A 72089-nucleotide genomic window follows, 5' to 3' on the forward strand; every position below is an offset into this window, starting at 1 on the left:
AATAAAGTAAGGTCTATTTACTTGCTAACTGAAATGGTGAATGATGATTGCGAGGAATAGATATAAGGTAGAAAGATACAGGGTAGGACATTTTTATATAGATGTAGCGACTACCACATTCAATTGTATCTGTATCCTCGGAAGCAGCTCCGTCCGTCGCATGAAAGGGGCTAGGTAAGTAAAAACATTTTTGTGTTTGCAGGCCTGTGTGGCACTATGCACAAGGGGGGGGGGGTCTGTGTGGCACTGTCTACAGTTGCGACTGTGTGGCACTGTCTACAGTGGAGGGGCTGTGGAGCACTACAGTGAGGGGCTGTTTGGCACTTTCTGCAGTGGGGGGACTGTGTGGCACTATCTACAAGAGGGGAGGCAGGGTGGCATTATATACAAGAAGGGGGCTGTGTAGCACAATCTACAAGTGGGGGGGCTGTGTGGCACTATGTACAAGGGGAGTTGTCTGTGTGGCATGGTCTATAGTGAGGGGCTGTGTAACACTGTCTACAGTTGGGGGCTGTGTGGCACTACAGTGGGGGGCTGTGTGGCACTATCTACAAGAGGGGAGGCAGGGTGGCACTAAATACAAGAAGGGGGTTGTGTAGCACTATCTACAAGTGGCGGGGGCTGTGTGGCACTATGTACAAGGGGGTGTCTGTGTGGCATGGTCTATAGTGAGGGGCTGTGTAACACTGTCTACAGTTGGGGGCTGTGTGGCACTACAGTGGTGGGCTGTGTGGCTCTATCTACAGTGGGGGGGGGCTGTGCGGCACTATCTACAAGAGGGGGATGTGTGGCACTATCTACAAGAAGGGGGCTGTGTGTGGCACTATCTACAATTGGGTGGGCTGTGTGAGGCACTATCTACAAGAGGGGGCTATGCGTGCCACTATCTACAGCAGAGGTCTCAAACATTCAGCCCGCGGGCCGCATATGGTCCCTGAAGTTGTCAACTGCGGCCCGCTGACAGCGGAAGAGCAGAGAGCAAGCCGGAGGAGGAGTGCCGCACACACGCACCCCACCCTGTGGACAGCGCTACACCCCCTCTATATATATATAGCTTCATTGGGGCTCCCTCTAGGAGTGGAATCCCCAGCCAGAGCGCTCTGGTCAGGGATTCCGCTGATAGACGAGACCTCTGACGTCACTGTCCATATATGGACAGTGACGTCAGTGGCTCCTCCTGGACCAGAATGCCTGGCCAGCGCATTGGCTGGGGATTCCACTCCTTGAGGGAGCTCCAATGGAGCTATCTATAGGGGGATATGTGTGGCACTATCTACAAAGGGGTGTGTGTGGCACAAACTACAAAAGGGTGTGTGTGGTACTAACTACAAAAGAATGTGTGTGGCACTATCTACAAAGGGGTGTGTGGCACTATCTTCAGGGGGCACTGTGGCATTATCTACAGAGGGCACTGGGGAATGATTTATAGGGAACATTGGGAAATTTCCTACAGAGGGAACTGTGGCATTATCTACTGGGTGGTGTGTGGCATTACCTACAGAGTACACTGTGGCATATCTACAGAGGGCACTGTGGCATTATCTACAGAGGGCACTGTGGCATTATATACAGAGGGCACTGGGGAATTATCTAGGGAGGGTGTTGCTCTATGAACAGAGGGCACTGTGGCATTATCTACAGGGAGGGAGGAGTATCTACAGAGGGCACTGTGGCACTATCTAAAAAGGGGCTGCCCAATCTTCTAACATTCTTGTGTCTGCCAAACGCTGCCAACTGATCAGCCAGACTGCATTTAGCGACACTTAAACTGGAAAACTGGATTGTTAAAATAAGCACGTGCAGAAAACTCGCGAATTTCCGGGAAGTTTAAACCTAGCGGTATTATTATAGTGATGTAGTATTATTATAGTAATGTAGTATTGTTATAGTAGTTCAAATAACGAATTGATTAACAATAATTTTGTATTTTATCAAATTTGAAAGTAATGCAGCCCGCCAACTTCAAATTTTTTCTATGTGTGGCCCATTTACCCAGCCGAGTTTGAGACCTCTGATCTACAGAGAGCTGTGTGTGACACTATTATTATTGAGGAGCCTAAATGGGGTACTATTATAGTGTGTGGCACCGAGGGGGCATTATTTTTATCTGGGGCACTATAAATGGTGTGGTTTTGTAGAGGGTGGGGAGGTGCTAGAAAAGTAAGAAGCCAAAGATGTTTGTGTTTCAAATTCTGCAGAGGCAATTCGTAGTTGGGAAATGGTGTCAGGGAAAACTGGGCCGGATGAAGAAGAGGAAAAGTGAGCGACTCCAATCTGAGAAAACGTCACCGGTGAGTCACTGGATTTCACTCTATTATATTAAAGGAGTTTTCCAATCTTAGACATTTATGGCATATCCACAGGAAATGCTAAAAATGTCTGATAGATGAGGGTCCCATGCCTGGGACCTGCACTTATAACAAGAATTGACCGCGGAATCCAGGCGCAAACTAGTGGAAAGAGGATCGCGCGTGCGTGCAGCTCTCTCTATTCTGTTGTATGGTTGATATGGAAAGAGCAAGAGCTGCTCGGCTGTTTCCGTGAGTCCCATTGAACAGAGCAGAGAGAGTTGTGCACACGCATGACCCTCTCTCCACTGGTCTCCGCCTGGATTCTGCGGCCAGTTCTAGATACATGTGCAGGCCCCGGAGCTGGGACCCACATGTTTCAGACATTTTTGCCATTTCCTGTGGATCTGCCATAAAAGTCTAAAAGGAGAGAAAACTCCTTTTAGTTATAAAGGCCTGCAGAGCGGTTGTGTAGGACTGGTGTCTGCTACTATATGGTCACTATGTGGTGGTAATATTGGTCTTTGGTTTACTACACACGTCTAACTACACAATTAAGAGTGGTTGCATTATTTCTATAATAATTAGCTGACGGGTGGGCCCCAATAATTATTTCCTCTGGTGGGCCCAAGGTACTCCAGTCCCACACTGGATAGATAGATAGATAGATAGATAGATAGATAGATAGATAGATAGATAGATAGATAGATAGATAGATAGATAGATAGATAGATAGATAGATAGATAGATAGATAGATAGATAGATAGATTTTTTATAGTTGCCCTTTATGACCCATAACTCGGTTAAGTATCTTCTGAAGAGTAAAACAACCTGCCACTTGCTTTAAATGCCTGAAAGGGCTAACCCTTCATTGCCCTTCACTGTTTAGATTGTAACTAGTGTCATCATTCCCCTTCCTTCTACTTGCCTTTAATTGTTTGCTAATAGCAGAAGCATGTGAGGAAGTCATTTGACTTGTTGACCCTACTCATTTTGTTGAAGTCACGAAAGATGCCAAATGTGAAGCAGAAGGTTGTCAAAGATGAGTGAGATCTAAAAGAAAAAGTCTGAGCAGTAATACAAAGCAGAGGGGCTTCCCTTGGGACCTATTTTTCTTTTAAGCAGTCTTGTGAACTGCTTTTTAGTATCAGGTGCATCATTTTGAGAAACCATTGTACATTCCAAGTAAAATTAGTTTAATGTTCCCACATAAAAAGGACCGCAGACAGGTGGCAGATCAATATATGACTACACTGTGTAAAATAGAGAAACCCTGCTTGCAAGAATTTATGTAGACATTTATTAGAAATGCCTTTCTTATGTAAATCATGGACATTTCTAAAGATTGGTTAATTTATGTGACTAGAAAATCCTTAAAATTACATGACAAATTGTGCATTGCAAAACTGAATCATGCCAACACATTGATGAATAATATCCAGGCACAGCTTTATTTACCGTATGTGTCTCATATATAGACTGTGCTTGTTTGCATGAAGATAGATACAAGATGAAGGAGTGTGACTGACATCAAACATCTGTGTAATTCCTGCAGTGTAAAGAATCAGAGCTACACATTCTTCATGCTTTCTACAATGCAGGTGTCCTTAACCTTGAATAATGGCTGATGTTGCCATAAAAAAGATAGCCAGGAAATATCAACCATGCTACTACCAATTCATTCTCATTTGTAGGTGCTGCTTAAATGAATACATAAATACAATAAAAAGCAGTCTGTTGTTCATTTACTAAAATAATACATAATATATGACAAAGAAGCTGTATAGAATATGGTTTACGCTCATGGAAACACCTATTGAAGATTACTGTAAACATTAAAACCACGTAATACTGCTCTTGCTTAACAATGTCATTGAATGGTCACATAATACTGCTGTCACGATCTGTGGGTATGTGGACCCACTGGGCCGTACCGCCATAGCGGGATAGCAGCTGGCCAGTGTACCAAGTGAATGTGTATATAGTCTAAGCACAAGGGTACCTGTAGTAGTTCAGACAGTAGCAATGGCTAGGCTCAGATGGGACCTTGGCAGCAGACACCAGGCATGGTGTAACACAGCAGGCGTGACCGGTGGCACAACACGACTACAACTTTCTAAGGCACAGGAATAAAGGGAGCATGGGATACAGGATACAGGTAGCAGGTATGGAAAAACTGGGAACAGGATAACACTAAAGGACCATTTGCAAGACTAACACGGGTAAACACAACAACGCTCAGGCAATGAGTAAAAGGGCAGAGCCCCCAGTTTATAGTCCAGGGTGATCATGGGCTAATTAGAGATTATTTTCATGTGTGCACACTGGTCCTTTAAGGCGCACCCTACGTGACCCAGTGAAGCAAGGCGGAAATGAGTGCTGGCGTCTCCTAGGAAGGAGATGCCGACCAGCACTCACAGAGTCAAGGCCCCGGCCGTCGAGGGCTGAGTAGGAACGACGGTCCGCGGCCATGGCCGTTACAACTGCCATACAGTTCCCCATTTATAGTCTCAGACATTACACACATAAGCATGTTATACTATGGCAAAATAATCGAACTATACTATGCCCACATAATACCAGTTTATTTGCAACATTAATAGCCTATTACAGTGCTCAAATAATAGATACAACAATATCAGTCAGTGACCATATTGTATAAGCATACATAATGCACATTCAACAGTATCCATATAACAATGAATTCACTGTAGCGTTTCGGAATAGTATTAAAGCTTAGCTTTTATGACAATACCTCTAAAAAAGCATCAGGTACAGATACATCATAGAGACGTTATGTAACCTCTGATGAGACTGGGAGAAATTCCTATGTTGAAACGCGTAGGATATTTGTTTTGTGTGTGATTGCATAGGGTGAGGTCAATAGTGATGCCTCCTCTTTTTATGTATGCCACCCCTTTTCTTGTTCTTATTCTTCAGTTCGATAGGGAGTGAGAATAATACACCCCAATAACCTTGTGACAACCAAGGTCAGTAAATTTGTAAGAGCAGTTGAGCTTTATTTTGGAATCTATCCCCAATTTCTCTCCTTCCTTTTGTTTTATTAGTGTCTATATGCCATAAGTTAGAGGTGTTTTCTAAGAATTAAATGCTGATGGCCTAACTCAAGGATAAACCATAAGTGTTTAAGTTCCGGAAAGCCTGTTTAATGCATTTGTTTAATCTATTAATGAGCTTTTAGAGACATCGTAGTAACCGCTAAGTTTTAATTTAATACTTTACTGAAAATGCATAGTGAATTTATAGATTTAGGGAAACAGAACAATGGGTTATTGAAACATGTCCCATGATAATTATAGAACTATTATCAAAAGTTCAGAAATGTATACATTATGTACATCAGTTTTAAGGTAATTTTTAAGGGACCATTTAAAGGGAGGCAGCCAGTTTGTTCTAGCGAACGGTTGAAGGTTGACACGTTGGGCCATACCGGCTTGACGGTATAGCAGCTGGCCAACAGGATACCAGGTCAAAGTCTATAGTTAAGATAGGGGTACCATTGGTAACTTCAGACAGTAGCGAAGATAGGCTCGGATGGGACCATGGTAGCAGGCAGACACAAGGCGTGGTGTAACTAGGAAGGCGTAGTACACAGCACAACACAACTCCAACTCTAAACGGCACTTGGACCAGGATAGCACGGGATATAGGATACAGGTAGCAGGAACGGTAACACTGGGAACTGGAAAACACTAAAGGGACCATTTGCAGAGACGAACATAGGTAAACGACAACAACGCTCAGGCAATGCAGGAAGGGGCAGGGCCCTTCTTATAGTCCAGGGTGAGTATGGGCTAATTCAGTATCACAGCAGTTCACAGCAGAGTGAAGCGGAAGTGAGCGCTGGCGTCTCCTGAGGAGGAGATATGGGCCAGCGCTCACTGATCCATGGCTGTGGCCGTCAGGAGGTGAGTAATCCTGACGGTCCGTGGCCATGGATGTTACATAGGTGAGACCGCAGATATATTAAATAGCAAGAATCCTTATGACTCACAATTATTGTTTATATTAATATTATTGATTCATACTAGAATGTATTGCTATATATCATATTGAAAGTTTCTCGTATTACTTTTAGCTCTGCATAATTCACAAATATGAATGTCAGTCATGATACAATTCTAAAATGTATTAAAACTCTTGATAATGTTTTGTCATTTCTTATGATTATGAAAGTTACAAATGTCTATTTTTTCCAGTCTGAGTAAACCCAAGAGGAGCAGGAAGCCTGTTCTCTCCCTTATGGATGATATGTTGTCTATATAACATTCCAGTTGTTGGGAAAACAACAGCTGTGCTTCAGCCATCTAAAAAAAAAATCCCCTGACCTCCAACTGAGGCAAGTTGGGAATAAAAGACAGAAGATCTTTGCATGGGAGGCTTGTGGCGAAAAATAGGATTTCATGACGGATTAAAAATTTGGCTAACAAACAAATTTGCGGTTATTATACATGATAATCTATGTCAAGATGTGGCTTTTATGAGTATTGTTTGGGAGGAGTGGTTGACACATGTTCTAGAACTGCTTCATGTCCAAACTCATGAGTGTTGTAAGTGTCAAAGTTATGTTACAAGCCATGTGTTTTGGTTCTGTTACAGTGGGAGCCTTGTTAAGTATGGTATGTCATGGTTACAATGCTAAAGGGAGGCTGGGAGGCATGTCTCGTCAATAGGAATAATGTGATGATGAACAAAGAGAATTTTTTATGCTGTATGTACACTTCCTGGGCCAGTTGCAGCTCACACTTTCCAGTTTGACTGATAACAGTGTTAGGTCAAATCATTTAACAGACACGCTACCTCCATATTTTTTCAATGCTTTGTCACATTTGGCTAGTGCAAATGTTTCCATCATTTAGATATTAAATTGTATGATATATGTCTGGGCAATTTATCACCTAGACAAGTAATAGATTGGAGCAGGAGGTCATTTGAACGTATTTGTTTCATTAACATTTTTGCTATGGCAGTCTGCAACATCAGCCATTCAAGGAAGCTTGGGAGGTCTCAGTGAGTAATGACTTTCATACTATCGAGGAAGTACATGCTGGACTATATTTTTCCCCAATTTTGTGCGTACACATTTTATACACATGGTCCATAGTACATCAGTTCTATCAAACACATATGTTGTGTCTGACATGTTTCCATGAAATGTCGGATGAAGATTCATTCTAAGAAATAACTACGTACTAAATACTTGTCTCAGATGTACTAAACATATTTAAAATACATATTATTTTGGTTGTGGCACCAGCGATTTTTACGTATTCTAAACTTTCTGTGAAACACTTGATAATATAGATGTGACCACCAAGTTTATCTGCATATAAAGTAGTACATTTGTTCCAGCTGTCTGCAATGTAGATAGTGAGAGTGATTGTTCACCATGTCACAGATGACGGAACATAAAGTGCATATAATATAGTATTGTATAACATAATAGCATGTATGTAATTAAAGAGGATTACCGAGTTTGGAAGAAAAGGGGGATGCCATAAAACAATAAATGAGCCATTACTTACCTAACAGATCAACCAGTGTTCAAGCGCAGCCGCTCCGGTGCTCCCCACCGCTCTTTACTGAAAGTGCTGCCGCGATGACGTGCCCGTATACCCATGTGATCACTGCAGCCAATCACTGCCCTCGTCAGTCTCGTGCCGTATTTCACAGAGACCAGTAATTAGCTGCAAGATCATGGGTATGGGTATGTGGGCATGTCATCACTGCAGCACTGTCAACAAAGAGCAGCGGGGAGAAACGGAGCCGCTGCGCTGGATCGTTAGGGATTTGCTCTAACAGATAGGGACCTTTCTCTTTTTTTTTCTCATTGTATATTGATGTTCATTAAAGTTCAGACTGTCCCACCAGTATGCCAGAGGATCCTCTGGGCCCAGCCTCTGACACAATAATGGGCCCCAAAGGTCTAGTAGAAGACAACCATATTTGAAGCTGACTTTGGAGCCAATCACTTGCCACTAGGATATATTTCTTATGGGTTGACTCACAAATAACCTATTAGACCTTATTAATAATATATCCTGTGTGCAATGATAACAACAAAGTTTATGATGCAATTCAAAGGTGTAGTGAACATGTTCTGTATAGATGGTGGGTGGGCCCTCAGAATCATTTTCTCTGGTCAGCCCAAGAAACTCCATTCAAATCCTGTGTATGTTTTCTGTTATTCTGTATGTTCACTCCTTCCCTTGATAAAGGTTAATATATTGATATATGATCGTTTATACTTTTCTCCTGCATTAATGTTGTTTCGAAAATGTGTCTTGTTTTCACAACTCTCCCTTTTGTTTAGTTTTTCTGTTGAAGTGGTTATTGTTTTCGGTTGATATACATGTTGAGTGACCTTGAAGAAGCCGATGATTACATGAGGAATAACAGACTACTCACATCTTCGGTATTTTATTCTTAACATTTATTGTATCTCATTATTTTGTTCCTTATGTTATGTTACATAATGTTATGTTAGAAATGCATGGTCTCATTTCTGGCTATTGAAAATATTAGTAAACACAAAAAGGTTTCTATTTTCTCTAGCAACTGGAAGAATGATTACATAAATTTAAGATGACTATTTATCTTCCTTTTTAGTAATTCCCAAAGTCTCTAGTCGGGCCTCATAATTCTTAATCTTTCAACGCCTTTTCACACATAAGACCCCCCTCTGTATGTTCAGTTTTTTCCTTTAATTGGCATCTAAAATGAAGTAGTTTAAGTAGTATATTTATTTTATCCTACACATCTAGCTATAGGAATGCTAAATTGGGCTTTGTTTCCGTTTTTTATTTTTGTAATTTCTTGTGATTACATTTGCATATCCTTGACAGGTTTATTCAAAATTGTTTTACCATATAAGGACTGCTTTAGATCATTTTGGGTTATAGGTAGTACATAGGTTGCGGACCAAAAATAAAGTGCAGTCTAGCCAATTAGGTTACAAAGTGAATTAAATGCGTTTCTGAGAATGTAGGCAATAATAATTATGGCAAATGTGACTCATAGGACTTTAATTAAAGAAAAACATTACTTTCTTTAAGATTTACCAGATGGCATTTAAAATAAAGTTGGAGTTTGTTGCTGAGGAGCATCTGCGGAATTTAAAATGCTTTAGCAAACCGAAATATGTGCAGGTTTTTCTGCAGTAAAGGCGCTATCCGTGTTGTTCAATTTTTTTACTAACGACTGCAAATGTCCAGAAATTAAAAAACAACCAGAACTCGCCTATTCTCCCCCCCCCCCCCCCCAGTTATCCAGTACTGGCCCTAACGGTGATTCTTTACATGCAGGCAGCATGTGACAGCTGCAGCCAATCAGAGTGCTCAGTGGTCATGTGTTGTATTACTGGCATGATGCTAAAAATACGATTCGTCACTGGTTGTTTTTTTTATTTCAGGACATTTGCAGCCATTTGCAGATCATTTAACAACCCAGATACATTTAACCATGTTATTGCACAGATACAGATGTGGATTGCGGTGGTGCAGTAATTGCTGTTCAGTGTGAAATACTTAAAAACTGCTTTTATATTTCTTAAGGGTTAAACATTCTAGGGTAATAATTCCAATAATGTATTATTTACCTATTTCCCTGTTTGCACAGGCAGCCATTTAAATTGTGGTCCGGTACATTTTATTTTTTACATACAGAGGGATAAAAGTAATTTATTTAAATTTAATTCAATGCCACAAGTAAAGATTGAAACTCTTTACAATTGTTAACAAAAAAGAAATAAACATTTGAAGGAATTGTACTGTCCAGCAGCACACTCATCACTCAGTCCAATACAGACATACAAATTCTGCGTGCAGTCACATGAAACCTGAATGGAACTTGCAGAAATCGATATACCTGCTGCAGAAACAATGAATTCATGAGTGGAACTTATTTTCATTCACAGAAATTTCTGCAACTAAATTGTGTGACTACAATCATTCTCTCAGTCCAATTTCTTCAATAGGGTAAGTTGTTGTCAGTCCTTTAGAAGGATTGAACTCCTTTAGTGACAGCGATGTTTCTCTGTATGCCGCCTTTACTAAATTAGGTTAACCTTTGTGAAAGCCCACATTCATCTGAAATGTTCAGCACAGCCTTAGATGAGTGACTCAAGAGGACACGGTCACCCGAATAAGTAACAGTTACTTCTAACTACATTTTTCACTATGTGCATATGTTCTTAGTTGCTATCCTCTCCAAGCAGACACTAACCTTGTGATATCTTTATGTTCTCTCAGTTTTCTACAGTGCGGTCGTCCTTTGCTCTAGGTGTCTTTGGTGTCAAACTAATGTTGATCTCTTGTCCTGGTAGTGGCCTTTTTATACTTTATGGCCTAATACCCATTTTCCACAATAAGTATTGGGCTGTAGAGGTTAAAGTTGCTCTTGGGTGCTAGAGCCTAATGGGCCCAAACAGCCCCTCTGCTACAAAAGGCAATACTAGTGTGTATTCTCTGTACTGTGACATCTTTGTTGTCCTTCCATTAGATGTGACAACAATATGTTAAATATCCCTGTTCTGTGACTGTATTATGATGATGTGCTTTATCATTAATATACTGTACAGTGAAATCACTGTATTTGTTATTCCTGTTTTGTGACATCATTTTGTGAATTATCCCAGCATAGTGATACACTGTGACCATGAGCACTGTATACATAATCCCAGCGCTGTGTCATCACCGTGACTTTAATTCCTAATCTGTTATGTCACCTGGTTACCCATGTGCTATGACATCACTATCTTTATTGTCTCTGTTCAGATATATTACTATTTATTATCTCTGTGTTGTGACATCACCATATTTAGTATACATGTACTGTCACATCACTGTATTTATTTAACCTTCACTGTGTTTATTTGAGCCAAGTTCACCACATAGTGGCTGTTCATCTCCTATAGGGTAGGAATTTGGAGGATTACTTCTCTTATAGGAGAAGTAATCCTCCAAATTCCTACCCATCTTTTCTTCCATCTTTTCTATAGCATGGTCCCTTTCTCTGGTTATCATTGACTGTGATGTTCAACTAGAGCTGAGCACTTACACCTTTTTTTTCTTCACGGCCTACTTCTCATTGTTCAGTGGAAAAAGCTCTTTAACTCCTTCCTGACATCCTTTGTATATATACGGCGGAGGTCGGATGGGGGAGTATGGGATGGGCTCTCGGGCTGAGCTCGCTCCATAGAACAAGCATGTTGACTGTCTCTAAGCCATTAGAATGAGGGGGCAGCCCCCTCTGACGTGCCATCAGCCCACCTGCGATGCGATCAAGGGGTGCCGTTGGTCGTCATGGCAGCCTGGGGGCATAATGAAGGCCCCCAGTTCTGCCATCTGTGTACACCTATTAAGGCCTGCTAGAGGCAGGTACCTGTCAGAAACACAATATACTGCATGAGTATTGCAGTATACATTAGTATTGCAGTATATCATGTCAGCGATCTAACGATGGCTGGTTCAAGTCCACTAGGGGGACTAGTAAAAAAAATTCCCATTCACCCCTAAAAGCAATGGAAAAAAAATAATAGCTGGAATCGCTGCGTCCATAAAAGTCCGAAGCTGCATGGTCACCTCAACTCCCAAAAAATAGAATAAAATGTGATCAAAAAGTCTCATGAACCCCAAAATGGTACCAATAGAAACTACAGCTTGCCATGCAAAAAATAAGCCCTCATATCGCTCAATTGACGGAAAAATAAAAAAGTTATGGCTCTCAGAATATGGCGCCAAAAATCTAATTTTATTTTTAATAATTAGTTTTTTCCTTGTAAAAGTAGTAAAACACAAAAAAAAAAATTATATATATATATTTGGTGTGACCGTAATCACATTGACCCGCAAAAAAAAGTTAACATGTTGTTTTTACCGTCCGATGAACTCTGTAAATTCTAACCCCCGCCAAAAAAAATTGAGAAATCGCGTTTATTTTTCCCATTCCACCAGACAAATATTTTTCTCCCAGTTTCCTAGTACATTATATGGTACAATAAATAGTGTCATGAAAAACTACAACTCGTCACGCAAAAATCAACCCTTCATACGGCTTTATTGACGGAAAAATAAACCAGTTATGGCTTATGGAAGGTGGGGAGGAAAAAACTAAAATGAAAATCTGAGAAATGGCTGCAGCGGGAAGGGGTTAAAGAATTAGAGCGTGTTGTAGAATCCCACTTTTAAGAGTCAGGTTCAACCAGTTGCATTAACCAAGTTAAGGCTTTATTGCAGCTGATAACAACAAGCCTGTATACATGAGTACAAGCAGCAGAGTTGTTCAAAAGCCTGAGGCGTTCCCAGGTTTCCTATACACAAAATACAACATTCAAACATAGTAAAAAATTTATGATTGTTTGACCTTTTCCCTAGTTTCTATTCTGCCATATACATACACCCATTTTTAATAAAACCCCTTTGATTATTTTTTTCTAATGAGCTAAACTATATTAATTTCCAACAGCTATATTACTGTATTCATCTAGGCCAGGAGTCTCAAGCTCGGCCGGGTAAATGGGCCGCACATAGAAAAAATGTGAAGTTGACGTGCCGCATTACTTTCAAATTTGATAAAATACAAAATTATTGTTAATCAATTCGTTATTTGAACTACTATAAAAATACTACATTACTATATCAATACTACATTACTATATCAATACTACATTACTATAATAATACTACATTACTATAATACTACATTACTATAATAATACTACATTACTATAATACTACATTACTATAATGATACTACATTACTATAATAATACTACATTACTATAACACTACATTACTATAATAATACTACATTACTATAATACTACATTACTATAATAATACTACATTACTATAACAATACTACATTACTATAATAATAATAATAATAATACTACATTACTATAATAATAATAATAGTACTACCTTACTATAATAATACCGCTCGGTTTAAACTTACCGGAAATTTGCGAGTTTGCTCCACGTGCTTATTTTAACAATCCAATTTAAGTGTCGCTAAATGCAGTCTAGGTGCTCAGTTGGCAGCGTTTGGCAGACACAAGAATGTCAAGATTGGGCAGACCCTTTTTAGATAGTGCCACAGTGCCCTCTGTAGATACTGCCACCCCTGTAGATAATTCCTCATTGCCCTCTATAGATAATTCCTCATTGCCCTCTGTAGATAATTCCCCAGTGCCCTCTGTAGATAATGCCACAGTACCCACTGTAGGCAACGCCACAGTACCCTCTCTAGATGCTGCCACACCCCCCGTAGACAATGCCACAGTGCCCCCTGTAGATAGTGCCACACCCCCCCAGATAATGGCACATTGCCCTCTGTAGACAATGTCACAGTGCCCTTGGTAGATAGTGCGACACACACACACACACACATACACCTTTGCAGTTAGTGCCACACATATCCCCCTGCAGATAGCTCCATTGGGGCTCCCTCTAGGTGTGGAATCCCCAGCCAAAGCGTTACCGAAACTTTGGCCGGACATTCCGCTTCAGGAGGAGCCACTGACGTCACTGTCCATATATGGACCGTTACGTCAAAGGCCTCGTCTATCAGCGGAATCCCCAACCAGTGCATCGGGAACGCGCTGGCTGGGCATTCCGGTCCAGGAGGAGCCACTGGTGTCACTGTCCATATATGGACAGTGATGTCAGAGGCCTCGTTTATCAGCGGAATCCCCAGCCAGAGCGCTCTGGCTGGGGATTCCACTCCAAGAGGGATCCCCAATGAAGCTGTTTATAGAGTGGGGGGTGTAGCGTTGTCCACAGGGTCGGGTGTGTGGCGTGGCAATATCTACAGGGAGGTGTGTGCAGCGCTCCTCCTTCAGACTGCTCTCTGCTCTCCCGCTGTCAGCGGACTGCAGATGACCGCTTCAGGGGCCGCATGTGGGCCGGGTGTTTGAGACCTGGTCTAGGTTGACCACATGATATATGTTATCTCAAAACTAAGAGTCTCAAGGCTGAGGGAAGCCTAGCGGTGTCATCAATAGATGTGTGGGGCATAGAGAGAATATGAATACATGTGCATAATGTAATGTTCTAAAGCAATATATTTCTGTCTTATATAGTATAGTTCTATCCTACACAGATACAAACCTAACACAACTACAAGCTATGCTAAATCCATTTTGTTTCTACATTTCTCTTCATTTCCCTTCGGGTGATCCTACAAATTCTTCCCGTTCTGCTGCTGCTAAAGTTGAGCATGCTGACATGTTCATTTTCAGCCACTGACGTTGGAGCTCCATTTGGGCTGTTTATTTTGCCATACAGAAACTTGTAGACCTTGACATTTTTGTTTCAAACCTATTTACCTTTTGTAAAAGAAACTGAGATTGTTATATCCTTATCCATGTTACATCACGGAATATTATTATTATTTTGTCTAAGGTGGACCTGTGACATTGTTAGTATAATTTTAAGTAATCACCATCAGAACATTTTCTAGAAATTTTCAAGGTTCTTTGACAAGGCATATACAAGAATAGGACTTTGCAATATAGTCTGCCAAGTTAATTTCTCGCTACCCTGTGAATATAGGGCAAAGTAGGAAAAATTTCCATGATACATATATATATAGATATATATAACATACTGCACAAAACAAAATTTTACTATGTAGAATGAAATATTTAAAGGAGAACTCCTCTCTTGAAAGACATTTTACATAAACAGTTCAGTAAGGCTCAAACTTAATTTTTACACTAATTTGGTGCATACATCACGAAAACTTCCCAAGGTATGCGCCAAAAATAGAGCCCTACTGTTGTACAGTTGCATGGATCGCCCATAGACATGTATTGAAAAGTGTAGTCGACTGTGCTTTTCAATGCAACGAGAAAATGTTTTAACAGCACATGACACTTAAGGCATATGTAGGGTCCATAAAAGTCTATGAAAACATTGGCTTATACACTGGGAGCATTCCCGCTGTATACGCGAAACGCAGTTTAAAGCCTATGTAAACCTTTGAAGACTTTTTTTTTTTTTTTTTACTAAAACCGTGTATTTTAGTGCAGGTTTGTAATTTGCTTTTATTTTAAAAAAAATTACTTTTTCAGATACAGCTTCTATGTATCCTGGATACATAGAAGCTGTATCTTGTGCTGAAACCTGAATCCATCAGGTCAGCGGGACTGACAGCTTCGGTGACAGCAGGTCCTGTTATCGATCACATCTAAGTTAAGAACTTAGATGTGATCGGTGAATCCTGTGTATCAGAGACGAGCAGGACCCGTTGCCACTGAACCCGTCAGTCAGTGCTGCTGATCTGACAGATTCAGGTTTCAGCGCAAGATATAACTTTTATATATCCAGGATACATCGAAGCTGTATCTGAAAAGTAAGACAACTTTTTAATAAAAGTAAATTACAAAGTTGCACTAAACACTAAAATATGATTGCTGGTTCAAGTCTAGTAATAAAAAAAGTTAAATACAGTTAAATAATATTTTTTCTGTGTATATACACTACCGTTCAAAAGTTTGGGGTCACCCAGACAATTTTGTGTTTTCCATGAAAACTCACACTTATATTTATCAAATGAGTTGCAAAATGACTAGAAAATATAGTCAAGACATTGACAAGGTTAGAAATAATGATTTTTATTTGAAATAATAATTTTCTCCTTCAAACTTTGCTTTCGTCAAAGAATGCTCCATTTGCAGCAATTACAGCATTGCAGACCTTTGGCATTCTCGCTGTTAATTTGCTGAGGTAATTGGGAGAAATTTCACCCCATGCTTCCAGAAGGCCCTCACACAAGTTGGATTGGCTTGATGGCCACTTCTTGCGTACCATACGGTCAAGCTGCTCCCACAACAGCTCTATGGGGTTGAGATCTGGTGACTGCGCTGGCCACTCCATTACAGATAGAATTCCAGCTGCCTGCTTCTTCCCTAAATAGTTCTTGCATAATTTGGAGGTGTGCTTTGGGTCATCGTCCTGTTGTAGGATGAAATTGGCTCCAATCAAGCGCTGTCCACAGGGTATGGCATGGCATTGCAAAATGGAGTGATAGCCTTCCTTATTCAAAATCCCTTTTACCTTGTACAAATCTCCCACTTTACCAGCACCAAAGCAACCCCAGACCATCACATTACCTCCACCATGCTTGACAGATGGCGTCAGGCACTCTTCCAGCATCTTTTCAGTTGTTCTGCGTCTCACAAATGTTCTTCTGTGTGATCCAAACACCTCAAACTTCGATTCGTCTGTCCATAACACTTTTTTACAATCTTCCTCTGTCCAATGTCTGTATGCTTTTGCCCATATTAATCTTTTCCTTTTATTAGCCAGTCTCAGATATGGCTTTTTCTTTGCCACTCTGCCCTGAAGGCAAGCATCCCGGAGTCGCCTCTTCACTGTAGACGTTGACACTGGCGTTTTGCGGGTACTATTTAATGAAGCTGCCAGTTGAGGACCTGTGAGGCGTCTATTTCTCAAACTAGAGACTCTAATGTACTTGTCTTGTTGCTCAGTTGTGCATCGGGGCCTCCCACTTCTTTTTCTACTCTGGTTAGAGCCTGTTTGTGCTGTCCTCTGAAGGGAGTAGTACACACCTTTGTAGGAAATCTTCAGTTTCTTGGTAATTTCTCGCATGGAATAGCCTTCATTTCTAAGAACAAGAATAGACTGTCGAGTTTCACATGAAAGCTCTCTTTTTCTAGCCATTTGGAGAGTTTAATCGAACCCACAAATATAATGCTCCAGATTCTCAACTAGCTCAAAGGAAGGTCAGTTTTATAGCTCCTCTAAACAGCAAAACTGTTTACAGCGGTGCTAACATAACTGCACAAGGGTTTTCAAGTGTTTTCTAATCATCCATTAGCCTTCTAACACAGTTAGCAAACACAATGTACCATTAGAACACTGGAGTAATGGTTGCTGGAAATGGGCCTCTATACACCTATGTAGATATTGCATTAAAAAGCAGACGTTTGCAGCTAGAATAGAAATTTACCACATTAACAATGTATAGAGTGTATTTCTGATTAATTTAATGTTATCTTCATTGAAAAAAACTGTGCTTTTCTTTCAAAAATAAGGAAATTTCTAAGTGACCCTAAACTTTTGAACGGTAGCGTATATATATATATATATATATATATATATATATATATATATATATGTATATAAAACGAGGAAATAGACGCAGCACTCCCAAAGTAGTTTCAAAGATAATGGTTTATTCACCCATGTACAGAAATAGCTACGTTTCAGTCCTCTCAGCAGGACCTTTGTCAAGCAATGGTGATATGTGTCAATCAGGGTTTTATACCCTCCACTTGTGAATACATCATTAGTGATCATTACATCAGAGTTGTAAAAAACATACAAAAAAATGCATTTAAAGGACATTCAAATTGTGCATTTGTGACATACATATATCGTACATATATCAAATAAAGTGCACAGTGAAAATACATCATATAAAACGTAAAAAATCGTCAATTGTCAGAAAAGCTCATGAATATTCATAAGGAGGAGGAAACAGGAGCCACTCACCAATCGCGTAATCCTGGACACATATTGGGAATAATATCCCTAATCACAGACTAATTGAAAGTCATCTATCAGAGGCAGCAGCGCTAACCAATGGAATCAAAGCATCAACTGTTGTCATGGCATCCATGTTCCTCAGCCAATGCTCGCTTAGCATGAGCCGGTGCCTAGGCAACGCTGTCAAAACACTGTGTTATATACGCAAAGTGCGCAAACCTTCAATAGAGACAAAAAACACAATTTATTTGTTTTTTTCATTTATTCAAGTCCAGCGATAATTAAGACCGGGTCATTGCCATCTTGTCCACGTATATTGTGGTACATCAAGAAAGCTCCATGAGAGCTACAGGTATATATTCTCCACCTCCGTACAGAAGCCACCTTGAGCAAACATAACGGTCTATTATATATCATATAAAGGACATTTACTCATATATTTATAACCAAGTGGGATGTAAGTATGGGAGTCACAACTACTCGACACTATCGTTATATTCAGGAACAAAGCTGCTGTTGTCAACGGTAGATACCCGACAATTTCATTATAAAAAAACAAAAAACAAATGTTATTATATATATAACCTGGATTGTCCAATTATCTTGAATGGTGGATGGCTCATCCTGTATTTATTCATATTTCAATTCTGTATCAAGAAATGACAAAATTACGAAATATTAAAATTGATTATCAATCATATCATATCTCATACGAGAAAAATAAATGGCAGAATTAAGGGGGAATACAAGGCAAGCTAACCTCATTATAATGTATAGATCCTGAAATATATCATTAAAGCATATGTCTGGATATTTGGAAATCTACATTGAATCCCTTAGGTCTCAATGTGTCCAAATTAAGATTCCATTGCAATTCATGTTTTTTTAGCATCATGAGTCTATCACCACCTCGTTTTGGCAATGGAACATGGTCCAGGATCATAAATCGTAGATCCCGTTCATTATGACCTTTTTCCACAAAGTGTTTTGAAACAGGCAGATCCAGTTTTCCCTTTCGAATTGTATACCTGTGATTATTCAGACGTGTCTTCATATCACATATTGTTTCACCAACATATAATAAATTGCATGGACACCAAAGGACATAAACTACCCAATCGGTATTACAAGTTAAGAAATATCGAATTTTATATTTATGTTTAGTATTGGGATGTATAAATTCCTCTCCTTTCTTTAACCCCTTAGTGACCACTAATACGCCTTTTTACGTGATTCACTAATGGGCTTTAGGCTAGGCTGACGCCTTTTCACGTCAGCCTAGTCTAAGTCCTGCACGGGTCTCCCGTGCAGGCAGGAGCCGGGGCTCTGCTGTCTGATGACAGCTGAGCTCCTGCTCCAACGCCCGCGATCGAAGTTTACTTCGATCGCGGCTGTTTAACCCGTTAAATGCCGCCGTCAATAGCGACCGCGGCATTTAACTTTGTTTACAGAGGGAGTGCGCTCCCTCTGTCACCCATCGGCGGCCCGCGAATGCAATCGCGGGTCTCCGATGGGGTGTCAAGGCAGCCGGGGGACTGATAAAAGCCCCCAGGTCTGCCCTGGACATATGCCTGTTAGGACGCGCCGGAGGCACGTCCTAACAGATTGCCTGTCAGATTTACACTGACAGACAATAATGCTCTGGTATACGAAGTATACCAGAGCATTATAGCAGCGATCGGAACATTGCACAGTAAAGTCCCCTAGTGGGACTAATAAAATCAGTCATCAAAGAAGAGAAATAAAGATTATTAATAAAAAGTACAGTAAAAAAATAAATAAAACCATTTTTTTCCATAAAAAGTGGTTTTATTTAGTAAAAGTGTAAAAAAAAAAAAAGTACACATATGTGGTATCGCCGCGACCGTAATGACTCCATTAATAAAGTTAATAGGTAATTTAAACCGCAAAGTGAACACCGTAAAAAAAAAACATGGCGAAATTGCAATTTTTTTCCATTGCCCCCCAAAAAAGTCATAATAAAAATGAATCAATAAGTCCCATGTACCCCAAAACAGTACCATTCAAAACTACGTCTTGTCCCGCAGAAAACAAGCCCAAAAAATCACTACATTGATGGAAAAATAAAAAAATTACGGCTCTTGGAATGCGACGATGCAAAAACAAATAATTTTAGTTCAAAAGTGTTTTTATTGTGCAAAAGTCGTAAAACATAAAAAAACCTCCACATATGTGGTATCGCCGTAATTGTACCGACCCATAGAATAAAGGTAACATGTTATTTACGTTGCATAGTGAACGGCGTCAATTTAAAAACGCATAGAACAATGGCGGAATTTCAGTTTTTTTTTATAATCCCCCCCAAAAAGTTTAATAAAAGTTAATATAAAAATTATATGTACCCAAAAATGGTGCTATTAAAAAGCACAACTAATCCCGCAAAAAACAAGTCCTCATACAGCTATGTAGACGAAAAAATAAAAACGTTATAGCTCTTTGAATGCGACTATAGAAAAACGAATAAAATAGCTTGGTCATTAAGGCCTAAAATGGGCTGGTCACTAAGGGGTTAATAGAGAGCAATTGATACATCCCAAACATGGAAAACTACCCATCTTTGGAGGCTTTAACCCCTTAAGGACGCAGCCTACTTTTGGCCTTAAAGAGGCTCTGTCACCAGATTTTGCAACCCCTATCTGCTATTGCAGCAGATAGGCGCTGCAATGTAGATTACAGTAACGTTTTTATTTTTAAAAAACGAGCATTTTTGGCCAAGTTATGACCATTTTTGTAGTTATGCAAATGAGGCTTGCAAAAGTCCAAGTGGGTGTGTTTAAAAGTAAAAGTCCAAGTGGGTGTGTATTAGGTGCGTACATCGGGGCGTTTTTAATACTTTTACTAGCTGGGCGCTGTGAAGAAAAGTAACATCCTCTTCTCTTCAGAACGCCCAGCTTGTGACAGTGCAGATCTGTGACGTCACTCACAGGTCCTGCATCGTGACGGCCACATCGGCAGCAGAGGCTACAGTTGATTCTGCAGCAGCATCAGCGTTTGCAGGTAAGATCGACTTACCTGCAAACGCTGATGCTGCTCCAGAATCAACTGTAGCCTCTGGTGCCGATGTGGCCGTCACGATGCAGGACCTGTGAGTGACGTCACAGATCTGCACTGTCACAAGCTGGGCGTTCTGAAGAGAAGAGGATGTTACTTCTCATCAGAGCGCCCAGCTAGTGAAAGTATTAAAAACGCCCCGATGTACGCACATAATACACACCCACTTGGACTTTTACTTTTAAACACACCCACTTGGACTTTTGCAAGCCTCATTTGCATAACTACAAAAATGGTCATAACTTGGCCAAAAATGCTCGTTTTTTAAAAATAAAAACGTTACTGTAATCTACATTGCAGCGCCGATCTGCTGCAATAGCAGATAGGGGTTGCAAAATCTGGTGACAGAGCCTCTTTAAGGCTCAAAGCCCATTTTTCAAATCTGACATATTTCACTTTATGTGGTAATAACGTCGGAATGCTTAAACCTCCCCAAGCGATTCTGAGATTCTTTTCTCGTGACACATTGGGCTTCATGTTCGTGGTAAAATTTGGTCGATATATTCAGTGTTTATTGGTGAAAAATTGCAAAATGTAGAGAAAATTTTGAAAAAATAGCATTTTTCAGAATTTAAATGCATCTGCTTGTAAAACAGACGTTTATACCACCCAAAATAGTTACTAGTTCACATTTCCCATATGTCTACTTTGGATTGGGATCGTTTTTTGAACATTCTTTTATTTTTCTTGGACGTTACAAGGCTTAGAACATAAACAGCAATTTCTCATATTTTTAAGAAAATGTTAAAAGCCTTTTTTTTAAGGTACCTCTTGAGTTCTGAAGTGGCTTTGAGGGGCCTATGTATTAGAAACCCTGATAAAACACCCCATTTTAAAAACTAGACCACTCAAAGTATTCAAAACTGCATTTAGAAAGTTTTTTAACCCTTCAGGCATTTCACAGGAATTAAAGCAAAGTGGAGGTGAAATTTTAAAATTTCATTTTTCTTGCTGAATTTCAATTTTATTCATTTTTTTTTCTGTAACACAGAAGGTTTTACCAGAGAAACACTACTAAATATGTATTGTCCAGATTCTGCAGTTTTTAGAAATGTCCCACATGTGGCTCTACTGCGCTCGTGGAATAAAACACAAGCCCCAGAAGCAAAGAAGCACCTAGTGCATTTTGAGGCCTCTTTTTTATTAGAATATATTTTAGGCAGCATGCCAGGTTTGAAGAGGTGTTGAGGTGCCAAAACAGTAGGAATCCCCCAATAGTGACCCCATTTTGGAAACTACACCCCCCAAGGAATTCATTTATGGTTGTTGTTACCATTTTGACCGCACAGTTTTTTCACAGCACGTATTTGAATTGGGCTGTGAAATGAATAAAATGTAATTTTTTCCAATAAAATGTCATTTGTGATCAAAATTTCTTATTTTCACAGGGAACAAAATACCCCATTTTGTTGCCCAATTTGTCCTTAGTGTGGCAATACCCCATTTGTGGTGATAAACTGCCGTTTGGGCTCATGGGAGGGCTCAGAAGGAAAGGAGCGCTATGTGTTTGTTGGAGTACAGATTTAGCTGGATTGGTTTTCAGGTGCCATGTCGCATTTGCAGAGCCTCAGAGGTATCAAAGCAATGGAAACCCGCCAGAAGTGACCCCATTTTGGAAACCACACCCCTCAAGGAATTCATTTATGGTTGTTGTTACCATTTTGACCGCACAGTTTTTTCACAGCACCTATTTCAATTGGGCTGTGACATTAAAAAAAATGACATTTTTTCCAATAAGATGTAATTTTTTATCAAAATTTCTTATTTTCACAGGGAACAAAATACTCCATTTTGTTGCCCAATTTCTCCTGAGTGCAGCAATACCCCATTTGTGGTGATAAACTGCCGTTTGGGCTCATGGGAGGCCTCAGAAGGGAAGGAGCGCTGTGTGTTCTTTGGAGTGCAGATTTTGCTGGTTTGGTTTTCGGGTGCCATGTCACATTTGCAGAGCCCCAGAGGTATCAAAGCAATGGAAACCCACCAGAAGTGACCCCATTTTTGAAACTACACCCCTCAAGGAATTCATTTATGGGTAATGTGACCATATAGACCCCATAGTTTCTTCACATAACTTATTTGAATTGGGCTGGGAATGAAAAAAATATATATTTTTTCCAATAATATGTAATTTTAGCTCAAAAATTCTTATTTTCACAAGAAATAAAATACTCCATTTTTTTGCCCAATTTGTCCTGAGTGCGGCAATACCCCATTTGTGGTGATAAACTGCTGTTTGGGCCCATGGGAGGGCTCAGAAGCAAAGGAGCACTATTTGTTCTTTGGAGTCAAGATTTTGCTGGAGTGGTTTTCGGGTGCCATGTCGCATTTGCAGAGCCCCAGAGGTATCAAAGCAATGGAAACCCACCACAAGTGACCCCATTTTGGAAACTACACCCCTCAAGGAATTCATTTATGGGTGTTGTGACCATTTTGACCCCATAGTTTTTTCTTATTTGAATTGGGCTGGGAATGAAAACAAAATTATTTTTTTCAAATAATATGTAGTTTTGGCTGAAAATGTCTTATTTTCACAAGAAACAAAATACCCCATTCTGTTGCGCAATTTGTTCTGAGTGCCGCCATACCCCAATTGTGGTGATAAACTGCCGTTTGGGCCCATGGGAGGGCTCAGAAGGAAAGGACCACCATTTGGCCTACTGGGGATTTTCTAGTGCGAAGTCATGTATGCAGAAGCACCTGAGGTACCAGTACAGTTGAAACCCGCAAGAAGTGACCCCGTTTTAAAAACTACACCCTTAAGGCATTCATCTAGAGGTGTAGTGAGCATTTTGACCGAAGACCTACACCCCATAAACTGTAATGTGGGTTCTCCCGGGTATGGCAATACCCTACATGTGGCTGTTATCAGCTGTCTGGGCACACAGCAGGGCTCAGAGGGGAAAGACGAGGGGGGATAAGCTGTGCGGAGTGCATCAGGGTAAGTAAAATTGGGGTAAATTATAAACCAAGGGATGGATACATTTTAAAACACTCTTTCATACAGAGCTCTGGTTATTCGGGACACGTGTCACATTGATATATTGTGTCATCCCTTATAGCAGACTTTACACCTCTTTTGACTTTTTCCCTTCTTGCCAGTTTGGGGAACTTCTCCTGGAAAGTGTTGCCGCCCTGGTACGATGTGTGTGGCCCCGCTTCCAGAAGTACTGGGTGCCCCCCCTTCTTGGTCCCAAAAGATTAGGTTCTTGATAATCACCTCTTGAAATTCCAGGAAAGTTCCCGTCTGGCCTGCACATTGACGTAGCACGTACGCATTGTACAAAGCCATCTGTATGATGTGCCCGGCCAGCTTCTTATACCACACCGCATGGCGCTGTAGGGCTTCAGGATTTGATCTGACAAGTCCATCCCTCCCATGTACTTATTGTAGTCCAGGATGCAGTCTGGTTTGGGGGTGGCCTTTCCTTCATATATCCTAAACCTGTAGGTATACCCTGATGCACTCTCGCACAGCTTATACATCTTCACGCCATACCTTGCCCTCTTACCCGGCAGGTACTCGCGGAATTGAACCCTCCCTTTAAAATGTACCAGGGACTCATCAATAGAAATACACTTCTCGGGGGTGTATGCTTGGGAAAACCGGGCACTGAAACAGTCTAATAGGGGTCTCCGTTTATACAAACGGTCAAAACTGGGGTCATCTCGGGGTGGGCACGGCTCATTATCAGTATAATGTAAGAAGCGAAGTATTGCCTAATTTATTTATTTTTTTAGGTTACAGTTCAGTTCTGAAGTTGCTTTGAGGGGCCCATATATTAGAAACCCCTATCAAACACCCCATTTTAGAAACTAGACCCCTCAAAGTATTCACAACAGCATGTAGAAAGTTTATGAACCCTTTAGGTGTTTACTGTGTTGTGTGTGACAAAGTGGGGGGCCATTGTATGTGATATATGTATTGATTGCTTGCTTGCTACAAAGTTTGCAAAAGTGACATAATTTGTAACCATTTTTCCTTTGCAGTTTCCTGAGTAGCTGAGTAAGGGGGAGGGGTTAGCTGCTACCAGGTGGTATAAATCAGGCCTCACTACTCTGTAGAGCCTGCTCTGTGGCTGAATAGCAAGTGGTTTGTATATTAAGTGGCGTTCCAAAAACCGGATTGATTTACTGTGTTGTGTGTGACAAAGTGGGGGGCCATTGTATGTGATATATGTATTGATTGCTTGCTTGCTACAAAGTTTGCAAAAGTGACATAATTTGTAACCATTTTTCCTTTGCAGTTTCCTGAGTAGCTGAGTAAGGGGGAGGGGTTAGCTGCTACCAGGTGGTATAAATCAGGCCTCACTACTCTGTAGAGCCTGCTCTGTGGCTGAATAGCAAGTGGTTTGTATATTAAGTGGAGTTCCAAAAACCGGAGTTCAAAAGAGGAGTTAAAGCCCAAGTAAGTGCTCTTCTACTTCTTTATCTTTTTGATTAACACCTGTTCGCTGTTTTTTTTGTAACTGGGATAATGGACAGCAAGATTGGAGGTTTTCTTCAGTGCACAGTTTGCCATATGTATGCACGACTGGAGCCGGAGTTCCAGGGTGAATATCTCTGTGGCAGATGTGAGCATATTGTTCACCTGGAAGCTCGTATTAGAGATCTGGAGGAGCAGAATGCAACACTGAGGAGGATAGACAATTTTGAACGGAGCTTGCTGCTCACAGAGCATGCAGTTAGTGGGTTACAACTGGAGGGTGAAGACATGGGTGAGCAGGATCAGGTAAGTAGCTGGGTTAATGTAGTTAGGGGCAGTAGAAAGGGGTCAAAGACAAGGAAGGCCGATCCGGTTTCTGACATTCCAGGCAAAATTGCCAAGTTGGGTGATGATGCAAGGGTGTCAGTCTCAGAAATGGCAGCCCTAGTGGATACTGATCTCCCTAACAGCCGGGAGAACAGCCCAGCTAGTAGTCGGCGGGATGGTAATGCAGGTAAGCCAAGACAATTGATAGTCGTAGGGGATTCTATAATCAGGAAGACGGATAGAATTATTTGTCGCCAAGACCACCTCAACCGAATGGTTTGCTGTCTCCCTGGTGCCAGGGCTCGGCATGTGGTGGAACGGGTGGACAAATTGCTGGGAGGGGCTGGTGATGATCCAGCTGTCGTGGTCCATGTCGGTACCAACGACAGAATAAATGGTAGGTGGAGGAGCCTTAAGAATAATTTTAAAGAACTAGGCTACAAGCTGAAGGGAAGGACCTCCAAGGTTGTATTCTCAGGAATACTGCCTGTGCCATGCGCATCACAGGAAAGACGGCGGGAGCTTAGGGAGTTAAATGCATGGCTGAAGTCTTGGTGTAGAGGAGAAGGATTTGGGTTCCTAGAGCACTGGGCTGACTTTTAATTGGGGTACAAACTGTATTCTGCAGATGATTTGCACCTAAATGGAAGGGGGTCCGCTGTGCTGGGGGAGAGAATTCTAGCTGGGGTGGCGGAGTATTTAAACTAGGGCTGAGGAGGGAGGTCAATGTAGAAAAAAAAGGGGTAGCCAGGTTAGAGAGGGGTCAGACTATATTGGTGGGGGGAGAAACAGAATGTGGGGAGAGGACTAGACAACAAGATAAGGAGATCCTTTCGTTACAAAACATCAGTGTAAATAAAAAGGACCGATTAATGTCAAATCACATTTCTGATAATAAAAGTGAAAAACTGACAGGCAAGTTAAAGTGTATGTTCACAAATGCCAGAAGTCTAGCAAGCAAAATGGGGGAGCTGGAGGCCTTGATACTGGAAGAAAATATAGATATAGTTGGTGTTGCTGAAACATGGCTGGACTCTTCACATGACTGGGCTGTAAATCTACAGGGTTTTACACTTTTTCGTAAAGACAGGACAAATAGGAAAGGTGGTGGTGTATGTCTGTATGTGAGAAGTGATATGAAGGCGAGTGTGAAAGAGACAATAGTGGGTGAAGACTGTGAGGAGGTTGAAACCTTGTGGGTGGAACTAGAAAGGGAGGTAAACACTGAAAAAATTACTTTTGGTGTAATCTATAGACCCCCCAATATAACTGAGGAGATGGAAGGTCAGATATATAAACAGATGGAGCGGGCTGCACAGGCGGGTACTGTAGTGATAATGGGAGATTTTAATTTCCGGGATATTAATTGGTGTCATGGTTCGGCTTCAACTGCAAAGGGGAGACATTTCCTCAACCTGTTGCAGGAAAATTTTATGGGCCAGTTTTGGAAGACCCGACTAGAGGTGAAGCTCTGTTGGATCTGGTCATTTCTAATAATGCAGATCTTGTTGGGAATGTCAATGTTCGTGAAAACCTCGGTAACAGTGATCACAATATAGTTACATTTTACCTATACTGTAAAAAACAAACGCAGGCTGGGAGGGCAAAAACACTTAATTTTAAGAAGGCCAATTTCCCCAGGATGAGGGCTGCAATTCAGGATATAGACTGGGAAGAACTAATGTCAAATAATGGAACAAATGATAAATGGGAGATTTTCAAATCTACTTTGAGTTATTATAGTGCAAAATTTATTCCTACCGGTAATAAGTATAAACGACTCAAATTAAACCCCACATGGCTTACACCTTCTGTGAAAGGGGCAACACATGACAAAAAAAGGGCATTTAAAAAATACAAATCTGAGGGTACAGCTGTAGCCTTTGTAAAATATAAAGAGCTTAATAAAATCTGTAAAAATGTAATAAAATTAGCAAAAATACAAAATGAAAGGCAGGTGGCCAAGGATAGTAAAACAAATCCCAAAAAATTCTTCAAGCATATAAATGCAAAAAAGCCAAGGTCTGAACATGTAGGACCCCTAGATAATGGTAATGGGGAGTTGATCACAGGGGATCAAGAGAAGGCAGAGTTACTAAATGGGTTCTTTAGCTCTGTATATACAACAGAAGAAAGAGCAGCTGATGTAGCCGCTGCCGGTGCTGTTAATATATCAGTTGATATACTGAATTGGATGAATGTAGAGATGGTCCAAGCTAAATTAAATAAAATAAATGTGCACAAGGCTCCGGGACCAGATGGGTTACACCCTAGAATTCTTAAAGAGCTTAGTTCAGTTATTTCTGTCCCCCTTTTCATAATATTCAGAGAATCTCTAGTGACTGGTATAGTGCCAAGGGACTGGCGCAGGGCAAATGTGGTGCCTATTTTCAAAAAGGGCTCTAGGTCTTCCCCGGGTAATTATAGACCAGTAAGCTTAACATCCATCGTGGGGAAAATGTTTGAGGGGCTATTGAGGGACTATATACAGAATTATGTGACAATAAATAGCATTATAAGTGACAGCCAGCACGGTTTTACTAAGGACAGAAGTTGTCAAACTAACCTAATCTGTTTTTATGAAGAGGTGAGCAGAAGTCTAGACAGAGGGGCCGCTGTGGATTTAGTGTTTTTGGACTTTGCAAAGGCATTTGACACTGTCCCCCATAGACGCCTAATGGGTAAATTAAGGACTATAGGTTTAGAAAATATAGTTTGTAATTGGATTGAGAATTGGCTCAAGGACCGTATCCAGAGAGTTGTGGTCAATGATTCCTTCTCTGAATGGTCACCGGTTATAAGTGGTGTACCCCAGGGTTCAGTGCTGGGACCACTATTATTCAACTTATTTATTAATGATATAGAGGATGGGATTAATAGCACTATTTCTATTTTTGCAGATGACACCAAGCTATGTAATATAGTTCAGACTATGGAAGATGTTCATGAATTACAGGCAGATTTAAACAAACTAAGTGTTTGGGCGTCCACTTGGCAAATGAAGTTTAATGTAGATAAATGTAAAGTTATGCATCTGGGTACCAACAACCTGCATGCATCATATGTCCTAGGGGGCGCTACACTGGCGGATTCACTTGTTGAGAAGGATCTGGGTGTACTTGTAAATCATAAACTCAATAACAGCATGCAGTGTCAATCAGCTGCTTCAAAGGCCAGCAGGATATTGTCGTGTATTAAAAGAGGCATGGACTCGCGGGACAGGGATGTAATATTACCACTTTACAAAGCATTAGTGAGGCCTCATCTAGAATATGCAGTTCAGTTCTGGGCTCCAGTTCATAGAAAGGATGCCCTGGAGTTGGAAAAAATACAAAGAAGAGCAACGAAGCTAATAAGGGGCATGGAGAATTTAAGTTATGAGGAAAGATTGAAAGAATTAAACCTATTTAGCCTTGAAAAAAGACGACTAAGGGGGGACATGATTAACTTATATAAATATATTAATGGCACATACAAAAAATATGGTGATATCCTGTTCCTTGTAAAACCCGCTCAAAAAACAAGGGGGCACTCACTCCGTCTGGAGAAAAAAAGGTTCAAGCTGCAGAGGCGACAAGGCTTCTTTACAGTAAGAACGGTGAATTTATGGAATAGCCTACCGCAGGAGCTGGTCACAGCAGGGACAGTAGATTGCTTTAAAAAAGGGTTAGATAATTTCCTAGAACAAAAAAATATTAGCTCCTATGTGTAGAAATTTTTCCTTCCCTTTTCCCTTCCCTTGGTTGAACTTGATGGACATGTGTCTTTTTTCAGCCGTACTAACTATGTAACTATGTAACTATGTAACTATGTTTCACAGAAATTTAGAGCAAAGTAGAGGTGAAGTTGACATTTTTTTTTTGTCAGAAAATCCTCTTTTTTCCATTTTTTTTACAACACAAAAGGATTTATCAGAGAAACGCAACTTAATACGTATTGCCCAGATTCTGCAGTTTAGAGAAATATCCCACATGTGGCACTCGGGCGGTAATGGACTGAAGCACCGGCCTCCGAAGCAAAGGAGCACCTTGTGGATTTTGAGGCCTCTTTGTTATTAGGCACCATGTCCGGTTTGAAGAGGTCTTGTGGTGCCAAAACATTGGAAACCCCCCAAAAGTGACCCCAATTTGGAAACTAGACCCCTTGAGGAATCCTTTGTAGTTTTCTTGGGGTGCATGCGGCTATTTGATCAGTTTTTATTCTATTTTTAAGTGGCGTGGTGACAAAAAAACAGCAATTCTACTATTGTTTTTTTATTCTATTTTTTTTACAGCGTACACCGTGCGCTATAAATGACATATTCACTTTATTCTGCGGGGCGATACGATTACGGCGATACCAGATGTTTATTGTTTTTTTTAATGTCTTATGGCGTTTGCACAATAAAATACGTTTGGTAAAAAATCATTCACTTTTTGTGTTATCATATTCTAAGCGCCAGAACTTTTTTATTTTTCAATCAATAAAGCCGTGCAAGGACTTATTTTTTGCGTAACGAACTGTAGTTTCGATCAGTAACATTTTTCGGTACATGCGACTTTTTGATCTCTTTTTATTCCATTTTTTGGGAGGTGAAGTGACCAAACAATTGTGATTGTGGTACGGTTTATTATTATTTTCTTTTACGGCGTTCACCGTGCGGGATAAATAATGAAATAATTTTGTAGTTCAGGCCGTTACGGAAGCGGCGATACCAATTATGTATAGTTTATTTGTTTGTTTATATATTTTTATTAATAATAAATGACTGATAAGGGAAAAAGTGGGACTTTTACTTTTAATACTTTTAAAACTTTTATTTTCTTATTTTTACACATCTTTTTTTAACTTTTTTTTTACTGTATTACTTTGTCCCACTAGGGGACTTGAGGGCAAGAGGCCCTGATCGCAATTCTAATACACTGCACTACATGCGTAGTGCAGTGTATTAGAACTGTCAGCTACTCACTGACAGCAAGCATAGTGGGTCCTGACGTTGTCAGGACCCACTAGGCTTCCGTCTATGGCATAGCCGGACGCCATTGTTTGGTGTCCGGTTGCCATAGTCACCATCGCCGGCCGCTATCGTGTAGCAGGCCGGCGATGGCAGCTTAAACCCTAAAAAGCTGCGATCTCTATTGAACGCGGCTTTTAAGGGGTTAATCAGCGGGGACACAGCGATCGGTCCCCGCTGTAGGAGCTGTGACAGCTGCTGAACAAGACAGCAGCTGTCACAGCTCCTGTATGTGTCGGGAGGACGGCCGAAACGGCCGTTACTCCCGAGACGTACTATTAGGTCATGGAGCGCGAACGCTATAGTTACCATGACCTAATAGTACGTCCAGGAGCGGGAAGGGGTTAAAAATGTCTGTCGAGTTTTTACAGTAGTAGATTTAATGTAAATTTTTACTAATCTATCTTTAAGATTAGTTGGACGTCTGTATGACATTTTGAGGACTTACATCAAATTCTCCAATACCTCTATGTCCATCTCTGACTATCAACCAATATTTCTTAATATTGTTCCCTATCTGAGGGCTTAAATCATTGTATGTCGACACAAATGGAATTCTTTCAAGATTCTTTTTTGTACGGTTACCAAACAGGGCATCATGCCTTGTGTATTTTTGAATCCTGGACTTTTGTTTATTAACCACACACTGTGGATAGCCCCTTGATAAAAAATTGCTGATCATGATCTCAGGAGCAGGGTCTAACTTTTCATCCTGATCAACAATTCGTCTTACACGTAACATTTGACTAAATGGCAGAGTCAATAATTCTCCTAGGATGGCAACTATCGTATCGCAACAATGTATTACGATCAGTAGATTTTATGAATAGTTCTGTATGTAATCCATTATCTTGAACAATGACCCTAGTGTCCAAGAATTGTATGGTTTCCCTCGAAAAAACCAATGTAAATTTGATCTCTGGAACTATACCGTCAAGGAAATGGTGAAAGTCTAATAATTGGGTTTCTGTACCCAGCCAAATGAGGAAGATATCGTCGATGTATCTCCGCCACCTCAGCACTTTGCTGAAGTGGTGGGATACATAGACTGACACCTCCTCCATATTGGCGACAAAAATGTTGGCATAGGTGGGTGCAACGTTGGATCCCATTGCAGTTCCAACCTTTTGCATATAAAATGCATCCAAAAACCAAAAATAGTTGTTAGTCAATATCAATGTAAGCAATTCTATAATGAAATCTCTACTGTCAATAGATAAATTAGATTCAGATAGCATCTGTTTAACAGCTCCTATCCCCCTATCATGGTCTATTGAGGTGTATAAACTGATTATATAAAAAGAAGCAAGTATAGCGCCAGATGGTACATATAATCGCTGAATTTTTTTCAAAAAATCAGATGTATCCTGAATATAAGATCTTGCCCCTATAGCAAACTGTCTAAGTACCTTGTCCAGAAATATGGAGATATTACTACAAATCGAATCTCTACCCGACACAATCGGTCGGCCAGGGGGTCAGTCAGTGATTTGTGAATTTTAGGCAACAAATATAGTATTGGAGTAACTGGAGATTGTATAATCAAATTTTTTTTTCATTTTGTATCTATTAACCCTTTGCTAAACCTATCTTCCAAGAGTGTAGCTATTTTGTTTGCTATATCCCACTTGGGATCATGTGTCAATAATGTGTATGTTGCCCCATCATTTAGTTGCCTAAGAGCTTCCTTAATGTATTTTGGGGTATCCGTAATCACGACCGCACCACCCTTATCAGCCGACTTGATGGTGAGGTTCTGATTCTGGATTAACCCCCTCAACGCTGACATCTCTGCATTGGTCATGTTTGGATGTCCAAGTTTTTCCGATTGCTGTTTAAACCTGAGTATCTCTATATCTTTCTTTATCAATTCTGTGAAGGCATCAATAGTGTGTGAATCTACAGGTGGATTGAAATCACTACCACTAGACAGGTTATACGCTTTTAAACATAATTCAGGAGTTACATGTGGAGTAATAACCGGGTATCTTGATGCATATCAAACCATACTTTGAGTTTTAATCTCCTAATAAACTGCATAATATCCATTTCTAGTTAAATCCATTTTCTGGCTGGGACAAAAACCAAGTCCCTTGCTTAACACCTGTAACTCAGTGGTATTCAAATTGTATGAAGATATATTTACCACTATTTCGTGTCCTTTTTCCTGGATATTGTGGGCTTCTGGCTCGATCCTTTGTTGAGCTTGGAAAACCTTGTTCTTCCTTCCTCTGTTACGCTTGCAGCCCCCTCTCCTAAATGGTGCATTTCTGTATCCATGTTCCCTTCTGATTCTAAAAAATCAGCTTCCTTTTGTTGCTTGATATAGGTATATTTGGATCTTTTTTTGTTGTTGTTTGGAAGTAGAACTATAACCATCCTGAGTTGTCATCCAGGCATACACTTTTCCCATAGCATAATCTTCCAAATCTCTATGACATTTGTTTCTCTTCATTTCCTCCGCTTCTGCTTTAAATTTTTACATATAAATTTGTTGTTTCTCAACAAATTTATCAAATTCCTCCTCAGATAAAGTGGCCTTTAGTGTGTTTTCCACATCCATTAATTTTGTATTATTGAGTAGTAAATCCTTTTGTAAAAATTCCAGATTGAGTAGAATAATATCCAGAGAAAATTTGTTTGAGATTTGTTCATATCTCAACCGAAAGTCGCTATCATGTGAAAACATATTGGGTCTGGTTTGCGTCCGCATGCCTCTGGGTATACGTTGATTCCTATAATACTGTCCCAAGGTGGCCAGATGTAACTCCAAAGTGATTTTTCGTTTTGTGAAGTTCTCATAATTACGTTTGATATTAATGATCTAAGGCACACTCAAAAAGGAAGCATCTCCTTCAAATCCCCCCAAAATTCTGCCGACATCCATGTCCGTATAGGAAAATACCTGGGTTGGTAGCATACCATGCTTTGTACTAGTAGATTCATCCATGATGATTTGAGTGCAAGCTGTAGGATCAAATATAGTAGGTAGAAAAAAGCAGAACTTCAGAGAATTCAAGTATCACGGTGCTATGCATCCTTGACCGTCATCCACACGGTCCTGAATTGGATACACAAACGAGGAAATAGATGCAGCACTCCAAAAGTAGTTGCAAAGATAGTGGTTTATTCACCGATGTACAGAAATAGCTATGTTTCAGTCCACTCAGCAGGACCTTTGTCAAGCAATGGTGATATGTATCAATCAGGGTTTTATACCCTCCACTTGTGAATACATCATTAGTGATCATTACATCAGAATTGTAAAAAGCATACAAAAAAATGCATTTAAAGTACATTCAAATTGTGCATATGTTACATACATATATCGTACATATATCAAATAAAGTGCACAGTGAAAATACATCATATAAAACTTAAAAAATAGAGACAAAAAACACAATTTATTTGTTTTTTTCTTTTATTCAAGTCCGCCGATAATTAAAGAGGCTCTGTCACCAGATTTTGCAACCCCTATCTGCTATTGCAGCAGATAGGCGCTGCAATGTAGATTACAGTAACGTTTTTATTTTTTAAAAACGAGCATTTTTGGCCAAGTTATGACCATTTTTGTATTTATGCAAATGAGGCTTGCAAAAGTCCAAGGGCGTGTTTAAAGTAAAAGTCCAAGTGGGCGTGTATTATGTGCGTACATCGGGGCGTTTTTACTACTTTTACTAGCTGGGCGTTCTGACGAGAAGTATCATCCACTTCTCTTCAGAACGCCCAGCTTCTGGCAGTGCAGACACAGAGCGTGTTCTCGAGAGATCACGCTGTGACGTCACTCACTTCCTGCCCCAGGTCCTGCATCGTGTCGGCCACATCGGCACCAGAGGCTACAGTTGATTCTGCAGCAGCATCAGCGTTTGCAGGTAAGTAGCTACATCGACTTACCTGCAAACGCCGATGCTGCTGCAGAATCAACTGTAGCCTCTGGTGCCGATGTGTCCTCGCTCGTCCGACACGATGCAGGACCTGGGGCAGGAAGTGAGTGACGTCACAGCGTGATCTCACGAGAACACGCTGTGTGTCTGCACTGCCAGAAGCTGGGCGTTCTGAAGAGAAGTGGATGATAATTCTCGTCAGAACGCCCAGCTAGTAAAAGTAGTAAAAACGCCCCGATGTACGCACATAATACACGCCCAGTTGGACTTTTACGTTAAACACGCCCACTTGGACTTTTGCAAGCCTCATTTGCATAAATACAAAAATGGTCATAACTTGGCCAAAAATGCTCGTTTTTTAAAAATAAAAACGTTACTGTAATCTACATTGCAGCGCCTATCTGCTGCAATAGCAGATAGGGGTTGCAAAATCTGGTGACAGAGCCTCTTTAAGACCGGGTCATTGCCATCTTGTCCACGTCTTGGTTTCAACTCGAAATGGATATTATGCAATTTATTAGGAGATTAAAACTCAAAGTATGGTTTGTTATGCATCAAGATACACCGGTTATTACTCCACATGTAACTCCTGAATTATGTTTAAAAGCGTATAACCTGTCTAGTGGTAGTGATTTCAATCCACCTGTAGTTTCACACACTATTGATGCCTTCACAGAATTGATAAAGAAAGATATAGAGATACTCAGGTTTAAATAGCAATCGGAAAAACTTGGACATCCAAACATGACCAATGCAGAGATGCCAGCGTTGAGGGGGTTAATTCAGAATCAGGACCTCACCATCAAGTCGGCTGATAAGGGTGGTGCGGTCGTGATTATGGATACCCCAAAATACATTAAGGAAGCTCTTAGGCAACTAAACGATGGGGCAACGTACACATTATTGACACATGATCCCAAGTGGGATATAGCAAACAAAATAGCTACACTCTTGGAAGATAGGTTTAGCAAAGGGTTAATAGATACAAAATGAAAAAAAAAATTGATTATACAATCTCCAGTTACTCCAATACTATATTTGTTGCCTAAAATTCACAAATCACTGACTGACCCGCCTGGCCGACCGATTGTGTCGGGTAGAGATTCGATTTGTAGTAATATCTCCATATTTCTGGACAAGGTACTTAGACAGTTTGCTATAGGGGCAAGATCTTATATTCAGGATACATCCGATTTTTTGAAAAAAAATCAGCGATTACATGTACCATCTGGCGCTATACTTGCTTCGTTTGATATAATCAGTTTATAAACCTCAACCTCAACTATTTTTGGTTTTTGGATGCATTTTATATGCAAAAGGTTGGAACTGCAATGGGATCCAACGTTGCACCCACCTATGCCAACATTTTTGTCGTCAATATGGAGGAGGTGTCAGTCTATGTATCCCACCACTTCAGCAAAGTGCTGAGGTGGCGGAGATACATCGACGATATCTTCCTCATTTGGCTGGGTACAGAAACCCAATTATTAGACTTTCACCATTTCCTTGACGGTATAGTTCCAGGGATCAAATTTACGTTGGTTTTTTCGAGGGAAACCATACAATTCTTCGACACTAGGGTCATTGTTCAAGATAATGGATTACATACAGAACTATTCATAAAATCTACTGATCGTAATACATTGTTGCGATACGATAGTTGCCATCCTAGGAGAATTATTGACTCTGCCATTTAGTCAAATGTTACGTGTAAGACGAATTGTTGATCAGGATGAAAAGTTAGACCCTGCTCTTGACATCATGATCAGCAATTTTTTATCAAAGGGCTATCCACAGAGTGTGGTTAATAAACAAAAGTCCAGGATTCAAAAATACACAAGGCATGATTCCCCCGTTTGGTAACCGTACAAAAAAGAATCTTGAAAGAATTCCATTTGTGTCGACATACAATGATTTAAGCCCTCAGATAGGGAACATTATTAGGAAATATTGGTCGATAGTCAGAGATGGATATAAAGGTATTGGAGAATTTGATGTAAGTCCTCTTATGTCATACAGACGTCCAACTAATCTTAAAGATAGATTAATAAAAACTGACATTAAATCTACTACTGTAAAAGCTCGACAGACGTTTTTAAAGCCTCCAAATATGGGTAGTTTTCCATGTTTGGGATGTATCAATTGCTCTCTAATGAAGAAAGGAGAGGAATTCATACATCCCCATACTAAACATAAATATAAAATTCGATATTTCTTAACTTGTAATACCGATTGGGTAGTTTATGTCCTTTGGTTTCCATGCAATTTATTATATGTTGGTGAAACAATATGTGATATGAAGACACGTCTGAATAATCACAGGTATACAATTTGAAAGGGAAAACTGGATCTGCCTGTTTCAAAACACTTTGTGGAAAAAGGTCATAATGAACGGGATCTACGATTTATGATCCTGGACCATGTTCCATTGCCAAAACGAGGTGGTGATAGACTCATGATGCTAAAAAACGTGAATTGCAATGGATTTTTAATTTGGACACATTGAGACCTAAGGGATTCAATGTAGATTTCCAAATATCAAGACATATGCTTTAATGATATATTTCAGGATTTATACATAATAATGAGGTTAGCTTGCCTTGTATTCCCCCTTAATTCTGCCATTTCTTTTATTCGTATGGGATGTGATATGATTGATAATCAATTTTAATATTTCGTCATTTTGTCATTTCTTGATACAGAATTGAAATATGAATAAATACAGGATGAGCCATCCACCATTCAAGATAATTGGCCAATCCAGGTTATATATATAATAACATTTGTTTTTTGTTTTTTATAATGAAATTGTCGGGTATCTACCGTTGACAACAGCAGCTTTGTTCCTGAATATAACGATAGTGTCGAGTAGTTGAGACTCCCATACTTACATCCCACTTGGTTATAAATATATGAGTAAATGTCCTTTATATGATATATAATAGACCGTTATGTTTGCTCAAGGTGGCTTCTGCACAGAGGTGGAGAATATATAACTGTAGCTCTCAAGGAGCTTGCTTGATGTACCACAATATACGTGGACAAGATGGCAATGACCCGGTCTTAACCCCTTAGTAACCAGCCCATTTTAGGCCCTAATGACCAAGCTATTTTATTCGTTTTTCTATAGTCGCATTCAAAGAGCTATAACTTTTTTATTTTTTCATCTACATAGCTGTATGAGGACTTGTTTTTTGCGGGATTAGTTGTTCTTTTTAATAGCACCATTTTAGGGTACATATAATTTTTTTATTAACTTTTATTAACTTTTTTGGGGGGGATTATAAAAAAAACTGAAATTCCGCCATTTTTCTATGCGTTTTTAAATTGACGCCGTTCACTATGCGACGTAAATAACATGTTACCTTTATTCTATGGGTCGGTACGATTACGGCGATACCACAGTTGTAGAGGTTTTTTATGTTTTACGACTTTTGCACAATATAAACACTTTTGAACTAAAATTATTTGTTTTTGCATCGTTGCTTTCCAAGAGCCGTAACTTGTTTATTTTTCCATCAATGTAGTGATTTTTTTGGCTTGTTTTCTGCGGGACGAGACGTAGTTTTGATTGGTACTGTTTTGGGGTGCATGGGACTTATTGATTCATTTTTATTATGACTTTTTTGGGGGGCAATGGAAAAAAATTGCAATTTTGCCATAGTTTTTTGCGTTTTTTTTTTACGGTGTTCACCTTGCGGTTTAAATTACATATTAACTTTATTAATGGAGTCATTACGGTCGCGGCAATACCATATATGTGTACTTTTATTTTTTTATACACTTTTACTAAATAAAACCACTTTTTATGGAAAAAAATGGTTTTATTTCTTATTTTACTGTAACTTTTATGATTAATCTTTATTTCACATTTATTATTTATTTCATTAGTCCCACTAGGGGACTTTACTGTGCGATCTTCAGATCGCTGATATAATGCTCCGGCGCGTCCTAACAGGCATATGTCCAGGGCAGAACTGGGGCCTTTTATCAAGCCCCCGGCTGCCATGACACCCCATCGGAGACCCGCGATTGCATTTGCCGCGGTCGCTATTGATGGCGGCATTTAACGGGTTAAACTTCGATCGCGGGCGTTGGAGCAGGAGCCCAGCTGTCATCAGACAGCAGAGCCCCAGCTCCTGCCTGCACGGGAGACCCGTGCAGGACTTAGACTAGGCGAACGTGAAAAGGCGTCAGCCTAGCCTAAGGCCCCTTAGTGACCAACGTAAAAAGGCGTATTGGTGGTCACTAAGGGTATGTGCACACGAGTTCATTACGTCCGTAATTGACGGACGTATTTCGGCCGCAAGTACCGGACCGAACACAGTGCAGGGGGCCGGGCTCCTAGCATCATACTTATGTACGACTCTAGGAGTCCCTGCCTCGCTGCAGGACAACTGTCCCGTACTGAAAACATGATTACAGTACGGGACAGTTGTCCTGCAGCGAGGCAGGGACTCCTAGCGTCGTACATAACTATGATGCTAGGAGCCCGGCTCCCTGCAGTGTGTTCGGTCCGGTACTTGCGGCCGAAATACGTCCGTCAATTACGGACGTAATGCCCTCGTGTGCACATACCCTAAGGGGTTAATTATCGCTGGACTTGAATAAATGAAAAAAACAAATAAATTGTGTTTTTTGTCTCTATTGGAGGTTAGCGCACTTTGCGTATATAACAGTGTTTTGACAGCGTTGCCTAGGCACCGGCTCATGCTAAGCGAGCATTGGCTGAATAACATGGATGCCATGACAACAGTTGATGCTTTGATTCCATTGGTTAGCGCTGCTGCCTCTGATAGATGCCTTTCAATTAGTCTGTGATTAGGGATATTATTCCCAATATGTGTCCAGGATTACGCGATTGGTGAGTGGCTCCTGTTTCCTCCTCCTTATGAATATTCATGAGCTTTTCTGACAATTGACGATTTTTTACGTTTTATATGATGTATTTTCACTGTGCACTTTATTTGATATATGTACGATATATGTATGTAACACATGCACAATTTGAATGTCCTTTAAATGCATTTTTTTGTATGTTTTTTACAACTCTGATGTAATGATCACTAATGATGTATTCACAAGTGGAGGGTATAAAACCCTGATTGACACATATCACCATTGCTTGACAAAGGTCCTGCTGAGAGGACTGAAACGTAGCTATTTTTGTACATCGGTGAATAAACCACTATCTTTGAAACTACTTTGAGTGCTGCGTCTATTTCCTCGTTTGTGTATCCAATTAAGGACCGTGCGGATGACGGTCAAGGAGCATAACACCGTGATACTTGAATTCTCTGAAGTGCTGCTTTTTTCTAACTACTATATATATATATATATATATATATATAATAAAAATATTAAGTTAAAAAACAAAACAGCAATATACGAATGAATAGCCATTCTTACACCTCCCAGTTGAGAAGGGTTGCTGCTTAGTATTATTATTACGCGCCGTTATGGATTCTATACGATGCCAGTCACACGGTTACGTGTAGTGCACCATGCTGATTTGCAGCCTATTAAATACGCCCATATTATTAGATCAGACGAGCTGCCCAGCACCTTGTAAGTCTACCACACTAAGTATCTCATTCTACCCCAACATCACAAGGCCTGGGCACATCCTGCAAGGGTGAAAATAAACGTTGTTTTCAATCTGGCTGTAATGGCAGGAAGGAGGTGAAGGGAACAAGTGAGCCCTAATCTACCCACCGCCCTGTCCCTGCCTACTTGCAACGACCTGCCCTAGGCGACGGGGTACAACTTGGCGGCGGTCCCTACGCTGTCTAAGTGCAAGGGAGTACAAACAGGGAACACGCAAGGGAAGGGGCAGTAGCCCACGGAACGCCGCGAGGAAACGGAGCGGTGAATGAGTCAGTCAGGATCAGGATGTAGTGGAGTATACCAACGAGAGCACGGAGCAGGAAGCAAGCCAGGGGCAAAGCGAAGCAGGATAAGCGGAACTGAAGCAAGGCAGAAGCACGGCAGAAGCAGGCTGGAGCAAGGCAGCAGTGGGCCAGGAATCCAAGAAGAATAACAAGCACTGAGGAAGAGAACACGGCAGGTATAAATGGACAGGGGGCGGAGCTAACTCCGACTGACCAGGCCACGATAGGCTCTCCCACTCCTGAGCCTGCCACCCTGGTTGGTGGGAGCCGGTGTCAGTCTAAGAGGTCTGGCCTCAGGTGTCGACTGATTAATCCCGGGAGTATACACAGACGTAGTACCTGGCAGATCCTTTACAGTACTCCCCCTTTTATGAGGGGCCACCGGACCCTTACTAAGAGGACCCGGTTTAGTGGGGAAGAGAAGGTGGAACCTCCTGATCAATACCCCAGCGTGAACATCACGAGCAGGTACCCAAGTCCTCTCCTCCGGCCCGTATCCTCTCCAATGGACCAGGTACTGGAGGGAGCCCTGGATCATCCTACTGTCCATAATCTTGGCCACCTCGAATTCCACCCCCTCAGGGGTGAGAACGGGAACAGGAGGTTTCCTCGAGGGGGACCAGGACGGGGAGCAGCGTCTAAGGAGGGAGGCATGGAAGACGTCATGTATGCGAAAGTATGGGGGCAGCTCCAGACGGAAGGATACAGGGTTGAGGACTTCAATGATCTTATAAGGTCCAATAAATCGGGGAGCAAACTTCCTGGATGGGACCTTAAGGCGCAAGTTCCTGGACGACAACCAGACCAGATCCCCGACGACAAACCGGGGGTTAGCAGAACGTCTACTATCAGCCTGAATCTTTTGTACGCTCTGGGACGCCTCTAGGTTCTTCTGAACCTGGGCCCAGACTGTGCACAGTTCCCGATGAACGTCCTCTACCTCGGGATTATTGGAACAACCAGGAGAAACGGAGGAGAACCTTGTGTTAAACCTGAAATTACAGAAAAACGGGGAGACCCCTGACGAGTTACTGACCCGGTAATTCAGGGAAAATTCGGCGAGGGGAAGGAATGAGACCCAATCAAATTGACAGTCAGAGATGAAACACCTTAAATATTGTTCCAGGGATTGGTTAGTCCTTTCCGTTTGGCCATTAGTTTCGGGATGGAAGGCTGAGGAGAAGGACTGATCAATCTCCAACTTTTTACAAAATGCTCTCCAAAATAGGGAAATAAATTGTACCCCTCTGTCAGAAACGATATTGACTGGGGCCCCATGGAGACGCAGAATGTGTTTAACAAACAAAGAAGCTAACGTCTTGGCGTTAGGTAGTTTCTTAAGGGGCACAAAGTGGCACATCTTGCTGAAGCGGTCTACTACCACCCACACCACCGACTTGCCCTGAGATGGAGGCAAATCGGTGATAAAATCCATGGAGATATGGGTCCAAGGTGTCTGGGGAATGGGCAAGGAACGTAGTAAGCCCGCAGGTTGGGACCTAGGGGTCTTGGACCTAGCACAAACCTCACAAGCGGCGACGTAAGCCCTTACGTCTTTAGGCAACCCAGGCCACCAATAGTTTCTGGTAATGAGGTGTTTGGTACCCAAGATGCCAGGATGACCAGATAGTGCAGAGTCATGGTTTTCCCTGAGTACCCTTAGCCGGTATTGCAGGGGGACAAACAGTTTGTCCCCAGGGAGGTTCCCGGGAGCTGAACCTTGATCAGCCGCGATGTCAGAAGCTAAATCAGAATCAGTGGCAGAAACGATTATACCAGGGGGTAAAATACAAGCAGGATCCTTCTCGGAAGGAGGATTGGCCATGAAACTACGTGACAGTGCATCAGCCTTAATATTTTTGGACCCAGCCCTATAGGTAACCAAGAAATTAAATCTGGTAAAGAATAGTGCCCAACGAGCTTGTCTAGGATTAAGCCTCCGGGCAGATTCTAGGAAAACCAGATTCTTGTGGTCAGTAAGGACCGTTACCTGGTGTCTGGCCCCCTCCAGGAAGTGACGCCACTCTTCAAAAGCCCATTTAATGGCTAAAAGTTCACGGTTGCCAATATCATAGTTACTCTCCGTGGGCGAAAACTTCCTAGAGAAGTAAGCACAGGGGCGGAGATGGGTGAGGGAGCTGGTACTCTGGGACAAGACGGCCCCCACTCCCAACTCGGATGCGTCAACCTCCACAATAAATGGCTCCCTTTGGTTGGGCTGAACCAGCACGGGGGCCGAGATAAAGCACTTCTTGAGGGTCTCAAAAGCCTGGACGGCCTCAGGGGGCCAATGGAGGACATCAGCACCCTTGCGAGTAAGGTCCGTAAGAGGCTTAGCGACGACCGAGAAGTTGGCAATAAATCTCCTGTAATAGTTAGCGAACCCTAAAAAACACTGTAGCGCCTTCAGGGAGGCAGGTTGGACCCATTCCGCCACAGCCTGAACCTTGGCAGGGTCCATGCGGAATTCATGAGGAGTGAGGATTTGACCTAAAAATGGTATCTCCTGTACCCAAAACACACATTTTTCGGTCTTCGCAAACAGATTATTTTCCCGGAGGACCTGGAGGACCTTCCTGACATGCTCCACGTGGGAGGACCAGTCCTTGGAAAACACCTCGGAGGCCTCCTTAGAAAACACATCAGCGAAGTCCTGAACAAACTCAGGAAGCATGTTTACCTCCTCCCGGGGAGAAATAGAGTTAACCGAAAGACATGACATCAGGCATTCACTACCCCATTTGGTGAGATCCCCAGTATTCCAATCAAACGTGGGATTATGCAGCTGCAACCAGGGAAGACCTAATACCAAATCGGACGATAATCCCTGCATCACCAGTACAGAGCACTGCTCCAAATGCATGGAGCCAACAAGGAGTTCAAAAACAGGAGTATGCTGAGTAAAATAACCATTAGCAAGAGGAGTGGAGTCGATACCCACTACCGGGATAGGATAAGGCAAATCAATAAAAGGCATTTTTAGAGACATAGCAAATTCCACAGACATGATATTAGCAGATGAGCCAGAATCCACGAAGGCACTGCCAGTGGCAGACCGGCCAGCAAACGAGACCTGAAAGGGAAGCAAAATTTTATTGCGTTTCATATTAACGGGAAATACCTGTGCGCCCAAGTGACCTCCCCGATGATCACTTAGGCGCGGAAGTTTTCCGGCTGTTTATTCTTGCGCCTGGGACAGGTGTTCACTTGATGCTTGTCGTCCCCACAATAGAAGCAGAGACCATTCTTCCTGCGAAACTCTCTACGTTGTCGAGGGGACATGGAGGCCCCGAGTTGCATAGGTACCTCCGAGTCCTCCGTGGAAGAGCGAGGAGACGGGACCTCGGGGGGAATCGCAGGGAAGTCAGAGGGGAACACATTGAAACGTTCAAGCTGACGTTCCCTGAGACGTCGGTCAAGTCGTACTGCTAGGGCCATAACCTGGTCTAGGGAGTCAGAAGAGGGTTAGCTAACCAGCAGATCCTTCAGGGCGTCAGATAATCCTAACCTAAACTGGCACCTTAGGGCCGGGTCGTTCCACCGAGAAGCTACGCACCACTTTCTAAAATCAGAACTGTATTCCTCAACAGGTCTCCTACCCTGACGTAAGGTCACCAGCTGACTCTCGGCTAAGGCAGTCCTGTCAGTCTCGTCGTAAATGAGTCCGAGGGCAGAGAAAAAACGATCAACGGAGGAAAGTTCAGGGGCGTCAGGAGCCAAGGAGAAGGCCCACTCTTGGGGCCCTTCCTGGAGTCGGGATATAATGATACCCACCCGCTGGTTCTCGGAACCTGAGGAGTGAGGTTTTAGGCGGAAATAAAGTCTGCAACTCTCCCGGAAGGAGAGAAAAGTCTTACGGTCCCCTGAGAACCGGTCAGGTAACTTGAGGTCGGGTTCTAGAGGTGAGGTGAGGGGTACTACTAAGGCAGCGTCACCCTGGTTGACCCTCTGAGCCAGGGCCTGGACCTGTAGGGAGAGGCCCTGCATCTGCTGGGTCAGGGTCTCAAGGGGGTCCATGATAGCGTCAGCATAGGAGAAATGGTAGACTAGGTATGGGCTTGTTATTATGTAATGGCAGGAAGGAGGTGAAGGGAACAAGTGAGCCCTAATCTACCCACCGCCCTGTCCCTGCCTACTTGCAACGACCCGCCCTAGGCGACGGGGTACAACTTGGCGGCGGTCCCTACGCTGTCTAAGTGCAAGGGAGTACAAACAGGGAACACGCAAGGGAAGGGGCAGTAGCCCACGGAACGCCGCGAGGAAACGGAGCGGTGAATGAGTCAGTCAGGATCAGGATGTAGTGGAGTATACCAACGAGAGCACGGAGCAGGAAGCAAGCCAGGGGCAAAGCGAAGCAGGATAAGCGGAACTGAAGCAAGGCAGAAGCACGGCAGAAGCAGGCTGGAGCAAGGCAGCAGTGGGCCAGGAATCCAAGAAGAATAACAAGCACTGAGGAAGAGAACACGGCAGGTATAAATGGACAGGGGGTGGAGCTAACTCCGACTGACCAGGCCGCGATAGGCTCTCCCACTCCTGAGCCTGCCACCCTGGTTGGTGGGAGCCGGTGTCAGTCTAAGAGGTCTGGCCTCAGGTGTCGACTAATTAATCCCGGGAGTATACACAGACGTAGTACCTGGCAGATCCTTTACACTGGCTTTTCTTACCCTTCCACATGCCACAGATTGGAGCTAGGTGCTTGAAAGTTTGATAATTTTCAGATCTTAGCGACACCTGCTACTTCCTCGAATAGCATAACCTTACGGATTACCCTTTTTGGTGTTACAATTTCAATGCTGAGGAGTGTATTATCATTGCATACAGATAAGGGTATTTTCACACGGCCTATTTTCGCCCGTTTTTCGGTCCGTAAACGCCCGAAAAACGGCCGAAAAATCGGAAGCATCCAAACATCTGCCCATTGTTTTCAAAGGGAAAAACGATGTTCTGTTCCGATGGGCGTTTTTTTTATGCGGCCGTTTTTCAAAAACGTAAAAAAACGAAGTGCAGGACACTTCTTGGGACGGTTTTGGAGCTGTTTTTGGAGCTGTTTGTGACCAGTCACATGATCACCGGGACCAATAGAGACAGCGGCGCGGCCGCTGCCTCTATTCCTATGCACAGCGCTCAAAGAGATCGGAGAAGACAGAAGCAGCGAAAGCTGCTTCTATCTTCTCCTCAGGGTCCCCGGCAGTGACTGACTGCCGGAGATCCGACATTCAGCTGTCCGATTGCTCGGGCCTCAAGTTAAAACCCGCGCCATAAATAGTCTATGGCGCGGGTTTTAAGGACCCTGACCGCTGGCCGTAAAAACATAGCTAGCGGTCGGGAACCAGTTAATGCTGTGGATTCGTTGCTCTTCTGTTGCGGGTTTTCCCCATTGAATTCAATAAGGAGGTAAAACCCGCAACAAACAGCCAATATTCCTTTTTTTTTGCGGTGGAAAAGCTGCAATTCTGCTTCAAAGATCACAAATCAGAAAAAAAGAAAGCTTTTTTTTGTTTAAAAAATAATAAAAATGTCCATACTTACCTTGGGTGTTGTCATAGCAGCGTTATCCTCTGTTCTAAATACAGCGCGGACTCACATGGACTGCCGCGTCATCCCAGGAGGAGCAGAGGTATGTGTCGCTATGACTACGGAGTGTGAACTTTTCTAGCAGTATTTACACAGCAGAGATTCCGCCCGAAAAACTGCACCACATTTTGGTGCCGTTTTTCAGACAGAGTTTCCTGTGACTTCTAGGACGGATATGCTGTGTACTTTTACGCAGTGTATCTGCCCCATGTGCACTTACCATAAGGATGCCAATCACACAATTACACGTAGTGCACCATGCTGGCTTGCAGCCTAATAACTAAGCCCATACTATTAGATTAAGCACCTAGCACCATCTAAGTGTACCACACTAAGTACTGACACCCCATTCTCCCCAATCTCCATCTATTATGCATTGTAGATGTCTCCCTTCCTGTAATCTGCAGTCCACCCCTTGTTGTCAAGCAAAGTCTGTCCCTGGTTCTGGAGCAGAATTGACGGGCTGCAGAAGGTGGAGGTGTGTCTCTTCACTGCCTGCCAATGCAAGTCTATGGAGAGGGTCAGGGGGAGCAGGACGAGGGAGCAGAGAGGGAGAGTAAGTCAGCAACAGACACGCTGCATACAAGTCTATGGAGAGCAGAGGGGTGAACAGAGGGAGGAAGCAGGAGCGGAGGGAGAAAAACACAGGCTGCTGGTAAGATTTCTATCTTACTCCAGTGCTGTAATCTCAGCTACACTGATCTGTACTGCTCTATAATCTCCTCCATGCTGCTTCAGGTTCTATAGATGTGAGAGATAGAGATAGGAGAGTAGGATTGCCCTCTTCTATGTTTTCAGTGTATAGAAGACACGATAGATGACAACTGAGAATTAGAGAGAGAGCCTGCAGAGGGGAAATGTACTTAAAAAAATGCAGAATACTAGTCATATAATGGTTAGAAATAGTGTTATTCCTCATGAACTCGCATATGAGTGCTTATTCTGAAAAGTCACCTGAAAAGTTAGGTATTCTTTAAATTCTTCGCTATCCTAGACAACCAGAGATGCAGGAATTCACTCCTTTACTGACCTAGACCCCAGGAATGTTACCATAAACTCTTTATCTATCCTAGATTACCAGGAATGTTACAATAAACCCATTCTTTACCATAGATCACCATAGATGTTATTATTGACTCCTTCAATACCTTAGATAAGCAGGGATGTGGCCATTGAATCGTTCACTACCCTAGAACCTAGATTTTCAACCTGTGATACATGTAACCAAGGTGGTACACACCATGTCTTTAGGGGGTATTCACATCACACTGTGGTGATCTCACAGACAATGTTATGGACAATCCTTTATGACACCAAGTTATAAAAAAAAAAAAGCATCAGGGACCCAGGAAACCATCAGTGGTGGAACAGTCAATAATCAGTAACGTTTGTGGATGACTCTGACAACGTTTCTGATGTTTTCATTTTCTGCTAATACAAGCTTTAAAAAAAATTCTAAATACAGAAAACCTCTTCACTTACAAAATAGATCCCGTCCACATCACCCTGCCTCATCTGCCCGTCACCTCTTCCCTTTCTGCAGTTACAACCGTATATGCAATGGGCTGTAAAGTGCACTTCGTTTCACTCTGCGCCAATTCCATTAGGAGGACAGAAGTGCGAAGCCGTCTCCAAAATGTGTGTATGTAGTGCATGTACGTATATATGTAGTGTGTGTGCCCATATGTACATAGTGAGTGTGTGTATAATACCTAAGTGCATTTAGGTAGTGGATGTGTGTACGTGTGCATGCCTGTGCTTAGTGAGTGTGCGTTTGTCTGCTTGTATTATTTAGTGACCATATGTGTCTTGTATGTAGTGTGTGTGTCCATATGTACATCGTGAGTGTGTGTATAATACCTAAGTGCATTTAGGTAGTGTATGTGTGTATGTAGTGCATGCCTGTGTTTAGTGAGTGTGCGTTTGTCTGCTTGTATTATTTAGTGACCATATGTGTCTCTCTTGTGTCAATATAATTAAGTTATTTTTACGGTTGTATTGTTTAAAGGGGTTGTCAGAAAATGTTCTTAATTGTTTAGCAAATGTAAAATTCAGACACGTAAAGAGGCTCTGTCACCACATTATAAGTGCCCTATCTCCTACATAAGGAGATCGGCGCTATAATGTAGGTGACAGCAGTGCTTTTTATTTAATGAAACGATCTATTTTCACCACTTAATTAGCGATTTTAGATTTATGCTAATGAGTTTCTTAATGCCCAAGTGGGCGTATTTTTACGTTAGACCAAGTGGGCGTTGTACAGAGGAGTGTATGACGCCGACCAATCAGCGTCATGCACTCCTCTCCATTCATTTAGGCAGCGCATAGGGATCCTTTTAGATCGCTATGTGCTGTCTTATACTAACACATTAACAATACTGAAGTGTTTAGACAGTGAATAGACATTCCACGGGATGTCTATTCACAATCTGTGCACTTCGTTACTGTTTTTGTGGTAGTTACAGCAGAGGAAGCGTAATCTCGCGATATTACGCGGTAAAGGACAGGTTACAGCGAGATTACACTTTGCTCTGCTGCAACTACCACAAAAACAGTAACGAAGTGCAGAGATTGTGAATAGACATCCCGTGGAATGTCTATTCACTGTCTAAACACTTCAGTATTGTTAATGTGTTAGTATAAGACAGCACATAGCGATCTAAAAGGATCCCTATGCGCTGCCTAAATGATTGGAGAGGAGTGCATTACGCTGATTGGTCAGCGTCATATACTCCTCTGTACAACGCCCACTTGGTCTAAAGTTAAAATACACCCACTTGGGCATTAAGCAACTCATTAGCATAAGTCTAAAATCGCTAATAAAGTGGTGAAAATAGATCGTTTTATTAAATAAAAAGCACTGTTGTCATCTACATTATAGCGCCGATCTACTTATGTAGGAGATACGGCACTTATAATGTGGTGACAGAGCCTCTTTAAAATACTTTCATTTTCAAAACTGCACAGATGTCCAGATTTCTATGCCCTGTCATGGTCCCGGAAGTGGAGCTCCTCCCCTTAGCTGTGAAGTGCCAAGACAGTAGCTCCCCCCTGCTCTGTGTGTTGGTGACATGATGAAGGGACTGGCTGCCTGGCTCAGTTTCAGTTTGTTAGATGAACCAGCCCGTTTTTCTGTCACGGCTGGAAGACAGTAGTCCCCTGTAATAAAGACGGCTCACACGGAAAGAGGATGACTTCTTACTGACTGTCATGGGGCGAGAAGGAGATAACAGGTAATAGGGAGAGCAGGAGGAGGGATGCTTGCAGACTAGACAGGGGGCTACTGTCTTCCAGCCATCACAGAGAAGGGCCTGGCTGCCTGGCTCAGTTCATTAGGTAAGCCAAGTCCATCATGTCACGGACGCACTGAGAGGGGGGAGCTGCCTGCATTCAGAGGCTGTGTCGCCACATCACAGCTAAGGCGAGAAGCTCCACTTTCAGGACCACGACAGGACATGAAAATTTGGACACCTGTGCAGTTTTGAAAATGAAAGTATATTATTGTCTTCATTTTACAAATGCTATACGAGTAGGTAGATTTTCTGGCATCAGACCACCCCTTTAAGCACTTTTTATCGTTATTCTAGCACTGTATCAGAGATTGCACATGCATGTGAGATCCCAACCTGAAAAAAAATCACTCCTTTAACTATGGCTGGATTTAAAGACCAGTTATTTCTGCCACATTTATACGGCAGGCGGAGGTAAACATGTTAAGGATGGACCGCTACTCATGGGCCAGTGCTGTGTACTTTCCCCCAGGCTAAAATTTGCCGGCCAGCTAGTATGCTAGTATGGCCGGGGTAGCACGTATTCTCGAGCATGAGCATATGCTCCCTTTCCCGGTCACACCTTTGCAGCTCCAAACAAGTGTGGATGACGAATCCTGGGCATGCGCAGTTTTGCTGGAGTCATTCTATACTGCTACTAGACAAGACCGCACATGTTGAATTAAGCAGCGCTGTTATTCATCACAGCACCGCCAGCATGACACGTGACCCATGATTAACTGTACCTCCCACAAATTGGCGGGTGCACAGGAGCGTGGAGTAAACCAGAATAGAAAACAAAAATAATTCAGGGTAGGAAATTTGATTGGAGTGCACCATTTGCTTTAATTTTAATGAAAAAAGTGTAGCTGGAAAAAAAAAGTAAAATGCTGAGATGAAAATAACTCTTTAACTCCTGTTCAGTGTCAGACACTTTTATCTAGCCCTTTACTATCCATCACAAAAGTACAAGGTTGAATCAAATTTCAATGGACTGTCTTGACGGCCAAGTCTGACCTCTAAGATGTGGGTTAGGTTTACGAAGTATATCATAAGGCATACCCAGCATAAATTTCCCCGGTCACTTTGCCAACTTGCTTCTTAACAACATTTTTTCAACAATCTGTGTCACCAAGTCATAGACTGCATATCTATAGACCTACAACCCTATAGCTATGGATAAGATTAGATACAGTGGCTCAGCAGACTTTATGACATATGATAGGCTAAGATATAGGGCCCAGCTCGCTGACAATGCGGCTCCAGCGCTGGGCCCAGGAAAGGTAAGTATAATAATAGCTTTGCTTTTTTATGTGTTACTCATTTTTTTGTGTGTGTTTTACAGGTTCGGTTGTTGGACTTCTTAAGATTCGAGGACTACTTCGATGACGGCTATTTTTTTATTCTCAATAAAATGGTTAACGAAGATTGTGTGTGGGTTTTTCAGTTCAATAAAATATTTTTGTCCTTGTCCTTGTATTTTTTTCAACTTTATTACTACTGCCTTAGTAATGGCCGTTGGCTGATTTACAGTATCCATTACTAATGTGAGGCTTAATGTTAGCCAGTGAAAAGGCTAGCACTAACCCCCTTAACTCTGCTTTCTCTCCCCGGCTGTCCCATAGGGCCAGCACGCGCACCGGTAAAATTATCCCAAACCTATCCCTGAGCACCCTGGCCTTCAAAAGAAAACTTGCCCCTTTCCTCAGTGCCTGAGCGATGTTGTGTCTTCTCAATGTTTGTCATGCAAATTATTCCCTAGCTGTATCCTGTATCCCGTATCTGAGTACATTGTCCGAGACGACTTCTGTGATCATGTGCATTGTCCGAGACGACTTCTGTGTTCAAGTTAAGTGCCTGAGATGATTTCACCATCTGTGTCCGGTGTCCTTGTTAAGTACATTGTCTGAGATTACTTCTGTGTCCAAGTCCAGTATCCGAGACAAGTTACAATAGTCCGGCACAAGCTTGCTTCTGATTATCCGGCACAGGCCAGCAACCCAGGTACTTTCTCCCTAGTGACTGTCATTGACATTTTGTAAGACCAGTTGCTACTCTACTATGGCAGAGTGACCCAGTGGGTCCACATACCCCATAGCCATGACAGCCTGTTTACATAATACAATCTAAATGACTTTCTTTTGTGCTTACAAGCTTAGTATACCCTTTTTCCCCTCAATCCCCTCAGTTAGCAACCTTTCCTCCCTTCTTCCTTTCCGCTTCCCCTACCCTTCTGCTTCCTATCCTCTTCTACTCCTTCCTTTCCATCCTCCCCATCAGTGAGGTACTTTTCTTAACTGTTATATTGCTCCTAGTGAGCTTTGGTCTATAGCCGTGGGACTGGTTAGCTCCAGCACCCTCGCTACAGTTTCTCCTTTCCCACTGTAGGTTTTTGGTTTGTCTTTGGATGACCAACTTTTTATTCTAGAGGCAGGCTTGTAGAATATTGTCTACCAATCTTAGATCATTTATCCATGGTTACAGGCGTGTTGTTATTTTTGTCTGTTCCCCTGTCTGTCCCTGTCTTTGTCACCCTCCCTCTTTCCCCCCGCCCCCCTTGGTGATGCCTTATGGAGTCCCTAGATTTTTGCTCCTTTAATGCTCGAGGGCTGAATTGCCCTGGTAAGAGGGGTCAAATACTCATCTTCATAAACAGCGTGATATGATAGCACTTTTTCAGGAGACACAATATTTATCCTCTGCAGTTCCTAAGGGACGGAACTGATATTTTGATAAATGGTTTCATCTCACTAACCCTCCCCATATTCTTAACAGGTCAGGTGTCCTTTAGCATCAGGGCTCTTCAAGTGCTACATGAGTTTGCAGATGGCTCTCCAATCATTCTGGGAGGTGATTTTAACATGCTGTTAAATCCTTCTCTGGATACCCCCTCCGGTAGGTCCTCAGTCTCTTTTTCAGCAACCCGTAGACTTAAATCTCATCTTACTAAGCTGTGTTTGGTTGACCTTTTGGAGGGTTCTAAATCCACAGTACAAAAATTATACCCATCATTCTATAGCCCATAACACTTATGGCAGAATTGAGTTTTTGCTTGTTTCTCATGCTCTCCTCGATTTTCAGCCGTGAGTTCCAATCATATTTTTTTGTGGTCCGATCATGCACCGGTTTTGGGTTTTCATGGTGTCTCAACGAAAATTTATTGAGGGACCCAATCTGTGCTAAGGAGCTCGAGGGGACCAATTCCACATTCGTTGCTTCCTATCCGGAAGATATCACAGGGGCCCCAATCCAATGGGAGGAGTTAATGTGTGTCATGAGATGAGTTTTTATTTCTCATGGAGCTACGCTCAAAAGAGAATGCTCAGCCTCTCAAGAAATTATTGTCATCTCTAGAGACTCTTGAATTGGCTAATTAAAAGTCACAATCTGATATCCTTGAAGTCGATATCTCGAAAACTCGTCGACAAATATTACAGATTTTGAATTAGAGGAAAATCTGTGCATTAATAATATGGTATACTAATAAATGTGGTCGGTGGTTGTCCCGAGCATTACACCACCGCTTGTCTTATGCCCATGTCATGAGAATCAATTCTTCTACCAGAGGCCAGGTGCATTCCCCCTCTGAGATTCTGGCGGATTTTCGAGGCTACTATAGCTCTCTACACTCTCTTAGGGAGGGACAATAAAAGTTTAATAGAGGCTTATTTAAAAGATCACGCACCCCCCCAATTCCACCATCAAGTTGCCAGACTATGGATGAGGAGTTTTCCATGGATGAGTTGATGTTTGCAATCAAGGAGCTGAAAAGCTGAAGATTCCGTGCTCTGATGGCTTTACCGCTAGGTTTTTTAATCTTTTTGGGAACCGATTGTTAGCTCCTTTGCTTGCTGCATTTAATTCTAAAGCTCAGTCCCCCCCCCCCAAGCCTTATTAGCACATATTACAGTTATGCCGAAACCTGGCAAATAGCCTACCTACTGTGCCAACTTTTGTCCTAACTCCCTCGCCAATATTGATCTCAAACTATAAGCTAAAATCATAGCCCTCTGCATGCAGCCTATTGTCCCGGACCTCATTCATCATGAGCAGGTGGGTTTTGTTGCAGGACATGAGGTTCGAGATCATGCAATTAAAATACTTTCACTCATAAGAGAGTTCAGGTCCCGGGGAACACCAGTGTGCCTACTATCTATTGATGCCGAAAAAGCATTTGACAGGGTGCATTTGGGTTTCATGGGTGCCCCTTTGCATCATATTGGTCTAACCTAAAATGTTATCTCGCATTATGGTCCTTTATGACACCCCCTCAGCTCAAATTCAGATGAATAAGACTCTTTCACAGCCCCTGGCCATTCGTAATGAAAGCCGGCAGGGTTGTCCTCTATCCCCTCTTCTTTGCATATTAGTAATGGAATCCCTGGCAAACGCGATTAGCAGTGGCTATAGGGGTTACAACGGTCGCAATTGTGACTGGGCCCCAAAGCCAGGGGGCCCACGGCCCCCTGCGCCTTGTCTACAGGACCGGCGTTAGGGGGGTACACTGGACAATTGCCCAGGGCCCCATCCTCCTAGTGCCCCCTGCCCACTATAGCAGCCATAGCAACTGCTACGGGGCCCGAGGGGGCCCATGCCACTCAGCGCATAACATTTATGGGCCAGCAGCATGCACCCCCTCATGCCCGAGGGCGGGCAATTGTGTCTGCGCCCTCAGGACTAGGGGGGTCTCTATGGCACTATTTACAAGGAGGGAGGGCTGTGTGGCGCTATCTATAGGGGGCTGTGTGTAGCGCTATCTACAGGGGGCTGTGTGTGGTGCTATCTATGGGGGGCACGGGTTAGTTCCACGGAGCCCAGGGAGCACAAAGGGGGAATTATTAATGTGGGTAATGTGGGGGCACATAGGGGCATGGGCACTTATGGGGCACCCCCACAATGTGCCAGCATCCCTGGTAAGGGGGACACCCACCGGTGATGGGACACAGTCCTCCGGTCGTGGCCGCTGGTAAGAGGGGAATGCCGGAAGTGAAAGAAGATGCACCCAAATGTCGCGTTGAACAGATATAAATTGACAAAGATAGTTCTCTAGTACTTGATTAATCCTTTCAACTTGGCTGTTAGATTGTGGCTGATAAGCAGAAGAAAAGTCCAATTTCACATTTAAAAGTTTACACAGGGCTCTCCAGAATTTACATGTAATTTTTATACCCCGATCAGACACGATATGGAGGGCTAGTCTGTGCAGACGAAAGAAATGTTGAAGATACAGATTTTCTAAACGAGGAGCAGAGGGGAGGCCAGACAGAGGGACGAAATGTGCCATCTTAGAAAAATGATCCCCCACGACCCAGACAGTGGTACATCCACCAGAAGGAGGAAAGTCGGTAATAAAATCCATGGCAATATGTTGCCAGGGACCATCAGGAACAGGCAGAGGTTGAAGCAGACCAGCAGGCTTGGAATGGGTAGCCTTGTTTTGGGCACAGTTGGTACAAAAAGAGACATAGTCCACAACATCTTTAGGCAGTGTGGGCCACCAGTAATGACGAGAAATAAAGTCCCAAGTCTTACGTACACCAGAGTGCTCAGCCAACTTGGAATTATAATTATTTTTATTATTTTTTTCTGACAGCAGGACGAACAAAATTTTTTACAGGAGGAATGTCTCTAATCTGCAGAGGGTTAACAGAAATAATCCTAGTGAGGATCAATGATATGTGGAGGGTCCTCTTCTGAGTCATCTGTCTCAAATGATCGAGACGGGGCATCGCCTTTATATATTTATCTGCAGGAAGAAAGTGAAGTAGGAACTGGAATCTGGCAAAGAACAGTGACCATCGGGCTTGACGAAGTTTCAGTCATTTAAATAAGTGAGATACTTGTGATTGGTGTAGATGATAATAGAAAGAGAGGCCACCTCTAGCAGGTGCTTCCACTCTTCTAAGGGTAATTTAACGGTCCCGAATGGAGTAGTTGCGTTCTGAAGGAGAGAAGAGTTTAGAGAAGAAGCCACAGGATGCTGCCTTACCCTTGGAGTTTATTTGAAAAAGAAGTGCTCCAGCATCAACCTCCAACAAGAACTGCCGAGACACATGAGGATGGTAAAGAAAGGAAGCTGAACTAAAGGCTCTATTGAGGTTGGTGAATGCCGACACTGACTCAGGTGTCCAGACCTTAGCATTCACTCCCTTCTTGGTGAGAGCTGAGATTGGAGCAGTAAGAGACGAGAAGTTTGGGCTCAATTGACAATAGAAATTTGTGAAACCAAGAAATCTCTGCATGGCACGGAGACCTTGAGGACGTGGCCACTCTAAGACGGACTTCACTTTTTCCGAATCCATCTGGAGTCCATGATCACAAATTATATAGCCCAGAAAGTGCAAGGATTTTTTTTTTTAATATGCACATTTCGAGTTTGGCATAGATGTTATTCCTCCTTAACAAAGACAGGACTTGGCGAACATGCTTCCGATGGGGAGGAAGAACCACAGCCTTCTTCTTGCTGAAGACATCTGCAAAACAGGCATACTGTGGAGGCAGTCCAGAGAGGGACTGAGGCATCGGGGACAGGACATGATAAACCTGAGGCAGGTAGCGGTCAAGACATCGGGATCCTCTGGACCGCTGTGGAATTCCAGTCGAGGACAGGAGCATGTTAGCGAAGCCATGGCAGTCCCAGCAGGATAGGGTTAATAGCTTTTGGCAGGACATAAAAAGCTATTTTTTCAGAGTGAAGAACTCCCAATTCCTTCCATCACTCCTCTGTAGTTGCAAGTGGATCAGGCAGAGGTTGACCATGCACAGAAGCGACTGACAGAAGTTTTTCGAGAGGAAGTGTGGGCAAGTGGAGACGGTCTATTAAGGCCTGTTGGATGAAATTTGCAGCCGTTACAGATTCCAGATAAGCAGGAATAGAGTGTGTTTCTTCATCAGTGGAGATTGTCATATGAATTTATAGTTTGGGAGAGAATTTTGCAGTTGGTGTCAATCCACCTAGGGTAGTCTTTCCTACCAACCCTAGGTGCTGGAGTTTCCCAGTTTCTGGGGGCATTGATGCACAAAAATGACCCTTATGGCCACAGTACAGACATAATCCTGTTGAACATCTGTTCTACCGCTCCTGGTGAGACAGCCTGCGTGTGTCCACCTGCATATGCTCTTCAGGGGAAACAACCGAAGGATGTAGCAGAGGTCTCTGGAACCTTGGTACCAGTCTGTAGGACCTTTTTTCCCTACGAACTTCCTGGGCGCGTTCTTGGAACCTCATGTTGATCCGTGTAGCCAGAAGAATTAGGGCATCCAAAAAAGATGGAAGATTTTGGGCTGCCAGCTCATCTTTCATTTGAGGAGCTAATCCTTGCCAGAAGGTAGCCGCCAAGGCCTCATTATTCCAGGCAAGCTCTGCTACCAAGGTACGGAACTGTATAGCATACACTCCTACCATCGACTCCCATTGGCGGAGAGTTAGAAGTGAAGCAGTGTTCAAACACTGTGTGAAAATTTTCCAGGAATAGCTGTAGGTTGGAAGATTCTGGCCCCTCACCTTCTCAGATAGCGTTCACTCATGCAAGAGCTTTGCCAGAGAGGAGGGAGACAATAAAGGCAACTTTGTAAGATCAGAGTACAAGAGGTGTGCGTGCAACTGGAAGTGGATCTTGCACTTGTTAAGAAAGCCCCAACAGGTTGTTGCATCTCCATTTTAATGAGGTGGAAGTGGCAACGAAATTCCGGACCCAAAACTGAGTGGAGCGGTGGGCAGTGTAGTAGGTGGGGAAGCAACTGAAGAAAGATCCTAGCGTGTGGCAATAGCATTGACCATTAGCAGAAGCTGATCCTGGCATGCTCGGAGATCTCGCAAATCTACTTGCATTGGATTGACCAGCGGGGTGCATGGCCTTACGAAACTGTCACGGCTATGGGGTATGGGGACCCAAAGGGCCGCTCCGCCATAGTGCAATAAAAGCTGGTAAAAAAAAATGTCAAAAACAGCCACTAGGAATAAAGTACGTGGGTTGCTGGCTTGTGCCGGACTATCGGTAGCTGGATTGTGCTAGACTATCGGAGGTTACCTTCTGCCAGACTATCGTAACTTGTATCGGATACTGGACTTGGACACAGTAGTCGTCTCGGACAATGGACTTGAACACAGAAGTCGTCTCGGACAATGGACTGGCAAGGAAACCGGACACAGATGGTGAAGTCGTCTCAGACACTTGACTTGAACACAGAAGTCATCTTGGACAATAGACTTGAACACAGAAGTCGTCTCGGACAATGGACTAGGATACGGGATACAGGATACTTGATGCAGCTGGGAATCATTTGCATGTCAAACACAGGGAAGACACAACATTGCTCAGGCACTGAGGAAAGGGGCATTTTTCCTTGTAATGGCCAGGGTGCTCAAGGATAGGTTGGGGATAATTTTACTGGCGCAAGCGTTGGCCGTTTAAGGCTTGGCACGAGCGCGCGCACCATATGGGACAGCCAGGGAGAGAAAGCAGAGAGCATGGCGTGCCAGCATCCCTGTTAAGGGGGGCGCCAGTGAAGGGACATAGTCCTGCGGTCGCGGCCGCTGGTAAGAGAAAAATGCCGGCGTTCCACGGCCGGGGTGCAACACAGGCCACCGACATTGTTGTGAAATCACAAAGGGAGATAGTTTGGCCCAATACATATTAATCAGGTACTAAGTGACCTTGAGGATCTCAGGTCCGTCTCCGTGATGGAGATCCAATGGTAGCGGCTGTCCTCAGATTCGGAGATGCTGTTGCTCGAGGTGGGCGATGTGGCATTGGAGTCTGGGACTGCTCCCAATGTAAACTAGGCAATAATGGTGGGAGCGTGCGAAGAGTCGGCCAGTCCGGCAGCTTCGCCTGCGGCAATTCTATGGTCCCGATAAAAGTAGGGAGATCATCCAAGTCCTTAAAACTAGCAGTGCTTCCATCTTTTCTAACAAGAAGTTGAGAGGGGTAACTCCAACGATAGGCTATACCCTTGTCACAAAGTAGCTGTGTTAGTGGGCATAGGGCTTTGCGCAGCAGGAGAGTGTGTCTAGCCAGGTCAGGCAAAATGGAAATATTGCAGTTCTTTAATGTGATGGTGCACCTTCCCATGGTGATCTGAAGGATAGTCTCTTTTTGCTTATAAAAATGTACCCGACAAATAATGTCCCTAGGTCTACTGGGATCAAAAGCTTTAGGCCCCAAAGCCCTATAGACTATATCCAATTTCAGCTTGTCGTCGTCAAGTCTGCCTAGCAAGTCACAGAACAGCCTTGATACAACTTCATCTAGCTCTTGCTGGGGGACTTCCTCAGAGAGGCCCCGAACTCTCAAATAATTCAATCTATTCCATGTCCTTCATATATGCCTGAATATTCAAGATCTGAGTGGTATGTTCCTGTAATATAATATGGTGTTCACCCATCCTTACCGTCGACTCTTCTGTAGCCTTCTCTAGGGCCTCCAGCCTGCCTCCAATATGGATTACATCCTGCTTAACCTCTGCTATGGCGTTCTTGTGAGTATCTTCTTTGCATTGGATGAGTTTCTCTAGATCTTGGCTGGTAGGAATGGAGCGCAGGTATTGTTTCCAATCCCAATCATTCCCGTCATGTTGGGGACCTGAGAATAAGTTACCAACAGCCGATTTCATGCTGGAAGCCACCGAGGGACGGTTGTTGGAGAAGAGGGCTTAGGCTTGTCATGATCTAGGGGTATGTGGACCGACTAGGCCACTCCACTGTAGCGGAGGGGCAGCTAGCCAAGTCACGGTCTATGCAAAGTCTCTACAAAAAGATTGTAGCACAAGGGTACCTGAGATAGTCCAGACGGTGGCAGAAGCTCTGGCAGGAATGGAGCTAGATGTGGCAGGTTGCGCGAGATGTGGCAGATGATACCAGATTACACCAGTCGTGGTGTATACCAGCAGGGGTGACAGGTTGCGCCAGACATGGAGGATGATACCAGAGATAGCTGATGACACCAGACGTGGTGTATAACAGCAGGCTGCAAAACACGACTCCTACACTAGACAGGCTCAGGAACAAAACACAGCACGGAATACAGGATACAGGCAGCAGGGAACGGGAACACTGGGAGCAGGATAACACTAAGGGACCATTTGCAATACGAACATGGGAAAACTACAACAATGCTCAGGCAAGAAGTGGAATGGTGGAGCCCTTTTTATAGTCCAGGATAATCAGGGATATATTAGGGAATTTTTAACAGGTGCGTGCGCTGGTCCTTTAAGGCCAGGACCGAGCGCGCGCTCACGCTAACATTAAGAGCAGGGCCGGACAGCCGCGAGTGGCGGCATCTCCTAGGAGGGAGATGCTGGCAGGATGGCAGCGGTCTGTGGTCGCGGCCGTCACAAGGTAAAGAACGGCGGTGGTCCGCGACCACGCACCCGCGACAGTACCCTACCCTTATGCCCCTTCTTCTTGGGTCCGGAGCGTAAAAGGAATTTCCTTATGAGAGTAGGGGCATTGAGGTTCTCTTCTGGCTCCCAGGACCTCTTCTCAGGACCAAACCCTCTCCGATCCACTAGATAGAAAGATCTTCCTCCTACTCTCTTATAGTCCAGAATTTCCTTCACCTCAAATAGATCAGAAGAACCGCTGGGAGCGACTGCAGACCCAGGCGTTTTACTGAAGCGGGTCAGAACCACAGGTTTAAGGAGGGACACGTGGAACGAGTTGGGCATCTTGAGAATAGGAGGCAACCGAAGTTTATAGGATGCAGGGTTAATTCGTTGCAGAACTTCGAAAGGACCGAGGAAGCTGGAAGCGAATTTGTGAAAGGGCATCTTGAGATGAATGTTTGTCGAGGATAGCCAGACTTTGACTTCAGAAGGGAATTGAGGAGGAACTTGTCTTCATTTATCGGCATGCTTTTTCATGCGGTCCACTGCCTGGAGGATCGCAGACTTCATTTGCTGCCAGATGTGAATAAAAGTCCCAAAAGAAGAATTTGCTGCTGGTACCTGAGTCATGGCTGCCACAGGAAGAGGAACTCGAGGATGCTGGCTTTACACAATGTAGAAAGGAGACGAGGCAGTAGACTCACTTGTGTGATTGTTGTACGAGAATTCCGCCCAAGGCAGAATTTGTACCCAATTGTCATGTTGGGCGGAAATGAATTGACAGAGATAATTCTCCAAAATTTGATTGGTCCTCTCCACTTGACCATTGGACTGCGGGTGATAGGCGGAAGAGAAGTGCAGCTTAACATCTAGCAGGTTGCACAGGGCTTGGACGTGAACTGTACACCCCGATCCGAGACAATATGCAGAGGAAGTCCGTGCAGATGGAAGATGTGTATAATGAACAGATTTGCCAGGCGAGGTGCAGACGGAAGAACAGTCAATGGAATAAAGTGTGCCATTTTAGAGAAATGATCCACCACAACCAGCTGAGGGAGGAAGGTCTGTAATGAAGTCCATAGCGATATGCTGCCAAGGGGCATCAGGATCAGACATGGGTAGGAGCAGACCAGTAGTTTTGGAGCGGGTAGACTTGTTTGAGGCACAGTTTGTACATAAAGAGACATAGTCCGCAACATCTTTAGGCAGCATGGGCCACCAGTACTGACGAACTATGAAGTCCTGAGTCTTTCGAAGACCTGAGTGCCCCGCCAGTTTGGAGCTGTGTCCCCAGCGGAGAATTCTCTTCCTGTCTGCAAGGCGGACAAAAGTCTTTCCAGGAGGAATGTCTCTAATTTGCAACGGGCTAGCGACAATAATCCTAGATGGATCTATAATATATTGAGGCATTTCCACAGAGTCATTAGACTCAACTGATCGAGGCAGGGCGTCAGCCTTTACATTCTTATCAGAAGGCCGGAAGTGGAGCAAGAATTGAAATCTAACGAAGCACAATGACCACATGGCTTGGCGAGGATTTTGTCGTTGTGCTGACTGTAAGTACGTAAAGTTCTTGTGGTCCGCATAAATGATAAAAGGGTGAACTGCACTCTCCAGCAAGTGTCTCCATTCCTCTAATGCCAACTTGACGGCCAGCAACTCCCCATCCCCGATGGAATAGTTGCATTCTGCGAGACAGAATAGTTTAGAGAATAAACCACAGGCTACCTTAGAGGTTTTTTTGACGTAGTAGTCCTCCAGCACCAACGGAAGATGCGTCCACTATCAGAAAGAACTGCCGAGAAGCATCAGGGTGATGACAGATTGTGAGGTGAAAGCGCTCTTGAGCTTAGAAAATGCTGTGTCCACCCCCTTCTTGGTGAGGGCCGAGATTGGAGCAGTCAGAGATGAGAAGTTCAGGATTTGGCGATAGAAGTTTGCGAATCCTAGAAATCTTTGTATGGACCGAAGATCGTGTGGACGTGGCCACTCTAAGACGGATCTCACCTTCTCTGGGTCCATCTTGAGGCCACGGTCACATACAATGTAGCCCAGGAAGGGCAGAGAGTTTCTCTCAAACACACATTTCTCAATTTTTGCATATAGGCGATTCTTCCTTAACCGCGACAGAACTTGGCGAACATGCTTTCGATGTGTCGTAAAATCAGGTGAGTAAATCAGGATGTCATCCAGATAGACCACCACACAGACATACAGCAGATTCCGGAAAACGTCATTTACAAACTCCTGGAACACAGCTGGAGTGTTACACAGTCCAAAGGGAATCACAAGGTATCCATAATGGCCGTCTCAGGTGTTAAATGCAGTTTTCCATTTGTCTCCTTTGCAGATACGGATCAAGTTATATGGTCTGCATAGATCCAGCTTTGTGAATACCTTGGCCCTACGAATTCTATCAAAAAGTTCTGAGATGAGCAACAGAGGATAACTATTCTTTACCGTATTTTGGTTCAGGCCCCGGTAGTTGATACATGGACGAAGAGATCTGTCCTTTTTCTTTAAGATGAATCTGTCACCGGCCGTGGAGAAAGATTTCCGGATGAACTCTTGGTTTCTCTCGGTGCTCCTTTATGTAGGCAGACATGGCTATGGTCTCTGGCAGAGAGAGAGGATAAACTCGCCCTCGAGGTGGTGAAGCGTCAGGGAGTAAATCAACAGGGCAGTCGTAGATGCAATGAGGAGGAAGAGTCTCTGCTTCCCTCTTACTGAAGACGTCTGCAAAACTAGCATAATGAGACAGTAGGTCGGAGAGTGACTGAAGCAGTGGAGGCAAAACCGGATGAATCTGTGGCAGGCGGCGGCTAAGGCATCTAGGCCCCCATTGGAGGACCTCTCCAGAATTCCAGTTGAGAACCGGAGTGTGTAGACGAAGCCAAGGCAGGCCCAGCAGAACAGGATTGATTGCTTTAGGCAGGACAAGGAAGGTGATCTGTTCAGAATGAAGGGCTCCAATTTGTAATGTCAGTGGTTTAGTGACAGACACAATAGGGTCGGACAATGGTAGTCCAATGGTGTATAACAGCAGGCGGCAAAACAAAACTCCAACACTAGGCAGGCTCAGGAACCAACCACATCACAGGGATACAGAATACAGGCAGCAGGGAACGGGAACACTGGGAGCAGGATAGCACTAAGGGACCATTTGCAATACGAACATGGGAAGACACCATTACCGCCACTGTAGTAATGTCTGAAGGTTTCTGTCCTTGGTGCAGGAACCAGGTAAGGGCCGGATTAGCAGGCAATGTGGATCTCCTCCGTTTTGGCATGGAAGGTAGGGAGGAGGAAGGGGCAAACAGGAGTCAGTGAGGTTTAGAAAGGCCGTGGGTCATTGGGAGCTCAGCAAAGATACAACTCACCCCGCCATAAGCAAGCCACGCCCCCCCACCCAGTGTGGCTACTTATCACTGGCCCAATGATGTCACTGCCACTGTCTGCCTGCTGCTTCCTACCTTGTCCATCATGATCCATACTGTACTACTACCACTAGACAACATCACATCAAAAATAAAATATATATATTACCCACAACTTCCCCTGCCACGACTTCATGTGCCACCACCAGCAGCATTGTGCCCGTTCCAAACCTAGTGCTGGCATTGCTGCTACAGTGGTAGTATATTAGACACCCCCCCCCCCTTTCCCCACCTATTTTACTGCCTCTAGTGCTTATCTCTGCCCAGGGTAAATATAATAAAGCTGAATCTGCTGCATAAAAAAAAAGTTGGGACGGCTTTTTAAAAAGCCATTGCTTTTTTACTTTTCAGAACAATTTCATCAATTGAAATTAAATGACACAAAACCTGTTGCTAGTACCAAAAAAGGTATGATTTTTTGACCACTTTTTAAAAAGTCATTGCTTTCTCCAAAACCACCATGTGTGTATAAACACCGTCAGGCTCTGGTCTCAAAGAGGGATAATTTTTGGACTGCCTCTTTTTTTTTTTTTTTTTTTTTTAGGATAAATGATCCGACCTAGAGCAGTTTTTATTTAAACAGGCTATTTGTTACCACAACCCAAATACACTATATGGACAACAGTATCATCTTTGAATTAAGGTGTTTCATTTAGTTCCATTGCATAGGTATATAAAATCAAGAACCTAGCCATGTAGTCTGCCCTTACAAATATTTGTGAAAGAATGGGCTGCTCTAAAGAGAGCACTGAATTTGAGCGTGGTACTGTAATAGGATGCCACCATTGCAACAAGTCAGTTTGTGGAATTTCTTCCCTCTTAGATATTCCACGATCAAATGTGACTGGTATTATTGCAAAGTCTAAACATTTATCAACCACAGCAACTCAGCCACGAAGTGGCAGTTCACATAAAAGCACACAGTGGGGTCGCCGAGTGCTGAGGCGCATAGTGCATAAAAGTCACTAAGGGTATGTTCACACGAGGGCGTCCGTTACGGCTGAAATTACGGGGATGTTTCAGCCTGAAAACATCCCCGTAATTTCAGCCGTACCGGCATGTGCAGGCGCTTGAACGCCGCGTCCATTACGGCCGTAATTAGCGCTGCTATTCATTGGAGTCAATGAATAACGGCTCCAAGTACGGCCAAAGAAGTGACAGGTCACTTCTTTGACGCGGGCGTCTATTTACGCGCCGTGATTTGACAGCGGCGCGTAAATATACGCCTCGTGTGAACAGACAAACGTCTGCCCATTGCTTTCAATGGGCAGATGTTTGTCAGCGCTATTGAGGCGCTATTTTCGGACGTAATTCGGGGCAAAAACGCCCGAATTACGTCCGTAAATAGGCCGTGTGAACATACCCTTACGCTCCGCTGACTCAATAACTGCAGATATCCAAACCTCCTCCTGCATTAACATCACCACAAAAACTGTGCACCTGGAACTTCATGGCATGGGTTTCCATGGCCGAGCAGCTGCATGCAAGTCTTAGATCATCAAGCACAATGCCAAGCATCCAGTGGCATATTGGGAACTTAAAGTGGCCCTGGAAAAAAATCTAAAAGTGGCCCCATGTTGTGGGTGGGGCTAGCAAAAGTAGGCAGACTCAGCAAACCGTTATCTGTGGTCACATTGGTGATAGATGTAATAATGCAGCCTTAGTATTATTGTCCGCATTGGACTTTGTTCACATCTGCATTGGACGCTCTTAGGCGGCTTTCACACCACAGTATTTCTATTAATATAATGTATGTGCTGATAAAGCTCCCAGAAGATGCATTAAATGGCTTAAAAAATGGATGTCTCTGCTATCCCTCCTCCATAGGCGCCCATGATAAAAAAAAAACACATACATATGAATGGAATGTCGCAGCCTTCAAAGCTATTCCACACAGCAAAAAAAAGTGTTGGATGTATGAGGGTCTATGGATCCATTTATCATAGGTGTCAGGAGCTTTCCCGCCACATACAGTAAACTGATAGAAATACCATGGTGTGAAAGACGCCTTAGAAGCTTCTACTGGAGGGAAAATAAATTGTGACCAAAATAGTGCAGCATGCTGCACTATATTGTCTGGTAAAATGCTGGGGACAAAATGGTAGGGGTACTATGGGGAACAGAACGTGGCAGGGGGGTCTCATGGGGTGCAGGGGACACGGAAGAGGATTTTGAACCTTTATTTGTGCTGGGGGGGGCACAGAAGGTGGCAGAGGCTCTATGGGAGGAGGGGGAGAGGGGCATAGAAGGCATAGGTTACGTGGGGGGCCAGAGGGGAGAATGAAGGTGAAAGCTGGGCCGTATTTAGTTGATGCTTCTAGGCACTTTAAGTGCTGATGCCCCCTATAACTCCTGAAGATACAGAAATAGCGTAGCTTGCTGACATTGCGGCTCCAGTGCTGGACCCAGGAAGCGTAAGTGTAATAATTTCTTTGCTTTTTTTACGTGTTACAAATTATTTCTTTTTTGGTGTTTTTTTTTTACAGGCTGGGTTGTTGGACTACTTCGGATTTGAGGACTACTGCGATTACGGTGTTTTTTTTTTAATTCTCAATAAAATGGTTAACAAGGCTTATGTCTGTTTTTTATTTCAATAAAATATTTTTTTTAATGTCTGGGTTTTATTTTTTTTAACTTTATCACTACTGCCTTTGTAATGGCCGCTGTCTGATTGACAGCGTCCATTACTAAGGCTGTTGCTTAGTGTTAGCCGGTAAAAAGGCTAGCACTAGCCCCCATTATCATCCCGATATCCACCGCCACCAGGGGTATCGGGGAGAGCCGGGCAAGATCCAGTGTCCGACCATCTTTAGCGACGACTGGTCACTGAGGCGGCCACAGGCTGGTATTATTAGGCTGGGAAAGCCCAAAAATCATGGTCCTTCCCATTAGTAATGGCTGCTGGCTGATTGACAGCGTCCATTACTAAGGAGGGGCTTAGTGTTAGCTGGTGAAAAAGCTAACACTAACCCCCATTATTACCCCGATACCCACCACCACCATGTTACCGGGAAGAGCGGGGTATGATCCAGTACCCGACCACCTGTAGTGATGGTTGTGTAATGGGGAGGCCGCAGGCTGGTATTATTAGGCTTGGAAAGCCCAAAAATCGTGGCCATTCTCACCCTGGTAATGCTAGCCTGCTGCTGCTGTGTTGTATCTGGCTGGCCCCATGTAATTTTTTTTTTATTATAAAAAAAATGTCTTTAAAAATGACGTGGGGTCCCCCCAATTTTTCATAACCAGTGGTAAGTGAGGTAAAATACACCAGATACCATACCACGGTAGAGGTACAGCTAAAGCCTATAGAAATAAATAGCGTGGAATCAGGTGAGGATAGAAAACCAAGTACTAACGCAGAGACCTTGAAAATAAATAAAGCATGAGTGGTATGCAGAAGGTAAGTCATCGGTCTAAGCGCAGAGACCTTAAAAATAAATAAAGCATGAGTAGTATGCAGAACGTCAGTTATCGGTCTAAGACCTAAGTAAACCACTCATCCACCCACTCCTAAAATAACTTACCCATAAGAGAAGGTAGCTAGGAGAGTCAAGCTGTTGTGAAACGAACCCCAACGCGCGTTTCGCGATGTGCTTCCTGTTTTTAACCTCTTAGCATTCTGGCGGTTATAACTTTTTTTATTTTTTTAATTTTAGGTTGACTTACTGGTATGAGGCCTTGTTTTTTGCGAGACGAACAGTTCTTTCTATTGTTACCAATATTATAATTATTCATTTATATTAATTTATATTTAAACTAAAATTTCCATTCCACAATTACCTTAAATCATGTAATAGATTTATCAAAAATATTTTTACCGAAATATGCCCTAACAAGGGTGCCCTTACAACAGGAATCCTTAATCGACAGCCCTAGTGTCCTTCAATGGATCCTGGGCTGTATCTGTATCAGTATAGATCGTGTCACAGGATAAGGCCCCATGCACACGAACGTAAAAACGTAGAAGTCTTTGGGGCTCCCGTAATTACGGGTGACTACGTGTGTGCACCCGTAATTACGGGAGCGTTGCTAGGCGACATCAGTAAATAGTCACTGTCCAGGGTGCTGAAAGAGTTAAACGATCGGCAGTAACTGTTTCAGCACCCTGGACAGTGACTACCGATCACAATATAGATCAACCTGTAAAAAAAAAAAGACGTTCATACTTACCCAGAACTCCCTGCTTCTTCCTCCAGTCCGGCCTCCTGGAATGACGTTTCAGCCCATGTGACCGCTGCAGCCAATCACAGGCTGCAGCGGTCACATGGACTGCCACGTCATCGAGGGAGGTCGAGCTGGATATCAAGAGAGGGACGCGTCACCAAGGCAACGGCCGGGTAAGTATGAATTTCTTTTACTTTTACCTCGGAAAGGGCTGCCCCTTCTCTTTATCCTGCACTGATAGAGAGAAGGGCTGCTGATTAGTGCAGTGCAATTTTGCAGCGAAAACTTGCCCGTAAATACGGGTGGAATACTGGTGACACCGGGCACGGGTCCGTAAATACTGGTGCAATACAGGTCGAATACGTGTGACCAAGGACCCGTATTTACACCAGTATTTACAGGAGGGAAAAAATACGTTCGTGTGCATGAGGCCCATCCCTGTAACGTGATAAAAGGGGTTTCACTCATTTGCTTTCCTCGTGTATGCTGCGATCTGCTTTGATTTAGGCATACGAGGGGTTAAACGATGGATCTCCATCATTAGAGCAGAACTAATCGCGCGGGCACAGTGAAAATGTTTGGGCAAACAGAAAGTCGCAATAGTACGGCGCAGGTCCTCTGCAGAATTTTGCCTGCGTTATGGGTCTTAAAGAGGTTAGCATGGGTCATAATTACTGATGGATTACAATCCACCAAATAAATTTAAGGACTTGCTAGAAAGGAGTTCTGTGATGAGCACCTCACACTTAATAAACTAGCTGTTCCATAACATGGGACCCTCATGCTTTTCTTGCTGAGGTGTCCTCTACTACCTACAGTATGTTCGCTCTGAAGCCATGACGTTATTATAAGCAGAGCCATAGAGGGGACATTCTTGGTAATCTCACTGGACCGGCAATTGTATTTTGAAGGTTGTTCTTTTGATCAAGATTTTTCCAAAAATGGACATCTAATGCTGACTGTCAAGCTCTAACTTAATACTTCAGTATATGCTGCAGTAACTTGGTGATCTGCTGTTGGCTGCAATATTAGTCTGGATGGCATGAATGCTAATACATACGTAATAATACCAATAATGGCCGTGTTTAATGTTATTTCCAGTGTATTCCCTTTACCATTATGCCCAACACAATTCACTTATGTAATACATGTGCATGGTTGTGATAAGTTTTGTTCATGTGTGGAACATGCAATACACTAAATGATAAGGAAGATCTGGAACATGGTAAAAAGATCAAAAGTTTATTATGCTCAAGTTTCTCAAGTTTATTATTTTCAGCATTTTCGTTTCAGTGAAAAAATACTGAGCAATAGATTCCTGTAGCGCGGTTGTCAGCTGTTTTATTAATCTTGCTCTGCTGGTATTTATCATTATGCATTGGGTTCAAGTATGTTGTGTAGGATATTTTGTAGGATTTGTTATTACAACTTAGTCTTTGCATTTCAACCCCTTTTGGCCATCAGGACCACAGAATTTTTTTAAGTATTTGCGTCTCCGCCATTACTTTTTTATTTTGCGCCATTCACTGTGCAGGATAAATAATGTTACCTTTATTCTATAGGTGAGTACAATTACGGCGATACCAAATACCAAATATGTGTTGTTGTTTTTTTAAATGTACTACTTTTTACTACTTTTGCACAATAACTTTGGTTGATGTAGCCGTATATGGGCTTGTTTTTTGCGGGACGAGTAATATTTTTTCATACTATTATTTTGGGGTACATAATAAATTATTGATTAACTTTTATAATTGTTTTTGGGGGTTGGAAAAAAAGCAATTCTGCTGTTGTTTTTTTACGTTTTATTCTATGCGGCTCACCATTCAGTTTAAACATTTTTTTACTTTATTATATTTTTTCAATGTGAACACTTTTTTTTTTAGAAACTTCATTTAATTTATTGTTCACAATTCGATCATTGGATGCAATATACAAAAGCATAATTGACAGGCGATTTATTAGGTAGAAAGCCATGCAATCCTGGGGCCTTTGTTAGGCCCCCGGCTGCCATGGCAACTCATCAGCGTCTCTGGATCACGTCTGATGGGTGACCAAGGGAGCCCCCTCCTTCCGTCTATCCACCTAAGATCGCTATTGACTGCGGCATCTAATGGGTTAAATGGACGGGATTGGAAGTAACTCCTAACTTGGGCCGTTGCAGTGGGATGTCGGCTGCACGGGCATAGCTTTGTACCCGCGCCAACCAATGGACATAGCTGTCCATCCTTTAGCGAAAATGTACTGCTAAAATGGATCTACATTTACGAACATCTACCAAAACTATAGTAAATTTGTCGAACTCCCGTTGCCCTGTCCCTTATGCTAAATTCCACTCCCTTTTAAAATAATTAAAAAAAAATTATTGTGCAAATATAGCATAATTTGCGGCCTTTTTTTTTTACACCATAATACTGGCGTATAGTTATTGATAAATTCCGTCCTTATAGCGTACCTAACTTTTCAGTTGACTTTTCAGAATGTGAAAACCTACAATAGTATCCCATAAACAGAAGGATAGCACGCCTGAGTAATAGTACACATATAAATTTAATAGAAAAATTGTCAAAGTACATAAAATCACCAGTACAGTTAAAAGATGGGAGAGCAAGATACAGTATAAGACACAGAAAATAGGTGCCTATACAATATCCAGTACAGAATAAATGTGTGCCTGACCCACAATGCACACAAGTAATGGATAATACCAGTTATAACATACCAATGCCCAGGTTTAAGGTAAATATAAAAAAATGGAACATAGCACTATTGCATACCAACAAATGCGAGACAACATATGACTAGGTATAGCAAATGGGTAAATAACCCCACTATATGTAAGATGGAGATATCCTAAACAAAAAATACCTAATCAAATATAGTCTAGTCTAGAACGCAGAAGGTAAGGTATATAATTAGGTATAGCGCGTGGGGAAATAGCCCCACTAGATGTAGGATAAATATGACCTAGATGCAGATGTCTAATCAGAGAGAATACAATCTGAGATTAGACTTGGATCTGGGAAATCAAAACATACCCTTAGTCATGATGGATGCAGAAAGATACAGGGTAAAGCTGGACCGGATAGGAATACCCGAGGAGATGCCTCGACGCGCGTTTCGCCTGCGGCTTAGTCATATGTTGTCTGTCATTTGTTGTTATGCAATAGTGCTATGTTCCATTTTTTTTTAAATATACCTTAAACCTGGGCATTGGTATGTTATAACTGGTATTATCCATTGCCCGTGTACATTGTGGTGCAGGCACACATTTATTCTGTACTGGATATTGTATAGGCACCTATTTTCTGTGTCATATCTTGCTCTCCCATCTTTTAACTGTACTGGTGATTTTATGTACTTTGACTATTTTTCTATTAAAGTTATATTTGTACTATTAGGCATGCTATCCTTCTGTTTTTGGGATACTATTGTAGGTTTTCACATATGTAGATGAAGGGCCCCTTCATGTTTTGCTTTGAGGAGCTTGTTTAGGTTGACTTTTCAGGATAAGCTGTCATATGTGTGCACCTGAGGAATAATACTATTTCTGGCAATTATATGATGTATATGGCATTTTTTTTTTTTGCGGTTTTCTACTCTGCAGTCTTTATCTCTAATTCTCAGATGCCTCTGAGCTAGTGGGCGGAGCCTAACGGATATCATGTCTTCTATACACAGCCCAGCATAGCACACAGAAGAGGAGGATCCTGCCCTTCTATCCTTTTATTATATATATATATATATATATATATATATATATATATATATATATATATATATATATATATATAGAAGCAGCAGCATGGAGGAGATAATAAAGCAGTAATGAGCAGTATAGCTGAGAATCCAGCACTGGGGTGAGATATAACTCTTACAACGAAGCTACAAAGCTGCATGTCTGTGTTTTACTCACATTGCTCCTGCTTCCCCTCCTTTCTCCATAGACTTGTTTTGGCAGCTTGTCTGTGTCTCTTTTTCTCTCTGCTCCCTCCTCGTTGTTTCCCCCTCCCCTCTCCATAGACTTCTATGTGCAGGCTGTGAAGAGATACACCCCTATTTTCTGCAGTGCGTCAAATCTGCTGTGTAACTAGGGACGGATTTTGTTTGACAACATAAGTGGACAGCAGATTACAGGAAGGGGGACACCTACTGGCAGTAACTTTACACAGAATTTGCATGGATAACACAACAAAATGTTAACAGTAAGTAAATTACAAAGTTGATATATATGAGGTATGCTATTAGATTAGCATAAGTTGTTTGAAAAGTTAGTGTCCATTTAAGGTGTTTATTTTTGTTGGTTTGGTGCACTGTTTAATTCACAAATATAGCAGAGCATAATTTGTCATTTAACTATCTCTTTTGTGCACATTGATAGTTCAATAAAAATAAGTCACTAGAGTTATTTAACTTCTTGGTGCAAAATGACATACATGTACGTCATCGGGGGGAGGTAGTTCCTGCACAATGTCCTACATGTATGCTCACGTAATCATACACGCTGAACAGCTGCACGATCATCAGTGGTAGTGTAGCTATGATTAACAGCTACACTCCCACAGCAATGGCCGGGGTAGTAGAAAACTATAATCCGGCTGTTCAACCTGTGATGCACGGATAAAGCGAAAGAGCATCCTTTGTCCTGTGACTATTGTAACGTCCACAGACCGCCGCCCCTCCTTACTTCCTGACGGCTGCGACCACAGACTCCTATCTTCATGTCGACGTCTCCCTCCTCGGTCCTGAAGTGTCCTCTAGGGCCAGCGCACGCACATGCAAATAATTGCTAATTATCCCCCGATCACCCTGGACTATAAAAATGGCCCTGCTCTTTCACTCCTTGCCTGAGCGTTGTTGAGTTGTTAGCATTATCCCGTTCCCAGTGTTCCCGTATCTTGCTT

The sequence above is a fragment of the Rhinoderma darwinii genome, chromosome 1, assembly GCF_050947455.1.
Source record: "Rhinoderma darwinii isolate aRhiDar2 chromosome 1, aRhiDar2.hap1, whole genome shotgun sequence".
Lineage (NCBI taxonomy): Eukaryota > Metazoa > Chordata > Amphibia > Anura > Rhinodermatidae > Rhinoderma > Rhinoderma darwinii.